We start from the raw sequence: 56,860 nt of genomic DNA on the forward strand, positions 1-56,860 counted from the left end.
ATGTGGGGTGAATAAAACAACTCTCTGTCTGTTAGTGGTAGCGGTGGCCGAACGGTTTGCGGAGCCGTCTTGATATCGGAAGGTCGCTAGATCGTATCCCCGGACCGGCACGTTAAAATTACCACTGCTGAAGTGCCCTTGGACAAGGCATTGAACCTCTACCATGAAATGTTCTATGAGCAGGGCCTGGCTGTAAACAAGTTCTTGAGCTTAGTCCAGTTACCCTGGGTAAACATAGTACCTTTCCTTTCCTTTCCGTCCTGGCTGTCAAGAGGAGAAAAAAAAGAAAGATGTCACAAGCCAGCATCTTCAGTTTCAGTGTCCAAGGATGACCCCAGTAAAAATAAATAAAGAATAGAATGAAAAATAAAAACTTGATCGATTGAAATAATTTGATCTTGTTCCTCTTCTCCTTAGTTTTAGTTTACTGCGACCATGCGTCGCAGATTACTATGAAAACCTGCAAAACCTGTCCGTCAGTCACGCCTCCATATATGGTTGTCAGAATGTCAGTCCATTACGCCTCGTGACATCACCCACCTCCATATATGGTTGTCACTCAGTCCATCACGCCTCGTGACATCACGCCTCGTGACACGTCACACCACCATATATGGCCGTCAGTCCGTCACGCCTCGTGACACGCTCATGGCCGTCTCGATATATGAAGATCACGACATTGACCTCAACAAATCCTGGATAGCCGTACATCGAGAAGATTGGATCATCACCTAGATCTGCATATATGGAGACAGCCAGAAACTCTACATCTGACCTCAAATCTCTCACCCTTAGATCTCCATATATGGAGCTGACCTGTTCTGACAACCATATATGTTGATCCGCCCCCACCCGTCCTTCCTCTTCGATGTCTTCCTTTTGACTGATACCTGTCCATTCAAACTCTAGACGGGCCCGCCCCAAAGTTATTAGTGCAGCCACGCCCGGCAGCCGGTGAAAACTAGAGTTCTCAACAGGACCGAAAATTAAGGCCCGGCCCTACCTGGGCCCTCATCAAACCCTGTACACTCAAGACACGCTCCAGTACAGAATTAATTCCATATGTTGATCTGACCCCCCATGCCAAAGCGCCAGCGCTCGCCCAGCAGTCTGCTGTCACCCAGGCGGATGCGTGCTTCTCGCCCTCAGGGCGTGTACTGGTATAGACTTATTATAAGTGTCCTAATTCCGTATAAGAACCCTGCGTCCATGTTCACAGCATGCAGAATGATTCTGCATCATCAGATAAACGCATCACAGATAACTGCATGGACTGTGTACTTAATATTCTGCGTTTGATATGGAAGCGCTGCATTGCTATTGCTTCTCGCCCTCAGGGCGTCTTACTGGTTATATAGTAGAAAGTGGAGTATAACGGTACATGAAACCGAGCTCAGAGAGAAAGACATGTGAGATATACAGGAGTTGGATTCAGACTGCATGTCATCTTGTCACGTGACCCAAACGGATCATGTGGTCCGGGCATTTACTGGCATCGGGGACTGTGTGTCTATATAGATATTCTAGTACTGAGGTACAAGCTGTGCCATCAGCACAAAATGTGAGATTGGGAATAGAAATAGTTGCAGGACTGAATAGTTTATAATGGAATCAAAAGTTCTCTGTTTGAGATATGAATCAAATACTTTTCTAATCTCACTTACTTGTGATTAATATCTAAGCGACAGATTTATACTTGACACTATTGTGGCTTGTCACAAGTCTGTTCATCAGTCTGCTCATCTCTTTCTATGACTGCATGTCATGTGACCCAAAATGAGCATGTGGTCCGGGCATTTACTGGCATCGGGGACCGTGTGTCTGTGTAGATATTCTAGTATTGAGGCACAAGCTGTGCCATCAGCACAAAATGTGAGATTGGGAATAGAAATAGTTGCAGGACTTTATAGTTTATAATGGAATCAAAAGTTCTCTGTTTGAGATATGAATCAAATACTTTTCTAATCTCACTTACTTCTGTGCATCAGTCTGCTCATCTCTTTCTATTGTGCTGAAGTCCATCTCGCCGTCTCTCCAGTGCCTTGCAAGTAGTGCGTGATTCTTGCTCAAATGTGAATCTCGATTTTACTCCACAAGAATTGAGACGATTCTCACACAATTCTCATTTGTTCTGTGAAAATATTTATTGTCTTTAAGCTGTAGTTGCTGGACAACATTCAAAATGTGGCACCTGGAGCCAACTACATGTGGCTTCAAACAGACAACATCAAAGTGCTTGACTTAAACCTCTCTTAAAGTCTCTATCTTGTAGCAAACATAAGAGTAACTAACTAAAATGAATTGTACAGCCAACTAGTGCTGCACGATTCTTGCTCAAATTTTGAAATGAGATTGCATGATGCATATAGGTGTCTGAAATTAGATTGCATTGTGCAGGACTATACTTGCAAGTAGGTTATTAGATCTTTAGCTGCTGGAGGCAAGCTTGAGCTATGCCCAAATGTGTGCTGTAGTACATAATCTTTGGAGTGAGGAACCTCCAGATTTCTGTACAAGGACAAACAGCTGCTCCACACAAATATAGCACTCTGGAATAGCAACAGGTGGTGGGTGGAGCTTAGGCCATGTACACATCATGTGATAATACATGTGTACATGTGTGTACGTGTAAGTGAGAAGGGGGAGGGTGAGAGATAGTTGAATGAACTCTTTCAGAACACACATTTATATACTGCTATACAAACCATTATGATTTAGTGACACTCTCACATCAACATTGACAGTTGTAGTTGCTATTTAGCATTATTTGTCATTAGTTTACTTACTTTATTGGTTTATTGGATTATTTCTGGGCACCAAGAGCATGCCTCTCCATGCAGGCCTAATTGATTGACAGCAAGGGTACGTGTAGGCCTGGGTGATTGGGGAATGGCATGCACCTGGGACAGAGAACAATGCCATAAGGAACTCATGGGAAGCTGTTTTGTTCCAATGCACTTTAATGGATGAAGTTTAGTAAAATATGCAAACCAAAAATATATTCAACCTGTGGACAATGTGTTCTTTATGCCTGTGTACAACTACAAGTCTGGATGCATCAATGGAACCGACGACAAACGCCTTTTCACTGTAGGCTATATGAACATAACTTCCCTCCACTTTTCAAAGCTCCTTCTCATTCACTTTAGCCCATACCCACATCAAAACAAAGATGTCACAAAATATCTTATGTTTGATATTTGGCAGACTGTGTCTTTTTGTTTCAGATCAAATAGCCAGTAAAATAAATGTAGCTCCTTTGATCAGTATAGGAGGAGAAGAAACAGAGCAGGAGTAGATCCGGAATACCGGCTGCTACTGGCAAGGCATCACAGGTGCCAAGTCATTCACAGGAAAACCCTCAATGGGAGGGTGATTAGTTTCCATCAGAGAGTGCAAAAGGTATTGCAAGAGCCAAAATGCAATCCAAGACTGACTTCTGGTCTTATGGTGGCTGCGTAACCCTAGCTCTTCTAGCAAATGATCTTCACTATACAGTCATTATCCTCGTCCCACAAATACTTCAGTTGTAGGCTTAGGCCAGTCAATCTGACGGCGTTCACCGGGCGCGTGTGACGCGTGTGACGCGCGTCAAAAAACGAACCGGGGCAATTTTAACCCTTCTGTAACTGCTCCCAAACCATCTTTATCCGTGGCAGAAATAGGACAACGCTGAGGGCTTTTTATTTGTCCCAAGTGGCAACCGTGAAAAACTGTAAATAAATCACATAATATACACTTTTAAATATCATGAAACAGTGAAATATGAACGTCTTTGTCAGTTAAACAAACAATAAAATGTACACAAACAATAAACACAAACAATGGCATAACTTTTACAGACAAACAAAACAATTGGGAACATACCGTATGCGCCTTCTGCACCGATTATTCAGGAGTTCAGTTAAGTTCTTTCATATTATATTATATTCTTTTATCTTATCTTAGTCATGTCAGACTCTCTGACATGAGAGCTCCTCTCTGCAGCTCTGCTCTTTTTGTTCTGATCTGACATGCCCAAGACCCACAGGTGCTTTAAATAGGTAATCAGAGCAGGTGAGCCCAATTCAACCTGCCCAGGAATCAGACAGACCACAAAACAGAGCACAGTAGATGGCACCATATCACCATGCATTTACCATTATGTACCCAAATAAACCTCCAAAAAGTTCACATATACATTTTCAGAAATGTGAGCAATAAAATAGCAATAGAAAATAGAAATAGAAAAATAGAAATAGAAAATATCCATTACTGGGACAGTTACACCTTCAATCATTAAAAAGGGTGACGGTGACGGAGACGCAACGCCGACGCGTCCTGCAGTGGAGCCCAAATAACATATTAAAAAAAAAATCATGATCCAAAATGTATATAGCCTACTCAATTTTTTATATGTTACAAAAGGCCGCCTCCCATTCGGATGACCCTATAAGGGATCATAAAAAACCTTGAACGATTACTATTGCAATTTATTTTGGGTCAAATCTTAGATTGATTTACTTCATGCTTATTGTGCCTTTTTGTGATATGCACGATTTTCTGTCCAATCCAGCTCGACACATATGGTCTCCAGCTTGTCAGATGATGTGATCTGGTCGTGTGACTTCCAATGAGCATGCAAACTTTAGACCAGTGTGGTCTGCTTGCTCTTTTGCACCAGCTTGTGAATACCTTTCCCCCCATGGGGTCATAATGTTATGGATGCCATTAAGGGCAGCAGCCTCATTAGCTCCAGATAGCTAGAGTTGATGATGCTTGAAAAGCTAGATTGTGTACCCTGGGGGGTTGTCAAGCCTGCAAAATGTATGCACGCAAAAAGATCCCTCACAGCTCACAGTTCAGATTTTATTTCTTCTTTTAGTAGCCTATCCATAGGGAGGACATGCACTGCAAGCAGCTATGTGTGTTGTCAAGTTTGAAACCTTAACAAACAGCCCAAAACAGCAAAAATAACGAATGCATTTTCAGAATGATTTGACATCAGTGATTAAGTGATGATTGTACATTATTTATTATTATTATTATTAACATTACAGCAAGCAGTAGTGCAAAACAATTCTACAAGTATTGTTTCCATCCATGTAAGTTCACTTCGAGCCTAGGCTATAAGCTACAGATAGTCAGACTCAGATACATTTAACCTACTGACTGCCATGCACAGGGACCAGTAGGCAGTAACCTATACTCTCTCTCTCTCTCTCTCTCTCTCTCTCTCTCTCTCTCTCTCTCTCTTTCTCTTTCTCTCTGCGTGTGTGTGTGTGTGTGTGTGTGTGTGTGCATGTGTGTGTGTGTGTGTGTGTGTGTGTGTGTGTTTGTGTGTGTGTGTGCGAGCGATCGAGCGTCGAGAGGGGGGGGGGGGGGGGGGGGTGGAGACAATGCTGCGGTTCTTTGCAGTATGCGCGTCAACGGAATCCCACGAGTGCGTCATCCAAGTCAACGACTATTCTTTGAACGCGCTTGCGATTGGCCAGAGACTGGAAAGCTCCCCACCCTCTGTGCTGCCTTCTATGGAAGCTCTGACGTAATGGATACAATAAAATTGATACTATAAATGTCTTACCGAGATCAGAGCGCAGGGACTCCACTTCAGCTGAAAGACTGGAGATGATTAACAACCTTTTTGGACTACTTCTGAATCTTTGTGAAACTGCATAGTAACAGGTAAGTCAAAATAAGCTATGGTAATGTTATATTTTTGTGTATGGAAATGAGAGTGGATAACTTTTTGATTAATTCTATGATTAAGAGAGACACATCGATACTTTAATTAGATGTTGTTCACTGATATCTAAAACATAAAAACGAGACAAAATATCCCCTAGACTAGAATGTATCTAGCCATTAAAGAAAAAGCAACTGATGTTTGAAGTTTGGTTCTCCTTTAGATGCTCCAGAGTTTTGTTAAACAAAAATCTGAGTGTATAAATACAAATAGACAGAATAAAACAATAGTCAAATTTAAGACCATGGTTAGGTTAAAGCTTACAGTCATAAAAACCTTCATTTTAAGCTTATAGCCTAAGGGACACTATTGCTATTATGTACCTTGTTGCATCTATGGCTACTTGCACCCTGTGTTGGCATAGTGCACTACCACACTTCATTATAAGCAATTAAGCATGCAAAAATGAATAAATCAACCTGCACTTTCAATGAAATATAGAAAGCTTGTTTGTTTAAATTATTATTATTTGTAACTTTTGGAGTAGGCTACACTCATGGCTTGCTCAAAACGTACATATATTTGGCTACTTTTGCATCTCACAAATGCTATCTTATTCAACCCACAGAGACATGACCCTTGTCCACCCCCAGCATGCAGCTCAGCCATATGAGAATACCCTCAGCAACTCTGAGCTTCAGGCCGTTCAGGGCATGGATTTTAACTCCAGATTAGCTCTTGACATGAGCAGCCAAAGGGACCATCTCTCTTCTCCACCCCTCCCGAGCATCAACTCTCTGGTGGGCACATACACAGGGGAATTTGATGCCTTTTCGTGTCAGATCACCGCCACCCCTACCCCAGCCACTCCATCGCCAGGCCAGGAGTCTCCCTTCAAGGTGGATGACCTCCAGATTTATGGCTGCTACCCAGGAACATTTACACTGAGCTACCTCGATGATGCTCTGTCTGGTGGCTCTGATTACTTCGGCAGCCCCACATCTGCACCGTCTCCCTCGACCCCAGGCTTCCAGAGCCAGCCGACCTCCACTTGGGACTCAGCCTTTGGCCCTTACTCGCCCACACCAGGATTCTGGGCAGCTGACAAAGCTTCCGTTGCACATGCACACTCTTTCTTCCCTTTTGGATCTGCGGAGGATGCATCCTCTTTGTGCCAGTCCCACTTGGCAGAACAGGACCCTTTCAATTTGACCCAACAGCATCCAACAGCTTTAACCTTTCCCCCGCTGGCATTGGAGCATGCAAGTGACTTAGATGGCACTGAACAGGTTGAAGACAGCCTGTCGCCCACATCAAGAAGCCCCGGTGGAAATGAGGGGCGCTGTGCTGTCTGTGGAGACAATGCCTCCTGTCAGCATTATGGGGTTCGCACCTGTGAAGGATGCAAAGGATTTTTCAAGGTAACATATCATCTGGTATCAGATCAGTCATTTTGTTTTAGTTTGAATAAAAAACACCTGATACTGAATGTGTCTTTTGTATTTTGCAGCGAACAGTACAAAAGAATTCCAAGTATGTGTGCCTCGCTAATAAAGACTGTCCTGTGGACAAGCGTCGGCGGAATCGGTGCCAGTTCTGTCGTTTCCAGAAGTGCCTAGTTGTAGGCATGGTGAAGGAAGGTGAGTTCGGCACATTTATGACTTATTATGACAAGGGTGTCGCAAGGGGGGGGGGGGAAGTAAGAATGAGTTACCGCAGATTCCATCATTGTCCCAGGGCCCAGAATTTGGTGCTATATACACCCCTTACTGACATACTCTGTTTGAAAGTGGGAACTTGTGTGTGGCTTTAATGTCAGAATCTCTCCTAGTTGTGAGAACAGATAGCCTTAAAGGGCGAAGAGGTCGCCTACCATCTAAGCCTAAAGTTGCCCAGGACCCGACAACTACAGTGTCTCCAGTGAGCCTGATTGCTTCTCTTGTTAGGGCACACATCGATTCCAATCCTGGCATTGGGAAACTGGATTACTCTAAGGTGAGAGCAAATGGAAAACTTTTAATCTGGTTTTCTGCATTAACAATGATTACTTTTAGTCATTAAAATAACTGACGATTGAAAATACATATGACTGATCAGAACCTGCCTGTCCTGTTCAGTTCCAGAACACTGTTGTCAGCCCATCAGAGAAAGAGGATGCAGGTGACATAAAACAGTTCTATGACCTGCTCACAGCCTCCATGGAGGTCATCAGGAAATGGGCTGAGAGTATCCCAGGGTTCACCGAGTTCTGCTCCGAGGACCAGGATCTACTGTTGGAGTCTGCGTTTGTTGAACTTTTCATCCTGCGACTTGCATACAGGTGAGTGAGGATAATTACCTGAAAGCTACAGTACCTGAAAACAATGATAATTGATATTAATGGTCCATTTTATTTATATAGCACTTTGTGAAGCCAAGCTTTCAACGTGCTTCGGAATTTATAAAAACATTCATCCTTGTGCACTTGAGAATTTAATTCTGCTCAGTGTAAATTGATGTGCAATCATATCCATGATCCATACAGTGCAATGAATCAACTAAACCAACCAACAAATGTCCTCTCTTCCCTGCTGAAGGTCCAATCCAGAGACACACAAGCTCATCTTCTGTAATGGTGTCGTGCTTCACAAGACACAGTGTGTCCGAGGTTTTGGTGACTGGATTGACTCCATTATGGAGTTCTCTCGGAGCCTTCATCGCATGAAGCTTGATGTTTCCTCCTTTTCTTGCCTCGCAACCTTGGTTACCATCACTGGTAAGGAATTTATGTGTCACACTGGCATACATCTGCAAAATGATGTACAGAATTCTCAAATCAATTTATCTCTCTTCTTTACACTGATTTGGCAGAGAAAAGTAAATATAATAACAGAGAATACTTGAACATTCAAGGCACTTAAAGGGATATTTCACTTTTTTGTCAGGTAATTTTGTCATCTACATTGTGAACACCCCAGACAATTTTTAAGTTGCTTGATTCAGTATTTAGATATTTGATATTCATTTTTCAACTTCAACCTCCATTTTAACCATGTTCGACTCAAAAACACCTTTTTTTCTGGTGACTGATACTGCGAGGTGCCCGGCGATGACCAAAAGTTTTTTTGAAAGTGAAATATCCGTTTAATGTTTCATCAAGCATAATTATTATATGTATGTATGTGGATCCGTAATAAACAATAAACAATAAACAGCAAGGTTTGAACGTTGTCCAGTAGGATAGTGTGCTTTGCTGCTGCTTTAGTAGCATCAGCTAAGACACTGTTGTCTGACTGCTATACACCAATTTGAGCTCTATTTTCTAATTTCTTCCTCTCACAGACCGCCACGGTCTTAGGGAGCCTAAACGCGTGGAAGACTTGCAGAACCAGCTCATTACGTGCCTTAAAGATCACGTCTCTGGCTGTGCTTCTGACTCCTCACGACCCAATTATTTGTCCAGACTGCTTGGGAAGCTCCCTGAGCTCAGGACACTGTGCACACAAGGGCTCCAACGCATCTTTTACCTTAAGCTGGAAGATCTTGTTCCACCACCACCTATAGTGGACAAAATCTTCATGGACACACTTCCTTTTTGAGAGAGCAGGGGATATGTCAGTGTTTGCAATCTCTGGAGAATTTACTGGGAAACAAATGAAGCACTTATGTTACGTGGTAGCTACAAAATGACACTGCAAGCAGTTAAGAAGAATAAGAAGCATCAGCACCTATCATCAACTCCAGAGGAAAGATGGCCATCTCCAAATTAGATATATGTGTATGGACTCACTACTGGGCTGTATTTTGCGTGTCTTAAGTACCAGGTCTTATTACCTAACTTGAGTAAACTAAAGACCTGGAGGCGTGATCAATGCCATTTGGCTATTCTGAGTGGCCAAAGAGCATTGATCACGCCTCCAGGTCTTTAGTTTACTCAAGTTAGATAATAAGACCTGCAGGTACTTAAGACACGACAACTCAAAAGGTCTTTGGTGAATTTGTGGGATGGTTTATGCACATTGTAGGAGATACTCTTTATATATATTTTTTGGAGACTGTATGGTGAGAACAGATAACTATACAAGGCAACATACAATGGTACTTGGTGTGGTTCCAGTAATAATAACTCGCCTATTTATACAATCGTACATCTGCAAAAGTTTGCACCAGGCTGTTCCGCCCACACATTTGTAGCCTTATACATGTGTAATATGTCAAATTGACTGGCTTCATCAGGAATTAATGATATCTAAGTGATATCTTGTATAGCTTAATTGATTAATTCTTTAGTGCATAACATTTTCCACTATTTTGCAATACTGTTCATGATGTTCATGATCATTAGTGTTGGCCTTGTCCTGACACATGCACACATATTCACAAAGTTTGGTATATATTATCTCTGCAGACTGCAGTCATGTAATAAAACAAATCCATAAATTATGAACCCATCATCGATTCTACCCCAAATTGTAATCATGCATGGCAGAGTCTCTAGTCACTATCACATCTGCTCATAGTGGGTGCCAGAACTGCGAAGAGTTGAACCATGCATATCACATAGTAGAAAAACACAATCTTTCTAGCTGATTCCTCAAATCACAACTAATCCAATCCTAGACTTGTTTTGGGGCAACCACAGGTTACAATTCCCCCAAATGTCTAGTGATAACAGTTTGATTTTCCAAAAAGTTGATGTATGCCAGACATAAGTCAGGCCAGACTAGCCCATGGACCAAAAGGAATGTTTACATACCACAGTACACCATTAATCAATTTTGTATCAAGAGTTTTAGACTAATGCCCTTTCAACACAGGTACATACAAAACAAATATTTCTACTGTTATTAAGTTACAAGGGGTTTATGACTGAAACATTCTTTGCATTAAACATCTCCATTTTGTGTTGAGTAGCTTTGACTCTGAGAACCTATGGTTCCAGATCCATGTGGCCAAACAGTAAGAGTCTATGTCCTATACCATTTCTGTAGCATGAGGCAGCTTGATGTACAAGTACATCCCTCAGTCATTATGTACAAGTACACCCCTGGACATGACACACACTAGTATGTTGCAGGGGCCCAGTCCAACCCTTCATGCTAAGCAGGGGAGCATTGGGTCCCCTGTCTTCTTTGGAATGACCCAGCCAGGGGATTGAACCCCGACCTGAAATAGAGTCCAGTCCGCACATCTCTGAGAAATTCTACAGGTGCTGAACAAAAAGATATGTACAAAGGGAAGGAAGTCCGCACACTGTTCTACAGCTCCCAGAATATATATTTTTTAAGTAATAGGACAACGTTATACCTGACGAAGAACTGTTGTGGGTCGAAACGTTGTCCTATTACTCCTAATAAATTAACAAGTGTGCGGACTTCCTTCCTTTCCCCGATTGCACCCCAACCTCCCAATCTCAGAGTGGACACTCTAACCACAAGGCTACTGAAATCCTTTTTGTATGACATGGCTGTATATTGTCTATTGTTATTTTTTGTCTCTACTCAAATGTTGATCACATTTTGCCTGCTTTCCCCCCTTTGGTTAAGAACAAATAGTTCATGAAATCCTGCAGGGGTTAAAAGTGTGTTATTCACAATTGCCACAAATCTCCTCAATATTTGATGTGTGATGTTAAGGCTAGTAATCTACAGTACAAATGGACCCAAAACGTATAGACACTCAAATCATGTCATTCCTAGCCTGGGAAAGTTTCTCTGTTGGCCGCTAGAAGATAGGCTAGGTCAGACTGGCCAGTATGATTTTGTCAAATATAATTCAAGTGTAATGGAATTACATGGCAGATGTCTAAGAGCAATATATGTTGTTGGGATTTACATGATTGACAGCAGAGCAGCTACTACATCATACAGTATTGTCTTACACACAGCTTTTGTTAGTTAATTATGTCAAATTAGTTTTAAGAATATTCGTGCAATACCAAATTAATTCTTGTCTGTATGATCACAGTTTGTATATAGAAATATTAATAATCTTTTATTGCAGCTTTACATGAAAATAAAAAATGTACAATTGCCTATTCCTACTCAGTTTTGTCATCTTTGTTCAATTCTGAGAGAAACAGAATAGCAATATAGCAGTATTTGCTATTTGATATACAATATCATATTTTAACATTTCAACCAATAGTCACGTGAAATTGGATGAAACAGCCATATTCTGATCGATAAGAAAATCATCAGCCATTGTTGATTCAGTCTAATTCATTCAATCAGGTGGATCAGAATGAAAACGTCTAGCTGATAAATCATCTTTATACACCTTGTACTTTGAATGTGTGATTAGTTTTTGTATTTGTAGTTTTAAAAGCATGTCGTTAGCCCAGCCCTCTTACACTTACAATCTAGTAGGACTGCACACCATAATGCACCAGCAGCACTGTACGTACAGTATGTATGTATGTATGCCTGAGTCAAGTTTTATGATTATTTTTGTTGGAGGATATACAATCTAAAAATGGAATCAGATCAGAAGATAAAGTACTATTGAAATGTTCTCTCACTTAGATAGTACACAGTCACATACTAGTCTGTTTTTAGAAGGCTATGGAATTCCCTCTCATGTTTCAAATGACTCGGTCTCCTTTATCATTGCACAGGGGAGGCATCCTCACATGCATGTTGATGTTGAAATGTGAACATACACATACACCTCACGTTGCATGCGAGTGTTATGGGAAAGCTGCTCAGTGCAAGCTGTGAAAGTTTATTTTTAGACCACAAGTGCTACAACTAATAGATAGATTAGATAAGTATCAGTAGTTATTATTTAGACATTTTCATGATTTTGTTCCCTTCCCCCAGTGTTTGATTTCAATAGTTGAGAAATGTATTACGTTTACTTTAGTTTTTGTATTAGTTTTCCAGGTATTATGAGGCTTTGCTTTTTAGAAGCTGAAGAGGATGAAAGAATGCATTTTTGTTTAAGTTTTTTAGTTTTAGCTCAGCAGCTGAAAATCAACCCCTCTTTTTTGAGTGGTGCAACCACTCCCTTACGGAGCTATGTGTGTGGGTGGGTGGGTGGCTGGCTGGCTGGGTGCGTCTGAGCATGAAAACAGCATGGTTGTTTTTCAGTACAGTACAGTGACAGTACAGTAGAGGCACCCCCACACGATAACTGTCATTTCTCAACCGTTTCGGAAGCGGGGCAGCTCGCCGGAGTCGGGCCGGCACGGGTCACTTCACACAGGTGTGATTTTATTTTTTTGGAACCAAATGGGTTCCCAGATTGACTTTTAATACCCAAATATTTGTCATCTGTTGTCAATTGACAAAACAAGCAATAAGCACTGCATTTGTGCACATGCTGCCTAGTGACATAAACAAGAGCTCTCATGCATCAGCTGTTACTGAGAAACTATAATGAAAGGAAATGTTTTTCGATTAACTTATGAGTTCAAGAGAACATTTTAGTTAGTATTTTTTTTAAACCAAGTGATTCAAAGTGCTCATCAATCTAAAGTATACTATATATCAGTACTTTAATTGGAACATATAGTGCAATATTTGCCTTGTACTGTTTGGCAAATCAAAGCCACACAGAGTATCCCTGAGAAGTATGGGGACTGTGAAGAAACCTACAGACTGTGAACAGTAAGTATTCATTTAACCATTGGTAACCCAGAGTGTACAAAGGTGACCAGATGCACTTGCAAGGGTACACTCTCAACCGCTAAATGAACAATGAGGATTGTACAGTGTGAGAGCAGAAACACCCACCTCACACAAGGTTTCAGACAAATAACTGCTTGGTCTCTTGCTTACAGTTGCATTTCATGCATCTCATTCTATTCAGTTTGAATGGCTTTCAGTGTTACTATGCCTGTGAGTTTGATCCTTTTGATACCATTTTAAATTTCCCCAATCAACACTATAAAATCAAAACACTCTTTAGTGTTTGGGGTTTATCAGGTTCAATTTGTACACTTGTGACAAAATTTGACTGAGGGACTGCCATTGGATCCTTTAGAACTTTCGTTTCAAATTGACATATTGGTTGTTCAGTTTAACCCACCAGTTTTGGAGATATGGCTTATAGAGTAATGTCTTGCAGAAAACAGCGAGTTGAGAAAACAGGCTTGAAAGGTTCACTTCTGTGGTCTCCAACATTACACCTAGCTACATGTTTGGGCATTTATTTCATATTTACACTGACACTTAAAACTTCAGACATACTGTAGTTAGTCTAGTATGTGAAGAGTCTGGCAGTCAAATCTGGTCACATATTCCTAGAAGGTTCCATTTGTACAGATTGTACTACTAGAGTTACAGACTCGTAAAAGTCCAATTTGGCATCTAAACCCCTCAAGGCTCCACATTGAGAACCACTGTACAGTACTAGCCTTCTGTACAACACTGAAATCATCGGAGTGTAGAAATGTGGTGTCAGTTAAACACTCAGGGGTTTTATTTGTCACGATTTAACAAGTCACCAGTATGTATTGTCGCACAACTTATCTGCACCAGTTTCAAGGTCAAATTAGTATACATTGAATGTACTGTGGAGTAGTTTTGCTTCTCCCTCATTGCATTGCAATTAAAGGACTGGTTAAAGGTTGTTTATTGCAACAGCACAGGAAATGTGCAAACTGGTTTGATCCCACTACTATAGTGCATTCATCTGTAGAAAAGATGGTGCCTGATAACAAAAATCATTTGCAAATGCAGTCAGCCAGGACAGATGACATGCAATCAGAGGGCATATGGCAACTCCAGTAAGAGTAACAAGATAAAGTCAACATCACTCTGATTACATGTGGTCAGAGACAGAATATATTCCTACAAATCATGCATGTTAAAAGCTGTGATAACTTTCATCAGAGTTCCAGGATTACAAGGCAGTGCCAGTGAACAAGTAAACTGTATGGGACACCAGTGGCTGAGAGAATATGAGAATGCTACAATTATAAAACAAGACTGACAGGGAAGCTTGGGTTTCACTTGCAGGCGACAAGCCCTGGATGCGTGTCTAAAACTTGTTTGCAGCATGTCTCACAGCCAGCACTGACTGGCGGAGTTTCAAAAGGGTTGTGTCTCTATGCAGATAGCAAGGTGACATAAATCTGAAGGCTGGTAAAGGCTGCAAAGAGTCCGATATTCTGCATATCTCAATACAGCACTAAGCAATACTTTCAGTTGGAAAAATTATCCTTCGATAAGAAAATTAAATAAACCCAATGCCTAATTTCTTTCTAAAAGTAATAGCGCGTTTTATGTCTCTTATTTGCGACAGCCATTGTGTATACACACACTGTAGATGTCAGTTTTGACATGAAGTATCTGGTGCAATGTCTGAGGGGCAAACACATTTTATTCATGTACCTGTACACAAACCTTGAACCTTTTGTAACAGAAACTGAGTGCAAAAAGCAATACCCTTTGACAAACCAGTCACACAAACTTAACAAAAATCAAGCCAATGACATCACATATTGGTAATGGATACAGCAAGGACATCCCTACTGCCAGCCCGTTGTGTACACCATGTTCTGAGGAGTCATATTTTGTCGTTCCAAATGGTAACAAGAAGGGTGGTCATCTGAACACTTCCAATAATAGCCTGAACAAAAATAGACAGCCATCACATGAATGATGAATCAATGATGCCATTTAGATAGGATATAACATGTTGGCAGGCAGTCATCACTGTAGGATTACTGAAGCCATTGGCGATCTTGCAAAAACATTCAAGACATCAGATTCTGCAGAAGTTTACAGTATAACAACCATCTTTTTAAAATAGTTTAGTAGTCTGGTTAGATGAAACATCCGATTGTCTTGAGGCTATAAACAGGTACAAAACCTGCAGCGAGTTTGTCAGACAGCACTTGGCTAGGCTGTTCAATCTTAAGTCTTAAACCTGATGAGTGCTGCCATCTAGTGGTTATGCCATGAAATGCCATGCCAGGAATGTTTTCCTGCACTAAACTTCACATCAAACCAAAACAAAAGAAATACAAAACAAAGCATGCAAATTCACATCAAACCAAACCAAAACAAAATTAACACCATGCAAAAATAAAAATTACTGCCGGAAAGCAGGCCATGGCAGCGTCTTGGGGACTCGCAGGATGGAGGTAAGGTGGCTTGTGTCCAACTCCAGCCTGAAGGAGAGTATATTTATAAAATAAGACAAAGAAAAGTGCCAATACATGTATAGGAATATTCAAAAGGAAGAACTAACCTTTGATTTGGTGTGTTGGAAATGCCCCACACAAAAGGAGTTGCTGAATCGTCAGACTCTGCAAGAAGTTAAAATAAAGGGCAGACTTTTTTCATTAATAAAATGTACTTGTATCCAATCTGTATGGTAGAGTATGTTAATACATTATAACTTATACAATTGGATTGGTTGTATTTTGTTCCATTCTCAATGAATTGAGGACCCCAATGGAAACAAGCTGTGCTTTCATGCGTTTAATTCCCCTTAGCAGACCTTGTCTTGAACTGCATTTCCCTGTGCATTTTACATTGTAAAATGTACCTTTAATAGTAAAGATTCAGAATTGTCTGTCATCTTTGTTTAAAGTGCCCTGTTTCCTCGAGAGATTCCGCAACAATTTCTTTATGTCAGACTCGTAGGCAAAAATCGAAACAAAATCACATCCGTGTGAACTGAGTGGTGCAACTCCCCCCTCATACTCGTGCTCATTAATACATGCATAGGTGAACACAGACATTGCTGGTTGTAGGAGTGGTTGCACCACTCAAAAAGACAAAATAAAAATAAATGCAACTGACCGTTCTCCCAGTCTTCCTCCGTGACAGGTGTTGTCCAGGTTGGGCAAGGGACCTGCCATTTGTATTGCTGTTCCTCCTCATTGTCTGTGAAATACAAATTCAAACTCAGTACTGAATATTATTTGAGTTAAATTACATGTAAAATCAATTAGAGCTGTCATGATCATGAAAATGTACTTAATTGTCATACAAAATTTTTTGCAATTAAAGTTAAATTAAATTTGCGTTATTTGGCATTGAACATGCTTCTTTTTAAAAATACAAAGAAATGACCGACATATTTAATAATATTATATAGACGATCTAGATCAGCTATTTCCACTACTATTGGAAAATGTTGTGATTATGACTATTAAGCGAAATAATTGCAATTAGGCGATTGTGTAATAATTTGGTTTTTCTTAAAATCAAAACAAGAAAAGACAAAGTTATCTTACTTGCAGTGTGGATATATCTCTTGTCCTCACAGGTGGCAGTATGGCGGGCCAGCTCGTTCTTGGGCACCAGGTGTCGAGCATTGAAAGGGCACGTTTTTAGTTCGCTGGCCAGTTGGGGGTGATTCTGCAAAAAAAACATTTACTACAGCTGAGATAGTTGATTGAAAGTACAGTAAGAACTAAAATAACAAATACTTTCCCGTTTAAATTGCCATACATATAATCCTAGATGTAAGCGACTGATTACACAGTTGTAAAACATTTGCACTTTTGTTACCAACCTTCCTGCACTTCAACAGATGGTATGGGAAACGACATGCCCGGATCTGGTGGTTGGGGTCGTATGGGCACTGCAGCAGTTTGTCCGGGTCACAGTCCTTTGTGGGATCTATGGGTAAGAGCAGACATGATATTCTCTTGAGTATTGTAGTGATACGGAGAGGAAATTACTTTTACTATGCATGTCTCTAGGGTCACAAATTTGGAATTTGGAAAAGTGTCTACAAAGTGTTTTTCGTGCAAAACAGATGCTTGCAATGGATTCAGAATCTTTTTTTTTAAATTGACCCGTCACATGCCACTTAAAGCAGAATGAAAATTTGTACATTTCGCCTGCATATAGGTTAATGGTAACCCAACCATGACACTGAATTTTCGGCCAGGCTTCCAACTTTCAGCAGCTGTCAAAGTTTCCCAAGAGAGTTGGGTTGGAACAAATTGAGGTGATAGACACCTTTTATAAACACATTTTGTGAAGAAAGCTATTGGTAAATTTGTTTTGCAGATTGCCCACACATTTTGCTAACATTCCCGAACAGGTTTTACCCAATTCCTTTTCACAGGAGTTGTCCACATTGGTCCCATCGGGACTGCTGCTGCGGGCATGCCTTGATACAGTCAACATCTAAAGACAAAAAGGAACATTAATGTTCTGACAATATAAAGCAAATGATAACAGGTCGCCCCTTTTCCATCTCGCCCATTACTCTACCAGAGACTGACTTACAACGTACATTTTTGTCAAACGGGGTAAGCGGTAAGGTGTCAAGAAAGGAGAGCTAAGAGGACAAATGTATCTATATAATTAGTATAAGATGACATTTTTGGGGGGGCATGAATAAGACAAACACACAGTCCATAGACTTGGCTGCCAAATGACATGATGTCTGAAAGCCAGACGTTTGTTTTAAAAAACAGGTAGACAGGCAATTGGCAAATGGATATTAGAAATAGAATAGAACCAGGCTATCTTACTTTACTGCACAGGTGTTGTAGGCCTCTTTTAAGGTGACCTTTGACCTGGTTGCCTGTGTTCTCAAGTTCCTTACACGCCTCTGAACTAGCTGTAAATAACAAAATTTATGTTAGTGATTATATAAAAGGTATTATCATATTAATTTATCATTGTTAAGTTCACTCTGTATATCCATGGGCATACTAGCATGATGATGCCATTACTAAACAAGAGCCATGAAGAAACCATGGAAGAAATATTTAATAAAAAGGAAATGAACTGCTATAGTCCTAAATTAACTTAATTAAGCAGCCACCGTCTCTGTGACTGTCATGTTGTTCTTTCTTGACTACTATACAATCAATTAAATCTGTATACAAGATAATTACAGATTTCAGAGGGAGGTACTAAATTAACTGTAAAGTACATTACAATATTTCGCGGGGGCGAGTTGGTAAAGGGGCGAGTCGTTTGGTATCCGAACAAATAAGTCTAGACAAGTGTTTTACTTTTAAGTAGGCTTTTTATTTGTTACACAACTTCTGACTTGTGTCAATGTAGGACCTTCAAATTGACCACTTGTACACTTGACCGTGTACAGCTCACGTCACTTTTCTTACACGATTGATTGATTAAATACTTGATTAACACTTAACAGTTTGCGTGGACACTGGACAAGCACAGGGAAGTACAGTACAATACACGACAGATCTGCAAAGAGGATGAATTGGCTTGTTTACACCGGGCCCCGGGGTCATTTTGTACGGCGGCGTAGAAATTCGATGGCATGTATTGTACCCCCAAACACAGACTCTACGAGAAATCGAAATGTTCTAAAACAGCAGATCAACAAGCCCACGGGAAGCACCCTATGATCCGAGGTGCGCTGGGGGTCGGGAGAGGGTGGGTGGTTAGGTTTAGGTGTCTGCCCCGGGGGAGGTTAGGCTGAGGGTTTGAGGTAGGTTGTCGATCGGACCAATGGACCGTCGGCATATTGACGCATCCGCATGGTATCGCCATTTTACATCGCCATGCCCTGGCTGTGAACCACGCTTGGTTTGTTGTAGTGTAGAATAGTTCAGGTTTTTTACCGCCGTACTTCTGCATTTATAATGTCTGGTTCGACAACAATGACCTAGCAGGCCTAAATTGGCTTGCAGAAGGCCTGTAGTGTCGATGCTTTTTGGTACGTTCTCTGATGAAACATAACTTGAACTGACTTGGACCGTAGAAATTATTCGTCACTTTGTGTTTCTCTACTTATGAATGTCGGCCATGATGTCGACTCGGCCTCCTCCTAAAATGCAACGCACCGGCTTTATTGAACTGGCGTCAACTAAATAGCACGTGGCACGCCAACAATTTATAACGTTAACAGTAGTTCAAAGACAACGTTAACTTTAGGAAAGTTAATACAAAATGACCACACGAACAAAGACATAAAATCAACATTACAAACTTACGACTTGTCACTTTTGCTGCAGCAAACCAAGTTCGTTACTTCCTTCGTCTAATCGTTTGCTGTGCTTCTGCGTCGTCAATCATCTGCTGATTCTGGTGTCAATTTTCTTCATGAAGTGTGTGCGGCGCTGTGCGCGTGCGTGCGACCTCAACCAAGATGACCACGAGTGAGCCCCACCCTCTCCCCCATGGCCCCACCCACGCGGTCACCTGTTTCCTTTCCTATCGAGGAAGTCCCCCCCCCCCCAAATAAATAAATAAATAATAAAATAAAATAAATTAATGTAACAATCAATTAATAAACAAACAAACAAACAAACAAACAAATATTGACTCACTGCCACTGCGGAAAGAATCTTCAACCTTAATTAGTCTGGTGACGCAAGATTAGTAGTCTATCATTGCCTGAAGGAACTAAAACACTTTCTACACACAACCAACCTGTTTATATGGGTGCTGTAAAAAAAGGTATAGGCTGACGAAATGACAAAATAAAGTTCCACTTCCTCCATAACAACGTTTTCCACACACTTATAAATAAGGGGTTTCCCCAGGTTTTCCCTCCAAACTTGTACAACAATCATTACGGTACATACATAACCCTGTGGTGTAGTGCTACAACAGCAATTACGGTAAATGGTTGTCCCTACTCCCCTCCCCCTATCTATGGTTGTCCCCACCAGGAATTTGCCCTTACCAAAATGGCGCTGTCTTGTGTGGGACTGTGTAGTCATTTGTCTCTGGCACGACGTTATGCATTACGAGTGAATGGGATAACAACTGGCCTTTATTCTCCTTATGTGTCATCTCAATCAAGGTATACGGTTCATACTTATTTTTTATCGCTGTTATATTTTATTAGATTTACCTTAGTTTTTGGTTTAGCTGTCATATATCAGCTGATGTTATCACAACATCTTTAACAGGCAAGCGTATTACCCTTCTTAATAGTAGTAGTACTTGTGTTTATTTAAAGTGTTATATTATACAAGTTCCGGAGTTTGCTTGTAGATTAATTTACACTTGAACTGGACATTGGCCATGTAGGTATAGCTTCCTTCATAGGTTAGGCAACACTAGCCCTGAAACATGACTGACATGCTCGTAAAGTACGAGCGTCACGGCGGGGCTCCACTGGACGAGTGTGACGCGGGTCAAAAAACGAACCGGGGAAATTTTAACGGCGGGGCTCCACCGGGCGCGTGTGATGCGCGTCAAAAAGCGAACCGGGGCAATTTTAATGCAGTCACCGAACGCAACGCATCGTAGGCACTGGGCAGTGGAGCCACCCTTCATTGATTAAAAAGGGGACAGTCTCTGACGGTGACGCAACGCTGACAGGCAACACAGGATAATTTCCTGTGTGCGTGCGTCTGTCTGTCTGTGGTGTGTGTGTGTGTGTGTATACAATACATGCACTATATCTACTATATAGATCTATCTATATCGGCTGAGGCTCTGGGTGTAAAATTAAAGGATACATAGGAGATAATAGGAGCCGAGCCACATTTAGTTATGGTAAACCCTGAATACCATAAGAGCTAACGTGTTCCCTCTTTATACATGACAGCTTGTCCCTGTGCAGACAGTTCTCATCCTCAAAAGCCACGCAAGGTGTTGGCCGATATGTTGTGTCCAGACTACAGCGGGCCAATGACAAATATGAAAGATACCTTAAAAGACGGCTCCCCCGCTTTTATCAGCTCTATCACACTTTTGTAGAAGGTAAACCACCACACATTCATCTTCAGAAAAGGTACTCCCAACTTGTGTAGACTTGATCCATACTGTATGTCACTATTCCAGGATTCAAGCTGCTCTTCAAAGATGCCAAAGATATTAGGAGAATTAAAACGGCAATGTACACCAACAGCATAACAGTCCAGGATTTACCCTACAGGGACATGGAAAAGCTTTGGCAGGTGAGTGTCCTGACTGTATAGGATATTATTATTCTTTGCACGACACCGTTTGCTCACTAAACCAAGTTTAGTGAGCAAGTTTGTTAAGATATGTAGCAATTGTGTTGAACTTCAACAGTCTGACTGTTCAGTTTGTGATTTTTAAATGCATTTAATCAGTCCCATGAACCCTAGCGTCCCTCTGTCTGGGGTTAGCATTCTGTGAAAATGGCATATCTAAACGCTCACAACTTGTATATCTGTGACGCGTTGTGAGCTTGCAGATTGTCACCGTCTATTTTTGGCGACAATATTTGGTGTAGAGTATAGAGAAAACGGGAAGGGATCTAGTATAGAACCATGTGAACCTCCAGTCAACTTTTGGAGCCTGACCAGTCAATTCAGATATCTGAGGTTTAGAATGGAGTGTAAGGTACTTTGTAAGTGATGTTCATAAAGATAATCATTGTAAATCATACTCCATGTATAGTTACTTTTCATCTGGGAACAGCTTTATTTGTAAGGTCAATAATAGACTGACATTAAAAAGAATAATCGTTCTCTTTGTTTTTCAGTTTCGCAGAGACATGATGAAAGCCATTCCATTGGTGGTGATATCCATCCCCCCCTTTGCCAACTACTTGGTGTTCCTCCTGATGTAAGTATGTCACCTCACTTCACTCATCACTGTTAGATGGTATATGCTGCAAATTAAACCGATTGAAAGTGACATATGTTAACAATACGACAATATGTTACTCAATAATAATAATAATAATACATGGTGCTCTTACTGCTCTACAATGCATGCCACCTGCCTTCCCAACCCTCTGTGTTGTTGGCCCGTCCTACCTTTCCCTGTCATGACATTATTCTTCCCATCACTGTGTTCGTCTTCCCTCTGGTACCATCCTCTCCTGTTCACTGCCAGGTACCTTTTCCCTCGGCAGCTCCTAATACCCCATTTTTGGACTCTGAAACAGCGGGTGGAGTTCAGAGGTGTGTACCATTCCCGCAGGGTCCAACACCATTCGGCAGTGCTTAAGGAACTTGAGAACACAGGCAACCAGGTCAAAGAAGGTCCCCTTAAGAGAGGCCTACAACACCTGTGCAGTAAAGTAAGATAGCCTGGTTCTATTCTATTTCTAATAACCATTTGCCAATTGCCTGTCTACCTGTCAGTCTATATATATGTTTGTTTTTCAAAACAAACGTCTGGCTTTCAGACATGATGTCATTTGGCAGCCAAGTCTATGGACTGTGTGTTTGTCTTATTCATGCTCCCCCAAAAATGTCATCTTATAATAATTATATAGATCACATTTGTCCTCTTAGCTCTCCTTTCTTGACACCTTATCCCGTTACCTTACCCCGTTTGACAAAAATGTACGTTGTAAGTCTCAGAGCGTCTGCTAAATGTAAAGCGAAAGGAACATCATACATTAGTATAGTATAGTATATTATAGTATAGTAAAACATTCCCTAGCGGTATCAGTCCTCTAGCTGTCTTCGTCCTCTTCGTGATAGTCGGAAGCTTTATGAGGTGGGACACCGGGTACCAGTAGGGGGCGGTCCTTCGCCTTCACTTCTGCTGACCTGATACACCCGTCCGACTCCGTACTGATAATCAATCCATCCACTCCAATATGACGGTGTGTATGTGGCAGTTGCAGGTCAATGGTCATCACCACTGCACCCTGGATAAGATCCTCTGTAAGCTGTTGCCACTGACGAGCTTGTAGTTTAGGAAGGTGATGGCTGAGAATTTGTGACAGTATAGTAGTAGTAGTATAGACTCTGTTTTGCATCTTAATTGGCTACATTTACGTCCCAAACTAATGAATACCAGACATAGCCAAATTAGTATTAATACAGTATGTATGCTGTGTGCTTACGTCAGTTGGATAAGGCTGTGTATCTGCATTTTCCAGGTGCAAAGTGGAGCACATCCCAATGTGTCTGAAATCCATGCTGTGCGGAGTCTATTCTCTGGACCTCCACTGGGTATAAAGAGGATGAGCGAAAATCAAATGGTTAGTGAACTAAGATACCTTCCTTAGACTGTCTCTCCTGAAAAAGTCAATTTGATTGACTCTACTGGTTCTGGATACCAATACATTTTAGAACATTGACCTATTCAAAGTTTTGTAGGTTTAATAGATTTTGGATGGTCGGACCAATGACTGGTCGGAAAAGCGTACGGACCCCCCCATGGGGTGTTTAATTAATATTCTGTGTTTGATATGGAAGCACTGCATTGCTATTGCTGATTGCCATATTCATACTAAAGTACAACATAACAACAAAACATCCAGTGATTCTTACCTACTTTGGATTTTAAACCCTGCCAGGGTGTCTGTCTGTGGGCATTTAAAAACTATTAAATATGTTTTAAATTAATGGGCCTTAATGTTTTTTTCTTTCTTATTATATCATTTTTGATTGAGGTCTGCCTATACGGTGCGACTGAGTTTTGATAAACTACCTAATATAATAGAATATACTGCATATAAGATTTTATTGAATGTGCAAGGATACTTTAAGAGTTCCTGGGTGCTTCTACGCTACCAAATAACATTGAAGGCAACATAAATGGTTCTATACAGTACTTTGAGTAGGGGCAATTCTGGCAAGACAACTTGTCCTTTCTGCTTCAGTTGGATTTAGTCAAGCAAGATAACATTCTATTATTGGCTGGAAAGTTTTTTCTTTTGGTAAATAAGGAAGTAGAAAGAGATAGCGACAGGAAGACACATTTCTTGCACAGAGAATAATGCAACAATGTCTACTTCAAATGTTTGTTATAGTGAAATTAGAAAAAAGAAATTTCACTTTAACAATATGAAATGTATACTTTTTCTGGTGAACAATATGCATACATTTTCATTGCAAGTTTGGTCTTAAGTTAAATTCTTGGTGGGGCATTAAAGTCTTACATTTGAACTCCTGATACCTGCAGACACCTTGCCCAGAAAATAAAATTGCAATTTAATGCCTGGAATATTGACAGTTAAACAGTTTGTTGACTTGAGGTTACACTTAGGCCTACATTTACTATGTCCACCACCACAACCAACCGCTACTGTAGGTAATACGGGTATAGTATTTCTGGCACATTTAAGAGTGCAGGAACACAAATGAATGAAGACAAACCAACTTAACTGCACCACAACCTCAGCGTGCTCACTCTTGTCTTCTCTACCACCCAGAGACATATCAGCCCCCTGCTCTTCCTGACAACCCATCTGCCGAGTTTCTTTATTGTCAGGCGGCTGAATAGCCACGCACTGGAGCTGCTCCAGCTTGACCGTGCCCTCATCAAACTGGGTCCTCATGAGCTGAGTGAGTCCGAGCTCCGACAGGTCAGTAAATTACCCTAAATAATATAAAAAAAATGAAAAAAGGATTAACTGCAGAAACATTTTACCTAGTGATAATAACACTGATTTGTACTGTATTCAGGCATGTCATGTCAGGGGAATCCACGCTGATGTTCTTAGCATCAATCAGTGTCGTGAGTGGCTGTCACTGTGGCTCCAGGTCACCATCCCCTTGAAAGGTATCATACATTCTCCTCTCTCTTGTTCTACCCAGACCATATGCAAATGTTTATATCTGTATGTGTACAATGGCTTTAGTATTGAGAAACCTACCACAGTGCTGCATCTTATCACTGAGTGTAGTCCAAGGAAGAGGCTAATAGGCACAGAGCCTAAGGCTCTGTGGATTGGAATTCCGATTTGTTAAAAAAAGTCTAAACACAACAAAGTCACATGGAATCCGATTTTTCAAAATGCCCCAAATTCAGAGGTGGTTTCAAATCTGATTTCAGAAGATCTGTCTCAGTCTGAACGCAGTAAACCTGACTTAATCGGATTCCATGTGACTTGTTTGTGTTTATACTGGATTCCAATCTGGATGTGGCACAGACGCTGCTTCAGGCTGGATTTGGCTGCCAGTCTGAAAACACAGATCTGTAACACGTCCGATCTGGTCACTTGCAAATGCAGTGTACAGTGAATGGTCGGGCCAAAAGATCAGATTTGAGAAACTAATCGGATATGACTGGATGTAAGTCTAATGTCTAAATGGGGCCTAACTTTTTATCCTGGGTTTCCTGGTTTACTTTTCCATAGCTTCATTTGATTGGCTCGGCAGGCGGCAGCACATCTTAAACGGAAACACTATGTAGGTGTCATACAGTATGTGATTCTGGTTCAAATCTGCCGCCTAGCCAATCAAATGAAGCTATGTGAAACTGAACAGGGTTAAGAGCTTTTCATAAACCATTATCCCAATCATATTTGTTATCCCAATCATAATATTTGATTTGGAACTACTTTTGCAATTGCCACAGTACATCCCAACCATTTGCAGACATTTGCATCCTGCACTATACAATTTGTAGTCTAGCCGATGCAATTCGAAATAAAGTTGACAAAACGTGACAGGAAGCATGGTTTGTGACAAATGTCTTTATTTAGGTGGTCTTTAGATGAGAACGGTGTTCATAGGAAACGGCAAAATAAAGTATCGTTTGCTGGGGTCCCTTTAGACGAACAGCGGTTTGGGGAGGTGAACGCAACAAAGTAAAACCACCTTCCAGAGTGGAAATCTTTGAGAACGCCGTTTCCTCTCGAGTCTCCATCTAAACAGGCAAAACGGTGAATCCGCAAAACTTATGACATCATGGCTCACAACGCATGTTTATTAGTTCCTACAATGAACAAGCCTCCCTCCTAACAAGTGCCGCTCATCAGTGATGGTGAATGTAAAACCATGATGTAAATGAAATGCCTTGTGATAGGTGGCAGGCAGCGTGTATGTAGCCTAATGTATGTATTATACAATATGTCCCATAATACATCCCATGGCACGCTCTGCCTGCATGGTCTGGGCTGCCTGTTAGCCTGTTTGTCACCTCGATGCGTTAGTAGAAAGCAGGCAGTGAGCGACGGCCACAACCCTGTCGTGGTCTGGAAGCAAAACCCTGATAGGGTTGCGTGAAGGGGGGCTACCTGGTTCTTCTTCTTGTACGTGGGTGACTGGTCTATTTGGCAGCGTTACCGCCACCTAGCTACATTATAGCGTTTTCATAAAGTGTGCGTTCTCGTGTAAAGGCTCAATAAAAAATTAGAACGCAACGGGACTTTGCCGTTTTATCTGGAGATGGTCGCCGTCTAAAAGAGGCGTTAGACATGATTTGTGACAATCATGTCTAAATAAAGACTGTCAATTTGTCAACTTAAAAAACTTAAAATGATTACTTATACTGTACTTGAGCCTGATATTGAGATAATGTTCTATTAAGACTATTTTAACACCATGTATGTGCTGTTTGTCACAATTTTAGTACATAGTTGAGCCCCGTGCACGCGCGCACACACACACACACACACACACACACGACAAACCTGTTCAACTCAATACAATATGTATTTTTTTGTTTTCTTTCAGACTCTGAGGTATCTCTACTTTTGTACAGCATGGTATTACTTTCTGCCAACTACCCAAACACTCATTGACGGGGAGTCCGGAGCAGTTTGCCATTTCCAGTATTCCATGAGCTATGTTCATCCGAGACACTTCCCCAAAGGTGTCAGCATCTGTAACACTTCATATTCCAGTAACGTGGGATATCCTAGTGATTTTAAAATGATGGGTGTGGAACAACTCTTTCTTACAACTATACTGTCAAAAATCCTGATATCTATATACTGGTACTGGTGTATCCCTGCTCATTCTCAATGGAGCTGTTCACTGATATACAGTAGGTTAAACTGTCCTGTGTCATAGCAGTAATACATTTGAATACTGAAACTGTACAGCTACATCTCTGTAATTGAGGTTTAGACATTTATTACCTGTTGCAGTAAAGTTCAGTATGTTGGCATTCGTATCATACTCAACCAATCACCAGTAGGTTACTTATCAAGAAGACCATGCCATGAAGCCAGCAAGCTCTACTGGAGCCTGTCTGCAATTAGGAAACGCAGAAGTGAAATTACTGCAGCCAAACCAAAAACATTGTGAAACTAAGCTATACAAACACTTATGTGGCCATGAGGTTACTAGTCGGACAACGCAACATCGAACAATAGCTGACAACAACATCAATAGGTCCAGTAGGCTCCATTGCATGGTCTTGATAAGTAACCCACTGGTGATTGTGGGTTGATAACGTTCAAATCCCCTAGGGAAATGCATGGTTATGCACTGTTACTATCTCAAGCTAGTCACCACTTTAAGACATGCTTGAATTCTGTTTACATTCTAAGTTATATATCATTACGCTTCACTAGCAGGGAACATAAAATACAAAAGTTCAAACACAATAAACATTCAAAGAATATATCAGAAAGAAATTTAAAAAAGTAATTAAAATCACGGCCCCTCACGCATTAGGACATTCTAATGCACGAGTGGGTACTTTTTTCATTTATTTTTATTTGAAAGTGAAATATACCTTGAACTTGGTTTTACAGTCTGTTAATGTTTAGAGTTCATAAGAGTAAATTGGCCATAAACATTCCAGTCTAGAAACGGAACATAACACACTAAAGAATTTTGGTAAGCATGTATTCCAACATTTAGCTTAAACCTGACCTCATGACCTCATGCTTTTATACTTACTTTAGTTTAATTTACCACTGTCCTCATGTTGCCTCAGTCAGTATTAAGGTTTGTAGGAAAAGACAAGCAAAAAAAACTGGGCGTGTGTAGAGTGAAGCTCTAGAAGATTGGTAACCTTCAAGCCTTGAATAAACGTGCAATGTTTGGGAAAACAGTAAAGTAATCAAGTAGTATGTTATCAGGCAGCCATTGTCCAAATCCATTGACTGGACTGGATACTTAAAGGGTGATTAAAGTAAATGTAAACTACATTTATGGATGTTGTCTTGTAAAGGAAAACGGCCTGGTGGTGGCCTTTGAATTGCAAAGAAACTCAATTTTGTTTGATGTGTGTTAAGATTCTCAGCTTACATTATATGTATGGTAGTTTAATTTTATTGTACTTGATGCACTTTATGTATTCAACTGCATCGTTTACTTCATCTTGTTCTCCTTAATTTGAAGGCTTAAAAAGGAAGTCCACTATCTGTTCATCACAGGATAACTGTCATGCACTGAAAGCAAAAACGGTGATTACTCCACCGGGGTTGTAAATTGTGAAATCGGAGGGATCATTTGGTATGTGCCTTTCTCAAGTAGTACAATTTGTCATTGCTATTCATTTATTTTTGTTTTTTCATTCTCCCATTCTGTATGCCTTGTTTTGTTTTTTACAGATGAGATTTTTGTTCAATTACTCTTCAGTGTTGTGTTGCTGTGCCAATATTATTTTGTTTCTCTGAGAAATAAATTTACTTTTCCCTCATCTCTCATTCCTCATGTAATTTATATTAAAAGCAAATTGAATGTTATTTTATAGTCTTTAATAAAAATAGAAACTGTAGACCAGCAACGCAAAAATTCCAGTATCAACACTTTTTAGAAATTCAAGAATTTTACCAAATAAGCTAAGTCAAAGGACGTTAAAAGGAATATCCACACATTCAACAAGAAAATACATCAATGACAAAAACAATGCAAAATTAATATTCCATCACCTACTTAAATCCAGCATTTAGGAAACTAAAGTTCTATCTCTAGGTAGTGATATTGTTGGCTTTGAAAATATTTTCACAAAAAATATTGTTCTGTGCATTGTATCAGAAATATGAGATGTAGATATTAAAAGGCTCTAAATTAAGCTCCCAATTAACATGACCAAAACCACTGACTCCAATATCTTTCAGCAGGATCACATGACTTCATAGCCACTGCGAATGCCTCTCATTAGCATGCAAGAAAACACAATGCCCATTATCTGGAAAAAAGAAAAGCAGTGATCAGAATGACTGTACTTTGTGAAACATGTATGAGTGAATGCGTTTGTATTGAATAATGTATATATTATGGGGTGTTTTTGTTCATATTTATTGATACGTACCTGCAGGAAAGCAATAATAAGAGCTGCAACTATGATCCACTGGATGTTCTTCTTCAGTAATTGTTCCACAGCATCATTGCACCCCTGCAGGTCACAAAGAGAAAAAGTAAATTGAAGCAGTTCAATTAATTAATTAATTAATTGGAATTTGCTGAAAGGAAAGCAAAGGCACATTTTTTTGTATGTTCTGAGTATTATTATTAATATTGCTGTTATTATTTAGCCTTATTAGGTTTGAGATTATTATTTAGATTATTGTTTGGGCACACCTCTAGGCCTGATAGACAGAGAGCATACCGTATGAAGGCCTGGGTGATTGGGAGAGGGCATTCACCTGGGCTGAAATACGCCATGACAATGTCACAAGGAACTGAGAAGTTGTTTGTTTTGTAAATGCACTTTAATGGAAGTAAATATGCAAACAAACTGAATTCAACCTGTGGACAATGATTTATTTACGCCAGCGTACAGCCATAGTCTGGGTGCATCGGGTACAGGCTTTAGTTCTGACACTATTATTGGTCTGACAGTCATTAGACCGACAACCTACCTCAAACCCTAACCTAACCATAACCGCAAGCTTGGGAGCAGCGCATGTTTGAGCGCTATTCCGTTGTTCCCGCATGTCGGACTAATGCTCCGTCATAATTACCATCAGTGGGTTTGTTAATGATTTTCTTGGAACCGATAAACACCATTACAGCACAGATCTTTGCTCAAATGAAAAACAATATTTCTGGTGACTTAAGGCAGACATCAATATGTCACTTGTCATTTATTCAAAGTACTTCACCTTCTGGTATACTTTGATGGAATCCGTCATCGTCCCATGTCCGCAGTCTTTTGTGATATTCACACAGCAAGTGTCAGGCACAGAGATACCATCAGGCATGTACTTTCCCCAGTCAGTGGAATTGTTGGCACCACAACATTTCAGCTGAAAAATAAATTAGAGAAATTTGTTAATTTAATTAGATCTCATTAATACTCAGTACTGACACACACACACACACACACACACAGTATAGTTATATTGTGTGTGTGTGTGTGTGTGTGTGTGTGTGTGTGTGTGTGTGTGTGTGTGTGTGTGTGTGTGTGTGTGTGTGTGTGTGTGTGTGTGTGTGTGTGTCAAGCCGCAATCCACCACTCCTGAATGAAGTGCCTGGTGCAACGCACAGGTCCTGTGGACCTGGTGAGACGTAGGAGGGGCCCGGACAGGAGTCAACCCACAGAGCCTAGTCCTTCCACGCGCCGGATTGATGCGATCCTCCCGCATACCCAGTCCCGGCAGAGTAGTTCTGGAGGAAGGGATTGTGTGGCCCTGGTTTTTCCCTAATGGGACTGATCGAGGGTAGCTACTGGGACGTAAGTCGGGACTTGATCACACCGGCTGGGTCACCTGAGTGAGGGGTATGATGATGGAAGACCCGAAACCCCGATGACCTTGGGAAGTTGGGATACATCACTGAGGATACGTCCCAGGTGCATCAATGCGATGTATTTAAATTTTAGTTATTCTATTTCATAGGAATAGGAATAGACTACGTGACAGGAATAGTCTGGTAACCACTGGAGAGACAGGTGGCAGCCAGAATGTAGATAGCACCCAGGAGCAGTATGTGTCTTCCGTGAGGAAGAAGCCCAACAAACCCACAGTGAGGCCTTCAGGAGGGCCATTCAATGGGCCAGGTGGAGCCTCCACCACTCCTGACCTGGTGAGACGTAGGAGGGGCCCGGACAAGAGTCAACCCACAGAGCCTAGTCCTTCCACGCGCCAGATTGATGCGATCCCCGGCTGGGTCACCTGAGTGAGGGGTATGATGTTGGAAGACCCGAAACCCTGATGACCTTGGGATACATCACTGAGGATATGTCCCAGGTGCATCCATAAGATGTATTTTTGTTTTGTGTGTGTGTGTGTGTGTGTGTGTGTGTGTGTGCACATACATGGTGTACATATATATGGTTATTGGTTAATACTCATCCAAACAAAATTCTCCTGCAACACTTACTGCAACAGGATGCAGTAATGTTATGTAAAGGTGTTGGCCAGCTAAGTAAATAATCTGTAGTAGTTACTTTAAGTTCAAGTTACTCACATCCTTCTGCAGCCTGTTCACAGCCTGCGCAACTTCTTCAGTGGTGTTATACTTGGAGATCATGTCAGCGAGACTCGTCTGGACAACAGCTGTGACCTTCATGGAAGATGAAATGTTGAGACCAAATCAAAACATGCATTATGCATTCAGCATGCCTGTCTATTCATATATAAATAGCAATACTCACTTTGCCCCTGTAGATGTATCCAGCAATGGCTGCTCCAATCTCAACAATGATGATTACAGAGAGGAGTATAACGAACTAGGAGTGAGAGTGAAAGGAAACACAAAATTAGCATCATAGTCCTAGAAGACTATACTTTTCCGATATGACAAAAAAATAGAAAAACGCCATGTACATATTACCATGGACAGCACAGTGGATTTGAACCATAATCCATAACCACTAGCCACACATTTTTACACTTTGCTTTAACCATGAACCATGTCGAGGAAGAGGCTGCAGTGCTTAATTTTGGCTTCAGACACAGACGATAAGTAAGAAGAGAGTTCTTCTGCCAGTGGTCAATGCTCATTAACAGGAACTTGCACCATACAAGAATCTCTGGTCGTGTTTTGGGAAATAAGATAACCCATAAAAAGTTAACGTCACAAATCTGAATGACCATCTGCATTTGGAGCAACTTGCTGCTTGAACTATATTGGGTCTATGCAAAAGAGACGGTGGCAAATACGCTGTGTAATTGTGAACTTGCTCTTACAAATATGATGCAATACATGAGGTTTTGAACCCAGTGTGGAAATACAATATCACCATGACAGATCTAAATATTTCTACATCTCGTTGCTATAGAGCGTCACAGTCCTGCCCCCTTTCATGACGATGCCATTTTCTTCGGCCCAAAACATTGTGTTAATTGTCATGATTTGTCACGACAAGATTTGGCTTTGTCCGCGGCGTAAACGTCTTTAAATAAATAATTTTTGAAAAGTCTATGAGGAAAATGAACAGGGAATTATTTTCCGGGTCTCTCGAGGGGGCGGGACTGCGACGCTCTATTGGGCTATTGTGACAAAATGACTACCCGTACATTGAATCCATTGGAACAGAGGACATTTTTTCCATATCCGGATAAGAAACTGTTTTGGACATACACGGTTTTCTTTCCACATGACAGTGACGATTTCTACATTGTGGTCTCTGACAAAACAAAAGTGTGGTGTATTTTACCGTAGTGACCATGCAGTAGCTCTCCTTCCAGGCACCACAGCAGCCAAAGAAAGCGATGAAGAAAATAACAACACCCACGGCGATGATGACAATAGGGATGGCTGAGGCTGCTGCATCCTTGATCATGAGGTTGCTGTGTAAGGTCACCTGAACCAGGATCCCCACAATAATCAGCGCTAGACCGCATAGCTGTTGTGACAGAGAGAGAGAGAGAGAGAGAAAATTGGGGGGGGTTCAGGTTACATTTGAGGCAATGTCACTGAGTAGAAGAAGACGATATGCTTTATGAATCCAACATTCACAGGTACTGATACATGCAATGTGGCGAGATGGTGGAGTGATGGACATGGTGGCACCTGGGAGTTAGGGGTTCAGTGCCTTGCTCAAGGGCCACATCAGCAGTGCCCAGGAGGTGAACTGGCACCTCTCCAGCTACCATGTCCATACTCCATACCGTGGTCTGTGTTGGACTTGAACCGGTCAGGCAATGACTTCTTCTTAATTGAGCATAAAACAAGATCTTGTCTATTCTTGGTTCTGGGTGATTTATGATTATTTGAGTAAGAAAGGTCTGTTGCCTTTGGGTATGAGAGCAGAACAGATGGATCCAGGAATAAACTCAGTCAAAATGTTATGTCATTAAAAATAAAATGTAAGTAGCTGAATTACAGATAACAGACAACTATTATTGTTGGTAATTGAAGTAGAATAGTATAAAAGTAAAGTAAAATGACAACAATTATTTGCATCCGGGAGAATGTCTCACACACACACACACACACACACACACACACACACACACACACACACACACACACACACACACACACACACACACACACACACACACACACACACACACACACACACACACACACACACACACACACACACACACACACACACACACACACACACACACACACACACACACACACACACACACACACACACACACACACACACACACACACACACACACACACACACACACACACACACACACACACACACACACACACACACACACACACACACACACACACACACACAAGTTTCAGCCCAGCGTGAGTGAAGCATTTTTTCCACTCTCGCCTCAGAGATCCTGTGACTATTAGATGACCTGACTACTGTTTGGAAAGGCATGTGAGTCAGACTCATCATCTGTAAACCTATAATCACTTTCAACATATTTGCTAATGGCGTTCAGCTGTTCCCATATAACAAAAACAAACAATTCCTTAATTAAGTTGAAAGTACATAAAGTGTACACACTTACATTTAGTTGCTAAATGGGGATGATGCATTCTTCAAATCTTATCCTTTTTATACTTTGTTTATTGGGTTTTTACAGAAGCATTTATTGCACTGAGAGAACCCACATTCGGCCATTATAGCTTCTAAATATTAATCTAAATATCTTCTTTGAATCATTATATTTGGGACACATTCGAGCAGACTTGTTTCCCCCCTCTTTTCTGTACAATTGCAATACGTCACGGTCTACATAAACATGAGCTGATGCTCCAAGTACAACTGTTTACCAACCAAACTGGTCTTACCACTCTTATATCTGATTAAGATCTTGTCAAGTTTAGATGTAGAAGACAAAAAACAACTGTTGCTTGCCTGCTTCCTGATTTGTATACAATTTGTAGAAGTGCTATATAATGGGCAATGATACCAAATGTACTTGCACCATTACATTATGATAGAATCCACTCATTTTAAAAATGGACAATATATGTATTTTATATATATTCATTTATTTTTTCATTTGTGTGTGTGTGTGTGTTTGAATATATTATAAAGGGACATTGTTACATTTAGATTATTATACATAACAGAAAGTCTGAGTCTGTTAAAGGGCACTTGTGGAAGGGCAAGCCTGAGTATACCTAGTATATGTATGAATAAATGCCTTATCAGGATAGCAAACAGAGTGAAGATGATAATATTAAAAGACAGAAACCACTATGTTCAACTTCAGAATTAACTTTAACTCATTAACTTTCTTGAGAGGCACTGTATACTGTAGGTGAAATAAAAATGCATTTATCTTTATATGTCACCTCTCACATGATGTCGTCATAACACATGGAAATCAGTCACAAGATTAACATTCCACCATCAAACTCCTCCTCCTCAGTCTTTCTCTACCCTTTCCGTTTCACATAAACAGTGGAAAGAGAAAAAATAGACGTTGTGTAGTTTGAGATTAATCCTTTTGTTACTTTCCAATATGTTGGACATTTCACAATGTTGTGCACAGTCTAGAATTACTGAACAGCAAAAGAGCAAATAGCAGGAAGTGATTGTATTTCAAATAAGGATGGCATGTTTGTTATAGGATGTATGTGTGACCAATGTTCGCATGGTAGTGTTACCCTACACCTAAAGTAAGTTTAAGGAACAGCTTACTTCCTGTCATTTGGATACTGAACTTCATTAATAATTTTGTCTTCATAACCAAGACAAATTCATAATTAAATGATAGCACACACACACACACACACACACACACACACACACACTCACCCAAAAAACGAAGTTGAAAATGAAAAGCAGGAACTTGACACACTTCATTCCTCCTTCTACCCCCATGATGAGGTTCGATTCCCTGTATAAAAATACAAACACTAGTTAATTAAATGCATATATTTCTACAGTTATTCTACTAGTATAAATATGTTATGTTGTGTTATGGACAACAGGGAGCTAAGGAAAACTGCTCAAAAACGAAATAGGCCTACCTGATCTAATTAACACTCAAAAAGATGTTTTGTCAAAAAGATGTTTGTTTGTAAAAAAACACAAAACACAAGAGGAAAGTAAAAAAAAATATATAATAATAAATAAAGCTTGATTATATCCGACCTGGGCAGGATATAGGCTAATGAATAGCTAGGCTTACTTTGGTGACAGTGTTTTTAACTTTTTTCTTTGACAATATAAACACAACTTATTTCCCCATCGACCTCGGTTTTTGTTTTGGTAGTTATAGCATATGTGATGTGTTCAGACGTCAACTCGCCTCGCCATATGCATGAAAACCTTTTACAATAACGAACCTACGACTCAAGAGTTTCCATAAATGTTTTCAGAGTGTAATGTACCAAATACAGAATGCAAAACGTGTAATAAAAGTTATAGGCTAACTGGCTTATATAAACGTAGCGAAGGCCAAATGCGACATTTTGTGGGGACCACGTACGTCGCTTAAGCCGTTAATCAAACAAGAAAACAATGTAAGCTTTGTCACTGATAAAATTAAATCATCCAAGTAGTTTTAGTCTAACTGAATTTGTTGCGGGCTGACAGATCCGTTAATTCTAATAAACAACACACAGTCGACACAAAGACGTCGTTAGATCAACTGTTTAAAACTATTAAATCTTCAACTTCGACACCGACCATTGTTCTTTTTCTACCGAGGGAATATTTGATCTCCGCAAAACGAGCAAACACAAATTAAAAAATTCGGCCTACCTTCTTTTCTTTCTTTTTTGAAGGAAAACTTTAGAAGTCCCAGTGCTTCCAGGGACGAATGCGATGAAGTATTGTTCGAGCTGCCTCAGTTCAACTACTAGTAGTAGGCTAGCCTAGTATTGAAGTTAACCACTCAGTTAGTCAGTTCACCGTTATAGTCCCTCCTCTCCTCGGACCTCTCCTCGTCTCCTCTTCCCCTACCTACCACCCCCCTCCCACAGTGTATGACGGGCCCAGTTTACTTGAGTACCGGTATTTGTATTTTTGGATACTTAAGAACTTCTCAGCTCTACATTTGATTTAATACACAGAATATTTTGATAGGAAGGGAAACGTAGGCTATGAATATAACCACTTATAAAACCATTACTCAAGTATTGTACTCATTGAAGTAAATGTTTTAGGTAACATTAGAGAAGAGGATCCAAGGCACTCTGTTCCAGTGAGGTGTATTTAAGAGTTTAAGGCATGGCAAAGACCAATGCGTTTCGGTACTCAGCCTTTGTCAGGGTCTCATGGGTCATCATACGTCACCAGGTCATTCAACATTGTTTCTCAACTGGTGGTCGATAAAATAAAATACAAATCTTCACTTTCCTACATATCTATATAACATCTGGATTCATCTTCGGACAATTTTGCCACTATTCTTTTTGTTGACTTTAGTTCTGCCTTTAACACAATTCAACGCCATCATATGATCAAGAAACTGCATCAGCTCAACATCCCCCTGCACTTCTCATACACTGGACTCACAGCTTCCTGAGCAATAGACCACAAACAGTTAAAGTAGGTACATCATTTTCATCAACTGCCATCACCAACACAGGGGCCCCTCAAGGCTGTGTCCTCAGCCCCTTCCTCTACACTCTGTACACAAATGACTGTATTAGCCCATCACATACTTTAAATACTCTGATGACACTGCCATTCTCGGACTGCTCCATGACAATAACTCTATTACGGTCTATCAGAATACCATTTCTCATTTCACACAGTGGTGCACTGACAACTATCTATAGAGTTGAATGTGGTCAAAACAAAAGAACTGGTCATTGAAACAACAACCCACACTGGACTTAACACACTCCTCATTAATGGTAAAACAATAGAACAGGTAGACAGCTTCACATATCTTGGACTCACACTGGACAATAGACTTAGGTTTGATCAACGCATTACATCTATTCAGTCACGCTTTCAGAAAAGACTCCATGTAATTCCTACACCCACACTTTCTGATATGAACAATAAGGCCATCACACGACTAGCACTCTTGATATCAAATGACACTGACCATCCTCTGTATCGTTTCTTTAATCTCATGCCATCTGGACAAAGATACAGAACCTTGCCATGGAAAAAGGTTCGTTTTAGTAGGAGTTTTGTCCCCTCAGCCATCGCGGCATTAAACAAACTGCCCCGCCGATAGGATGGTTCTGTACACAGTGGGGACCTCATGTTTTGTTTTTGTTTTTTTGTATTGTCTTGGTGTTATGTGCTCTGTGTTGTTTTTGATGTGGGTGTTGAACAGATTGTGAAGACAAATATCCTTCAGGACAATAAAGATTATTATTATTTTTATTATTATTATTACGTAATACTTTCCTACATTCCCACGGACCAGTTTAAAACCCATGCTATACAGTACATTTCGGCCATTTGAAAATAGCATAGAATAGAATAGAATTGATACATTTGAAAACTTGTGAAATGGGACATTCTGCATAATGAGTACTTTCTACTTTTGGTGCTTTAAGTACATTTTGATACCAATACTTTTGTTTTGTATTCTGAATACTTTTACCTGTAACTATTTCTACATTGTGGTGTGTAGAGTATGCTTCCACCACTGTGCCTATACTGTAATAGAAGTAAAACCATTTCCTCAAAGGATTTTCTCTTCACATTGAGTCACTATACACACTTCCACGAGGAAGCACTATGACCTCGCCTGTTACTCACAGCAAGCTGTTGAAATAGATGGATAATAATAGGAATTGTGTCATTTCATTATCTTCATTGTGGTCCTAAGCTCTCAGACGTGTTTGTGTTTTATCCTTTTGACAGAAATCCATCCATCCATCCATCCAATACATATCAAGCTGACAAAATGTGGGGTTTCATGTATTAAAAGAGGAAGCAAAACAGTTGTGTACAGGGCTACAGGCCAATATGAGTCAGTTTTTAATGAAGAGAGGTCCCATAGAGACAGGCTTTTAAGCACACTTTAAGCACACAAATGTAAAAAACCCTGAGTCAGTTTTGTCCTGGGAAAAAAACATGGGGGTTTCTTCAGCAGTTCTTCAGCAGTTATTTGCTGCCATAAACAACCTACAGTATAGGCTACAATGTACAGTTCTTTTAGAACAGTGTTTCCCAAACAAAGGTCAAAGGGTCATACTCATGAGTCATGACCCATTTTGGGGTCAGGCAACCATTATTATGGCATCCAAGTATATCTTGTAAATAGCCTAGCCTATACAAAAGTGGTGAGTGGTGCAACTCCCCTCTCCCCTCCCCCCCCTCTCTCTCATTAGCAGGCAACAGTGCAGCACTATCTCTCCCCGCAGGCACACTGTCGCGCACAGACGCGTCAGAAGAACCTGACGCCTTTCTTCTTCGTGGGGTTTTTAGACAGCTGGTGGATGGAAAAGAAGCTCCACCTCCGCGGCTGACTGACGCGACAGACAGATTCCCGCTCTCCTTTTATTTAGCCTACATGAACCACTTGAACCCTAGCATGATATATATTCGCAGAATGCAATGCGCTGTGAGCTTGTAGCTATTTTCGGCGAAGAGGTACCGTGTAACAATATTATCACACGAAAAGATGAAATTACATCCTGGAGGCAAATGATAAAAATGGCCACCAATATAATAAAAAAGTCAACCAAGAACAAGATTCCTGTACAGGATCTCCTCACTGGTCAACAAAAACACCTTGAAGACCCTAACAGGAGCCCTTGTACAAGGTTCGACTACGCATGCAGTATTGGTACCACAGCACCTGAAGCCCTTGAAACAAGTCTCCAGGCTTACCAAAACAAACTGATCGGGCTACTACTTGGCCTCACTTCCAGAAACCACCACACCCCTGCCCATTTTGATAGGCTGGAATGGCTTAGGGTTGACGACAGAGTACAGCATCTTGCCATGGGCCTGGTCTACAAGATTCGCTACACCACCAAGATACCCATGTGTACATGTCTAAATACTTCCTTAATGTCAATAAAGTCCACACTCAAAACACCAGAGGGAGTTCAACAAACCACGTGCAACCCAGATTCAGCTCAAACAAGGGGTTGAATTCATTTTGCTCCTATGTGGTTGTTACTTACAGAGCTCCTGAGGTTTGTTTTATCATTGATAAAGTATCTTTTTTGCAGATTTGGTCATGGCAGTTACAATGTTTTTTGTTGTTGCTTGTTTCGTTGTGTTTTTATGTTGCCCAGCTGAGCTTGGTGAGCACTGTGCTTGGTGAGCTTGCATTTTAGCCAGTGACCTTGAACCATAATGAAGGTCCTTTCACATTTTGTCCTAACCAACCTGACACATCATGCTCACATGACATGAACTCATAGCACTAACCTTGTGGTCCCACTAGTGACTATGGCACAAACACCACTAGGGGGAACTCAAGCCTCACAAATTAATTTCTTGGCATGTTATATTTCTGTTAAAAGCATATATACCACTTTTCTTGTAATTATGACGTCTAAACAAACCAAATCAAATAAAACCAAATTAAGTGGTAAACATTATTGTATTAAACACATAGTTATATATAATATAGGCTACTCTAAGCAATTAAATAATAAATAATTAATGAAACACTTTGTGATCTTGAACGCTCAACAACGATGACGTGACGACACCCTGGTCTAAAAGACATGTGATTGGTTGGATGTCCTGTCAGTCTCGTACCTTCCTTGTCGACGAAAAGGAAATACACGGGTAGGGATCCTCCTATTCCATCATGGCGGGATGCATGAAAGAGATTAGCATCGTGACTGTTGAAAATATAAAGTTTATAGTTTTGCTGTTGTTGCTTTTCTGTTTGCCCCAGAAATCGTGCCAGGCTACAGGTAAGGAGGTCCAACCTTGGGTCCAACGTACCACCTTACAAAGACTTTAACCGGATACATAATGTAACGAAATCATCTTTCACATGGCATGAAGCTAGCCTCGGATCAAGAGACTATCGTATCTGTATTTTATTATCGAGTCTGACTTTCACTTTCGTAAAGTAAGTAGTAAAACTAAAAGTAAAAGTCAGACCTCGATCAAATACATATAGACGCCCTTCTGTTTTGACATTATCGTTTGTCATGATGTGCAGCCATGATTCTTTCTAGTGTTTGTGACTTTGTGTTGTCTAGTCTGCTTGTGTTGGGGAGCGCTTGTTCTAAATCAAAGTACTGCACAATATATTATAATGCAACAGCAGGAGGTTGTGTTTTATTTAGCAGTAAACTACGTCCCAGAGTCCAAACTTATTATTATTACGGAATTAAATTATAGTTTCTAATAAACGGCTGCAGCAGAATGTGCCTTTCCATCTGGCATTGCTCTAAATCAGAAAGACAAATGACTGTTTTCTTGGCATCTCAATACAAATATGCAAACTGACTTGTTACAGGTTCCAAGCCTCAAGTAATTAATATCCAACATGACCAGAAGCTTGAAAGTTCAGTGTTTAGCTACACAGGGGCTAACCACTTCTGCTACATCAATTCCATTGTGCCTGGCTGGAAACAAACTTGGACAAGAATTCAGGTATGTTATTGTTTGGGCTGTAGACTTAGCACATATTTTTCTTTGTCATTGACTGTACATCCAGTGTTGCTTTATAACAACTCGCCAATATAGCCATATACAACTGTTTTCACTTGGCGTTAAAGCTACTGTGTGAATTGTGAAATACACTTCAGGCCTGATGATGAATTGATGATCAAACATTTATGTCAGGTTGGAGTGTGGAGTTCAAAAGAGCTCAAGGTGATAGTTGCTGAAGATGAGGAGAAGCTTAAAGAACTGGAAAGCTTTGGTTTTTGGAGCATGGTTCAATGGTTATTGCATGAGCGCTCCAATGAAACCAACATCAACGTCGGCTTATTCAGCAAGAAGAGATGCTTTAAGGTTGAACCTGCAGATGGAAAAACACCGTACACAGTGAAGCCCATCCGCAGTAAGTGTAGGAAATCATAAAAACTATCTTCCTAGTTTCAGATATATATAGTTTTGATAATTTCTTAATTTTCGTTCTATTACAGAGTTTGATATCTTTTTGTTTGCGGTATTCATGGCTGGGGTGTTCTTGTTTGTGTTTGCAGACACACTCAGCAGGTAACCTTTGAATTTTCTAAATTCTATTATGTAATGGTTTGAACCAGTATCCAATATTGTGGTTGGATGATATATTTTCAATTAACATTCTATTTATTGATTTTTGTTTCCTCTGAAAAGGAGTCAGGTATTTTACTACTCTACTGGCATGAGCACTGGGTTGATTGCCTCCCTCATCATTCTCATCTTCATCATGTCACGCTTTTTGCCAAAGGTAAGAGCATTCGATTATTGCTCATTCATTTCCCTACACCTGTTGTGTCATGTATATTCAGTCACTGATTCAGTTTTTGCAAGATGAAATAACGTTACCTTGGTGTCACGTTAATTGTTTTATATTTCTTGTTTCATCCTCGCACAGAAAAGCCCTTTCTATCTGCTAGTAGTCGGAGGGTGGTCATTCTCAGTTTATGTCATTCAGCTTGTATTCCGGAACCTAAATATGATTCTGCGAGAACACTGGCCCCTGGTTCTTGGTATGTACTATTTATGAAAAGAACAATCATAGGTAATGCCTTTAAAGGTAGCCTGGAAACTACAACTAGATAATTCTTCCAGTGCAAATGCAGGTTCTACACAGAGATTCTATAGTAATAATATATATATATATATATATGCACTGTGTCTGGCCTTGGCAGGCTAGGTTAAAGGGATATTTCACTTTTGTGTTTGGTATGTTTGGTTTGGGGTCATTTTAACGTCTGCTCTGTTCTTTTAGCACCCTAGACAGTTTCTAAGTTGCTTGTTTTCAGTATTTAGGTATTTTATTTTTAATATGTTTTGGCTTTTATTTTTTATATATATAAATGTTTATTTTATTTTTACATTTTGTTTCCCCTCCCATAAACATACAATTCGTGTAGGTGTGTAATACATGGTACATAACCCTCATTTCCCACCCACTATACCCACCCACTCTTCCCCGATGCAGACTAGAAATTGGCATAGGCATTAACCTCGCCTCCCCAGGCTTTCCACCGCCTCGGAGGAAAGCCTGGTCTCTGTTTCAAAAGTCCGTATGATCCGGGCTGGGGCCGGATGATGTGGTTACGTCATGTTGTAGTATTGTTTTGTAGTCGCCAGACAGGATGAACAGGCGGCGACAACTTCCTTTTCCCTCTCAATAAAAGCTCTCGCTTACGAGAGCTTTTATTGCTTTTAATCAAACAGGAAGCAACAAACGGCTTCCTGTTTGTTGTAGGCAAACCATTGCCTACAACATGACGTAAGCATATCCGGCTCCAGCCCGGATCATATACCGAAATGAAATGGTGCCCAGGCTACATAGGCATAGGCCTATGCATTCACCATTCCCTTATTCATATATCGCTCATCTCTGGGACTACTGTCAGGGTTTTTACATGGTCGTGTAGAGTAGTAGGATCAGCAAAGGTCGTCATGAACGGGACTCGAACACGCAACACACTATCGGGACAGAGCCTATATGTGGCATGCGCCTGGACCACTAGGCCAGCGGGCGCCCCATTCAGACCATATTGTTCATCATTTGTTTGGAAAAGGAAAATAAATATATAAAATCAATGAATGAAAAGGATAATTTAAAAAACAGCTGCCTCACATACCGTATTAGAAGATTAATTTGATTTGATTAATCTATTATGGTTAAACTGAGTTTGAAGTTACGATCATTTTCAACAGGAAGAGGACGTGTAATAAAATGTAGATCAAATATCTAAGTAACTTAAAATTTGTCTGGGGTGCTCACAAAAGCCAGATTAGACGTTAAAATGACCCCAAACAAATGAATGAGTACCAAATAGACTGCCAAGTGCTTGTAGACTGTAACAATAGAGTAATTAAAGGATAGAGACATAGAGTAATTAAAGGATAGAGACTGAACTGGAGCGTTAGCCCCCCCCCCCCCCCCCAGTTGCTCAGTGGCGTTTTGAAGCACCCGTAAGACTGCCGGAAGTACAATTATAATGGCTCGAGCGAGCGGAAGTTTAGCCTAGCCCCGGACCTTGCATGTAACCATCCCTAGGCCAACAGTGGGTTTGTCAGCAACAGGCACCACAGTACATATGGGGGGGGAGGAGGAGAGAGAGAGAGAGAGAGAGAGAGAGATTGGCAACGACTGAATTGGTTCCTCAGGTTATACAACAGTATCTTTCTGTGTTCCTCAGGTTATACAACAGTGGTGGGGTTCATCAGTTTCGCTGTTTGTTATCGTTATGGTCCCCTAGTGGACAAAAGAAGTGTTAACATCCTCTCCTGGACCCTGCAGCTGTTTGGCCTGATGTTGATCTACGCAGGGATTCAGATTCGACCTGTGGCGTTGGCGATCATCCTGGCAGCTTTATGTTCCAAGACGTTGCAGTACCCAGTATCATTGGCACTGTCTGCATGGCGGTACATATTTAGATAATTAGCAAAGATTGACTGGCAAAGTGTATTCAATAATTGTAACTACCTCCATTTATTAAAAAATATGTCTACTCTTTTGGTAGGCGAGTGATGAGTTGGCATTGTCAGGTTCATATTCATTCTCAGGAGCAGAATCATTTCTTTCTAGTTTTGGAAAGACTAAATGTGATTTTTTTTTTTTAACTATTGTAGCTCATAGAAAGATTTTCAGAGCATGCTTTTGGGTTGGAGTTTTCACAACACACTCAAACTGAGCTATAGGTCTGTTGTGCAGGAAAATCAAACCATCTCTGCGTCTGCGCTGGAAGCCAGAACCGCGTCGACTGCTCACTGAAGAAGAGTATCAGAGACAGGGCGAGGAGGAGACACGGCGAGCTCTGGAGGAGTTAAGAAAGTACTGTGCCGGTCCACAGTTCAGTCCCTGGAAGGCAGTGTCCAGGATTCAGTCTCCCAAAAGGTGGGGAAATGGCATTGACGATAAAAAATAAGTTTGCTTGAAGTGCACACGGTCATTGGAAAAAAGTAATTCATGCACCCCAAATCACCACAAGACTGTCATTTGGTAATATTCAACCAGGGCAACTAGGGATACATTTCGGTTTCAATTTAATTATGGCCAATTCATGCTCCAAAAATGGATATCCTAGCATGTATATTGGCTATTCTTTATGTCAATGTTGTACAACAAAGTATAAATCGGGTATTATGTGTTAATCAAAAATGTGCCTTTGTATCACCATTTTGAAATGTTTTATTCCTAATGTTGTGATGCCCAGGTTTGCAGATTTTGTGGAGGACTCACTGCACTTGTTGCCAAATGAGGTGTCTGACCATGCACAGGAGTATGGTTTTGGAGGATCCTATTTTGAGGATGATCTTTTTGCAACTGATGAAGATGAGGAAGATATTAAGCCTTTCATGAACTCTACGGGATAAAGAACTTGTAAACCAAAAACGGAACTGAATGGGTCAAACATAGCCCTTAATGAAAAGTGTTTGGAGAAAGAATGGCTTCGCAAATCGTGAACTTGACTAGATAACCCACTTTTGAAAGGCCAGTCCACACCAATGCAACCTTTATCCCCAATGGCAGTTGTAAGAGTTGCAATTGTGTGGACTGGCCTTAAAACTGTGTTGTTGCAGGAGTTGTAACTAGTTGCATTGGTGCGGTCTGGCCTTTGGTCCAGAAGTTTTTTCTTTTAAGTGTGTTGACCAGTGACACTACAGATTATCCATACTGCATGTGTGTTTTGTTTTTTTGTACAAGCCACATATGGCACCCTTTTTCTGTGTTTGTTTCTATAGATGAACGGTTGCACAATTCTTTTTTTGTGAGTTCTTGGAGACTAGGGTTATATAATTGAAGACTACTGTCTTAGGTTTTTTTTTAATTAAAGCTTGTACTTTTAAAGTGTTTAATTTGCATCTGGTTCCCATGTAAATATGTAAGTGAAATACACATTCAAATTATTTTTTTTCCTCTCACAAAGGACGCCAATAAACATGAAAATATTTTGTATGCATTTTTGCTCCCACTTATTTAAAACCATCATTATAATAGGACATGGGTTTTCGACAGGTGGTCCGTGAAGGTATTGCATGTGGTCCCTGACCATGCATTTAGTAATGTAGGAAAGGGAAGATTTTTGTATTGACCACAAGTTGAGAAACAATGCAGTAAATGACGCTTGATCGATGTCAGTTACTGGGAAGTCGGATGTCAAGAACTTCCACAGAAAAGGGAGTGAGAATCTCATGGGAAAACTGTACAGGATTGCCTGGTTAAGTCACCATTATAAGGAAATGTGCCCATAATTATTTGCATGTCTGTGCTCGCTCATACATACAGTAAGTTACAATGAACAGCAACATGATTTTAATATGGAAGGTTAATTTTCCCCCCACACCACACCAGTGGTCCCCAGGTTGATTCTCAGTCAGGGTGGTAGTCTCTGGTTCATAATCAGTTGAAAACCCCTGATATAGGATATAAGGTTGGTATTATTTTAACATGACCAACAAAACAAATCACAAGGTTTCTAGCTGCACACCTACAGTATAGTATTATATACTGAATATTACATTTTATGATTGAAAATTACCATACAAAATGTGTTCTATTCTGGTTGGTTCAGAAGTTTATTCTGGATACTTTAAAGGCAAGATGGAAATACAACTATTTGTATTTTGGAATGTTTAAGACGAAGCATTCAATCTGTTGTATGTATTAAAGTGGATTGGGAGGGGGCTAATGTTAAACCAGCACAGCGCCACATGAATAAGCATACAGTAAGTAGGCAGGCCATACATAATTTGGCCTCCAGATAAACACAGCTGTTTCTCATGCTTACCAGTAGCTTTTGTATGCATCTGGATATTAGGGAAATGCTGCAGTACAGTATCTCAGGGTTGTGTAAAAATGGCTAGTCTACAAGCTCACCGCATGTCGCAGACGCGATGATTGGGAGCTTGTAGATCTGCTATTTTTGGCATGTGACTGCCGTACAACTGAGCATAAATTAAGCATAGACAGCTTCATGAATAGTATCTTACAAATATTGTCTACTATTGTCAGTTATCTGGAATGTGTAAAGGGAAAGCAGTTTACTTTAAAAAGCCCAGTCTTATAGTTTACATTTTGGTGCACTTTTTTGTCCTGTAAATTATACTGGATTCCAAGAAATCTCAGGGAAATCTATGAAAAATTACAGATGTACCTTATATGAGCGCTTTCCCCGGTAGTTTGCATGCTACTGGATACATTGTATCTCTCAATGCAATATAAAACTTGGTGGATTAGATTGTTATCGTCTGTTATTTAATTTTTAAATCTGTAATTAAGTTTAACTATTTACTGGCTAATCCCATCACTTTGTCATGCGCCTAATGACAGTCCTACTTCCAATGACATCAATAACATGCATCAAACAGTTCATACAGCACTGAGGTCGACTGTATTAACAGCTTTTCTTCTTGCAGCAAAAAATGTTGAAACAGAACGGGGAGAAACTAATAATTACCTTATTTTCTATTCAAGCTAGGTGTTGTAGTGGATAAATAGGCCTCTGTGTTGCAGAAAATTCACTATTATAAGAGTACAGATACTTTATTAGCTTCCTCTAAGACCACGGTGCCCATATTAACTCATCTGTCTCCTGCTAGATTAGTGGCCTTGTGGTTAGTGTCCGCCCTGAAACTGGGAGGTCGGGGTTCGATCCCCGGCCGGGTCAAACCAAAGACTATAAAAATGGGACCCAATGCTTCCCTGCTTGGCATTCAGCATCAAAGGGTTGGATTGGGGGGTCAAATCTACTAATCAAATGATTCCCGAGCGCGGCTTCAGCTCACCGCTCCTTGGCTGCGGCTCACTGCTCCAAGAGATGGGTCAAATGTGGAGAACAAATTTCACTGCGGTAACGTGTGTGACAAATCATATGACTTTGAGATCTCCCTTCGTGGCCCTCTTCCCAGAAGTGAAACCATTTGTTTATCATGCTTAGAACAAGTTGAGTAAGAAAAGTATCAACTTTTTATGCTTTTCATCGTGAATCATCGTTTTCTGCAACACAGGCCTATTTTGCCACTACATAGGCCTATATTTCTACACTAGTGTCAATGGAAATTCAGCTGACTTGTCACCTGCATCATCCTTACATTATGGAAAAAAAAATCACTGACATTTAGTTACGCCTTCTGTATTGTTTTGTCAACACGGTATTCGACAGTGGGTAAAGAAAAATGCAAATATTTGTAATTCATACATAGTGGAAGCGAGTCCCCATCTATTTCTGTATTTCATATCATGTTTCAAACAGCTGAGAGAAGTATGATTATTTGCATGATCTGCCCAGGTACATCAGTCAAATTAACTGTATTTCCTGTACTTTTCCCCCCAAAACACAAGGAATGCCTTGCATAGTTGAAGATATAACCACTGAGATACACCCTCATTGAGGCGTCATGTAAAGTGCCTGGAGTTCCCCACAGCTCAGAACCTGGACCACAGTTAGAATGCTTTCATGGTCCCCATGCAAACTGCCACTGAAAAGTTTGTGACCAAAGGTGTTGACTGACCATCCAACTAATCAGCATGAAACTTACGGTTGTGTGAGAAATCCTGTCAATTGAGTAGATAATGATGCAGATCACTTTTATGCTACTTGGAAAGACCAGGATTACATTTTGGAGCATATAATCTGCATAGTAAAAGGCATTAGGAAGCTTGCGATATTTAATTCTGTCATCCATGTATACATGTTGAATGTAATCTTAAAGAACATGGAAGGAAATTGAGACGTGTAGGTCTCAGATACTAGTCTAGTACACTGTGGTAATGCATGTAATCTCAGATTCTCAGATTCTTATGTACTGGCACAAAACCAAAACTCACATTTTAAAAAACGTGAATTCAGATGGCAGTCGAAATTCTACATCTGAGACAAGGGAATGTTGAGGCATAAAATAATCTATAAAACATCTGCAGTTTTTTTTCTCTCCAAGAAAGTCTCATCAGAAAGAAGCCTAGCTAGTCCAGTGTCTGACCACTTACCGGTACAAAACAAAACATACATGAGAATGTCCATAAGTGAAAAATTAAGTAAAAAATAATTCAGTAACCTACATAATCAAGTTCAGTGCATTTTGGTTAATTTGTTTCAAGCCACGAATGGTAGCACGAATTGTTACCTTCATATACCGTACATACTCCTCCCTCATACAGTCTGTACAGTCGAGACATGAAATTGCCTCTCTTCTCCTCGACCATGAAACCCAAGTTGTGTAGGTCACTGAAGCCTAAAGCTGAACTTCAGTCTTATTCCATTGTGTCAGTATTTGTTGATCCCAAAGATCCGTACTCCATGGAACTGGGGCAACTTTGGGAGGAGGACACTGAGGAGGGAGCTTGTGTTGATTAGGAAGTGAGTGGCATCATATTTTGTGTAGAAACTGGCAAGAATATACCTGGAGGAGAGTGAGAATTAAATCATGTAGATATATTTGGAAGACAAAAAAGGTAGGACGCTATGGATTTCACTAAGCAGCATGTAAACTTACAGCACGATGGGTGAGATAGTGAGGAATTTCCGAGAGGATGTGAATTGGATGCCATAGTCCATCTGTTCCCAGTGTGTCAGCAGACGAGCTTTACCTTGGTCTGGTGTCTCAAAAGGAGTACCTTTGACCGTGTGTAAAAACAAGTACATCACCTGTAGAGAACCCACAGATATGCATGAAATGTATCAGTCAACAATAATGTCAGAACACAACCTGACAAATCGAAAAGGTGAACATTAGTCTGCCTACTTACCCTACAAGATCTCGCTCTACACAGCTGATTCAAATTAATGATCAATGCTTATTATCAAGCACCCAAGTCACTTAACAAGCCATTTAATCCCCATGCCGAAATTCAGGTGTGATGACCATAATTCACACAAGGCCTCATGGGACATGTTCTACCACAGTGAGATATCACTTCAACCAGAATACCATCTCTGGTAGTCTTTTAAACAATAATTTAGTGCTTTACAGCAACTTTTACTGACCAGATTATGGATTACGTTAGTGAGGGTCCAAACAATTGGTACAGTGAAGAATGGAATGCTGAGGAGGACTATGTGCAAAACGACGGTCAGCAGCAGGTATGTCAGCCATATGCCTCTGCTGTTCATCACTCTTGTGTTGGGGTTCACCTCGCTGTGAGCTACGCCCACATTCATCCTGAGAAAAAGAAATTATGCAATGTAAATTGTGATGGTAAAGCTCCAGTCCATCCATCTTGATTTGATATGAGGCCTTTATAAATGTTGCAGCAGCTAAATGTAGTCCATGTCTGCACATTTACTTTCATGTGTGTTTTTATCCTAGGGCCTGATGATTTTCAAATTAAGTTTTCTTATCCTTGTCTCAACGATGGACATCTTTCTTTAAAATCAATGTTTTCTTGTACAAAGGGTCAAATGGCAGTCTACAGTCACATAATTTAAGTGTTTAATAGTTTCTCATAGACATGAGTCGTAATTAGAGGGCGTTTTCTTAATTATGGTATCTATGGATGATAAACTCCAATATCGCACCCGTATAGATAACTTGGGTTATGCTTTGTCTGTCAAGTCTTTGTTTCATAAAAATCCACCTAAGCAACTTTCTGTCAATAACTTCTGTGCAGTGGTTATTTTCCTATGTTTGTGTTCATGATTTTGTTGGAAATCACTCAACAGTCCAACATACCACCTGTTTAGAAATTGCACATATGCAGGAGGCAGCAGGACGTGTTACGAGTATTTACAACCTCTGACATAACCCATGACATAAGACTAGGCATGAACAGCATCTCATCTCAAAACGGGAAGGAAGAAAAGCAAACAAATATGATAATATTCTAAACAGTCATCATGATTAATTCATGTAGGCTTTCGTGTGAGGGAAGTAAGGATGCATTGTGCAACAGTGGCTCTTTGGCATTAAGATACGAGGCATTTATGAACTGATCTCACTTCAAAACAAACAGGAAAACGCAACAATAAGTAATTAAGTCAATATGACAACCTAATCCAAACAGGCATGATAGGAATTAGGAAGGAAGTTGTTTCATCTATGGCTTCAATGTAATGGGAAGTAATGATGCAGAACATTAAGTCATACTTGGCAACAGTGGCTCTTTAGTAAAAAAAAAAGTGGGAACATGGATTTTTACATCACTATTCCTCTACTAACTTCTCCTTTAACACATGCGCATAAGACACCGCCCGGCTGGAATGCAGTGTGTCAGAAAACGTGCGCAGCAACTCCAAAAACCTCCCCACATCACTATTCCACTGCAGTCTGCACTCTGCAGCAATCCACGTCAGTAGAAAAAAACTCAAAACGTTTCCAATGCAGTTCCAACTCGCGAACTGCCTAAACGTTTCAACGTTAGCTAGCGACTTCATTTAATGGAGTATCCGGAATGCTCGCTAACGGCGATCGTTTGCTCGCACGCACGCTACAATTAAAATTGCATAATATGACGTGTTAGCGTCTACCTCTGTTGACTAATGTTATGACACTTAAAGAGCAGGTTTAGATACACTGATGTGTGTGAACAACGGAGACGTTTTCGTTTAACTCGCACAATCAAGTTTAAACACTTAGATCCAACTTTTCATTTCCAAGACACTCACCTTCCTGTTTATGCTGTTGACCAGGAAATCCCTGCGTGGTTGACCACGCCCTCTATTGGCTAAACCAGTGGTTCTCAAAGTGTGTCCAGAGACCCCCATTGGTCCTTAAGGTGGTTCCAGGGGGTCCCCAGCGAAATGGGTTAACTTTAACCGGTTTAACCCTATTTACATAGACTAGTTTAAGAGAAATTGGAGGAAAAATATATAATACATTTGGAAATATCTAGGTCTATTGTTGAAACATTTTAACAATGGCCTACACACAATTGGGGGGTCCCTGGTACAAAACATTTTCAAAAGGGTCCGTGGCCAAATACATTAATATGGGTGTTCATGACGTTTCTACCAAAAGGCGTCCCTGCCAGGCAACAGCTGTCACACTTTTGACTAGCTGGGGTAGCCTACTAATTAAGGGGTAGGGTCCTTGATAAAGGAGTATAAATTGCACGGAGGCCACCCCAACCCCAAGTTATATGACTATTGTTTTATCACAAGGCCTGGTTGATAGCTTTATTCTGATTGGTCAATCACTGAATTTATCCTGTTATTTTTTAATAATTACTTTTACAGCTTCTTTTCATTTTGCTGATGGGAAATTAAGTTTATAAAAGTAATTACAATTAAGTAGGCTACTTTTACTTCGCTTGATCAATTTCCATTTCATAGGCTATATATTTTTTTAACTCCACAATATTTGACAACTTTGGATACCGTATAGTCACTTGCAGATTTAGATTATTGATAATCGATCAAATGTGTAAAAAAAAATTTATGCACTTTTGTACTACAATACCTTTTAGGCTATAATTACTTGTGGGATTGATGCATTTTAAGTTCAAAACCGCAACCTTTAGGCCTACTTCTTGCACCACTGCCCATGCAGGGCGATGGGTGTATTGTCTACTCTATACATTCCACTGAAGATATTGAAGATGAAATATGATGTCAAAACAAAAGGCAAATGTTGCACTGGAATCATTATACAACTGTAAATGCAACTGACATAAATAGCCATTTATCTTAACTAGCCTATGTGCGTGTGTGACAACCTGTGCACACGTGCGTATGGAGGGGCAACTGGGCACACAGCCCTAAATAATAGGCTACCATTAATGACCCTCAATCACCAGTAGGCTACAAAACGAATCACAGAACATATATATATATTTATTTACAAAAATCATTATGAATATTTCTTTGAAGTTATACTTTAAAGGGAACTATCATGTCTACATGGCTATACATTGAGGTGGCACATGCAGGAAGCTGTGATCTCCCACAGAGCAGGGATGTTTTAGGAAAGCACAACTTCCTTCTTCATCAGCAAACTTGGCATGACAGGGAAATCCAGTCCCGTTGGCGAATAATATATTGTATTCATAGGCGACCATTTCCTAGGGTGCGCTCGTTTTACTTCACCGGCTACTACTAGTAGGGCGGGGCTCTACTAGTAGTACTAGTAGCCAAGGACCGCGCCGGCGGAGCACGCCTATGCTATGAATACAATATTCACGTCCCGTTGAACATGATTTCCTCAGCAGTGTCAGCTAGATTATAAACAGATCGACGAACATGTTTATAATCACTCATATAGCCTACGTGTTTAGAATTAGAACACTCGTGAGGTGTTTGAGGTGACTCGTGTTCTAATGTATTTTATATCCATAAATAAATAAACATTTGGCATTTCATAATTACACACTGGTGTTTAGGTTTTAAACGCGTCACATATGTTCCAGGGATTTACAGTGATGACATTTATATATGTATAATTAATAAATGACACTTATGACAGCATTTACACATGCTTAAAATAATATACTTTATTTTTTTCAACCAATCAGTCGATAAATCAATCCCTTTTTAAAAGGGACACAGATGCATAATATATAGGAACAAAGATGTGCCAGACTGCCAGTGCACTTTGAATAAATAATATCGATAATAAACCTACAATAAATGCATGAATAGGCCTACAATACATTAATGAATAAATAATAAATTACCAAAAAGGTAAAATACGAAATCCACGTTGACACATGGGAGAATCTTGGTTGATAACATTATGTCATCATCCTTACTTGTAAGCTAATTTGACCAATATGGTCACACGCTAGTCTACTACGGACGTTGAAGCTTGGTGTGCTCAACTCTGACATTTTTCGGCTGAACCCAGCTGCGCGTGATTTGTTGGATCACCAACTGCAAATACACGGGCAACAATGATGGAGAAGGAGAAGAGTCTGTCCACGGTGTAGCTACAAAGGGCATCATTTTTCCAGTTTTCGATTTTTGGTTGCCTTGCTGTTGGCTGAGACCTGCTAACAGCGGTCGCCTAGATTAAGAAAAGAGACATGTCAATTTAGAAGAACGGAGTAAAACAAAAAGTGCATGTACATATAAATGTATATAGGCTACACTCTAGGCATGGTGGATACAATAATTTGCTACTCAGGGTTTTAGGTTGACGGTCCTATAGTATAGATGTTTAATTTGTCAAAGTGTTAGGTTAGTGTAAAGTTTGCCATCTTAATTTCAAACAAAAGTGTCGGTGATCATACCTCCAGGATGACCCTCCGGGTTTTGTCACATGCCTTCATGTCCATATGAAGTTGTTGCAGCCGTGGCTTCACCAGATCTAGTAGCTCTGGACAACGTCTGTTGTTGAATTCCACAACGTCGTTGAGTGTCTCCACAGCAGAGTTGTAACTCGTCAGGGTAGCAAACAGCTTCCTAATACAAGTCTGAGAAAAATAAAAGATAAGCCTACACATGAAGTTGTCATTAGGCCTATTCTGTAAGTGGTATACTATAGGCCTATAGACCGGTATTCTCAGCTTACCTGCTCTGGGTCCTTGAGATTCCCAGGGCCGCATTTGTCTTTGGCTTCAATCCACTCAAATGGGTTTGTGATAGGATAGTTGTCCACCGGATCTTTACCTTTATGTACCTATAGCAATCAGAATTATTTTTTATTGCCATGCAGTGGGCTATAGGAATTTGTCTCTGGGTGCATGTAGAACATACTATTTTTGTCCAATTATTTCACAAGACTTTTTCAATGTAAAGGAGTAAAGGACCACAATGGTAAGACATTTGGGGATTTTACAAATAATATGTGGTAGTTTTGTTTGTTTGTTTTTTTGTAAAAAAAAGAAAAAAGAACTTACCTCAAGTGATGCGAATTTGGCAATCTTATTAAGCTCAAGAGAGCTGTTTTGTAGTCTGATGCATGCAGCCTCGTGGTGTCCGGTGGTTGGAGCGCCGAGTGCGCATTTAAAAAATAAAACGATAAAAGCTTCTATGAAATACAAGTGCATGGTTGCTTCACGGTTGAAATCAAATCACTGGTGTATAGCCGCCCTAGGGATGTGTCTCTGTCGTCTTCGTGTGTCCTCTGTGAAGTAGCGGACCGGCTTTATATGCATGCAGCTGTGAGTCACGGGAGGATATGAGGACTTTCCTGGGGCATCCTCCAGGTGAGTTACTTAGAAGCAAATAGTTTTGCTTTTGCCAAATTACACAGTAGGCTATATTATTCTGTGTATCTGTGAAACGATGTGGGTATATATATTGGGGGAGCCTTTATTTCTTAAATATTGTAACATCACCAATTTGATATGCAATTAATTGGCCACGAGTGAGTGAGTGAGCAAATGTGTATTCAACTCAAGCTGGAAATTTTGAACACACATTTCTGACCGTATATGGTATTAGGTATAGCTTATACGCCAAGTGGCCTATTTCTGTATCCTGCACGTTTGTGCCTATACTTCGGAAAGCCTACGTCTTGGACAGGTGCACGTGTGCGCAATTACGCACCAAACCATCACGGAAACATATATAAACACATTGATTGATTGATTGATTGAAATATTTATTAACAGTTTGCAGAATTACAGTAGCCTACATTTCAAGCACAAACTCAATACAAAGACTGTTAACTGTGAGTGGACGATCCAATTAAGCATTACACTTGTTTACAACAGGGTCCACCATGTTCAATTCATCAAAACATTTAGAGACGTACAAATGGACACTTCTATATAGTTAAAGAACAGAACAGGAATTCATCATAAAGGGGAAAGAAACATATACAGTGAGTGAGGGGAAAAGGGGGGGGGGGGGCGGTGCGGTGTGTGTGTGTGTGGGGGGGGGGGATTCAGATTTTACGGGGGCCAGTTTTGAATTGCAGCTGTCCGTATAGGTGCCCTTTGAGAGCGGTTTTTAAGGAGTCAAGGGATTCACATGGACTGTTGGTAGGGCGTTCCACATTTTGGTGGCATATAGCGAAAATAATTTAGTCCCTTGTTTGTGCCGAATCTGGGTTGTACATGGTTTGTTGCACTCCCTCTGCATGGTGTTAGGCTTTCACTGATTCAGTCACACGTTGCCAAAAGAAAAAGGGAGATGCATTCATATTTGTAAATGGTTATGTAACTAAGGAAGGAGCCAACATAAGACTAAAAGGATCAAGTTATGATGAAGGAGTTTAAATCAGCCTTAAAAAAATGCGCACAGAATAAAAAACGAATCATATTTAGGCATTTTATGCTCTCAAATGAGACTTGTTGGATGGAGGGTCTCGGGGATCCCCAGTGGTCCGTGAGGAGCCCGCAGTGAAATGATTGATATAGTAGCCAAACAAATATTTGTGTGTAACCTACAAGTAACAAGAAGATACAGTTCAAGAATGGCTATTTGATTAGTGTTATCTCTACACATATGAATTCTGGACCAAAAGGTGACAGGTGCTGCAACTTAACGGTCAAGATGTCAAAAGAGGCCCAATAAAACAAGTCCACTGCATTCTTAGGAAGATCTAGGGGAAGAAGGACATTTCTTGTGTATATGGCTGCCGCTGTAGGCTATAGTACTTCCCGATTAATGTAAGAACAGCATTTCTCTATAGACTTGAAGGCTTGCTTATACATTAAAATCTTGCCACTTGCTGACCACTATAGGCTACTATTATGTGTTCATGCTGACTGCCAACTTAACAGATCAATTAAATGGTTTCAGCTGCTATCAAAATAAACTAAAATGCAACAATCCGTTTATTTACGGATACGCCCTATATGACTGTCTAAATTTAATTAACGAATTCAAACACAAATCATCAATCACGATATCCAAAACAGGGTAGCATATTCTGTGAATCAAACCGGACTCAGCCTATAGCCTTGTTAGGCTGTTACATATTGTTCCCTAGTTATCCAAGTAATTGTGCCCATCTTTTCTGATAGAGAATTGTCCGGTATACTGATTGATTGAAATCATTATTTATTCTCAAAAAATAGTATTTTTAATTGCAATGGCTACAAAAAAGCAGTCACATACTGAGATGACGATTTAAAATCTATAAGTTATTCGATTGATATCCTCATAGAATATGGGGTATTAATGTTCAGCATGATGTCATGTACCTGTCTAAATACTTCCTTAATGTTAACGATGTCCACACCCACAACACCAGAGGGACGTGCAACAAACCATGTGCAAGTGCAACCCAGATTCGGCACAAACAAGGAACTAAATTATTTTTGCTCCTATGCCACCAAAATGTGGAACGCCCTACCAACAGTCATTAAGACATGCGAATCGCTTGACTCCTTCAAAACCTCCTTCAAGGGCAATACGGCTGCAATTCAAAACTGCATGCAGGCCCCAGTAAAATCGGAATCCCCCCACCGCCCACCCCCTTTTCCCCTCACTGTACAGCGGCTATATATAGCCTATATGTTTCTTTTCCATTT

At 40.4% G+C, this 56,860-nt stretch overlaps 6 protein-coding genes across 8 annotated transcripts; 3 read left to right on the forward strand and 3 right to left on the reverse strand.

The window, feature by feature from the left end:
* Positions 1–5,543: 5,543 nt before the first annotated feature.
* On the forward strand, positions 5,544–9,462 carry nr4a1 (nuclear receptor subfamily 4, group A, member 1). Its single transcript, XM_080763540.1, has 7 exons — positions 5,544–5,664; positions 6,294–7,086; positions 7,176–7,305; positions 7,497–7,660; positions 7,783–7,985; positions 8,242–8,420; positions 8,987–9,462. The coding sequence occupies exons 2-7, from the start codon at positions 6,298–6,300 to the stop codon at positions 9,241–9,243; spliced, it is 1,722 nt and encodes a 573-aa protein (XP_080619666.1). The 5' UTR covers positions 5,544–5,664; positions 6,294–6,297; the 3' UTR covers positions 9,244–9,462.
* A 5,529-nt stretch (positions 9,463–14,991) lies between these two features.
* On the reverse strand, positions 14,992–19,677 carry gtsf1 (gametocyte specific factor 1). 3 transcript variants are annotated; one of them, XM_080762908.1, is made up of 7 exons: positions 19,546–19,677; positions 17,664–17,742; positions 17,120–17,226; positions 16,839–16,962; positions 16,402–16,485; positions 15,845–15,902; positions 14,992–15,764 (listed from the first exon to the last, which is right to left on the reverse strand). In XM_080762908.1, the coding sequence occupies exons 2-7, from the start codon at positions 17,740–17,742 to the stop codon at positions 15,686–15,688; spliced, it is 531 nt and encodes a 176-aa protein (XP_080619034.1). In that variant the 5' UTR covers positions 19,546–19,677; the 3' UTR covers positions 14,992–15,685. The 3 variants fall into 3 exon arrangements, with proteins under 3 accessions (XP_080619034.1, XP_080619032.1, XP_080619033.1); XM_080762906.1 differs by having other exon boundaries at positions 19,536–19,677; XM_080762907.1 differs by lacking the exon at positions 19,546–19,677 and adding an exon at positions 18,093–18,175.
* A 1,447-nt stretch (positions 19,678–21,124) lies between these two features.
* Positions 21,125–28,812, forward strand: letmd1 (LETM1 domain containing 1). Its single transcript, XM_080764386.1, has 8 exons — positions 21,125–21,258; positions 21,340–21,455; positions 22,010–22,092; positions 22,366–22,552; positions 23,366–23,467; positions 24,644–24,796; positions 24,897–24,993; positions 26,892–28,812. Exons 2-8 carry the CDS (start codon positions 21,393–21,395, stop codon positions 26,957–26,959), a joined length of 753 nt encoding a protein of 250 aa, XP_080620512.1. The 5' UTR covers positions 21,125–21,258; positions 21,340–21,392; the 3' UTR covers positions 26,960–28,812.
* A 41-nt stretch (positions 28,813–28,853) lies between these two features.
* cd63 (CD63 molecule) lies at positions 28,854–36,366 on the reverse strand. The gene is made up of 8 exons (XM_080764387.1): positions 36,208–36,366; positions 35,257–35,338; positions 32,719–32,907; positions 31,714–31,788; positions 31,527–31,622; positions 30,221–30,364; positions 29,428–29,511; positions 28,854–29,304 (listed from the first exon to the last, which is right to left on the reverse strand). The coding sequence occupies exons 2-8, from the start codon at positions 35,320–35,322 to the stop codon at positions 29,239–29,241; spliced, it is 720 nt and encodes a 239-aa protein (XP_080620513.1). The 5' UTR covers positions 35,323–35,338; positions 36,208–36,366; the 3' UTR covers positions 28,854–29,238.
* A 3,814-nt stretch (positions 36,367–40,180) lies between these two features.
* On the forward strand, positions 40,181–45,460 carry nemp1 (nuclear envelope integral membrane protein 1). The gene is made up of 9 exons (XM_080764924.1): positions 40,181–40,295; positions 40,850–40,986; positions 41,179–41,398; positions 41,484–41,556; positions 41,677–41,770; positions 41,918–42,032; positions 43,701–43,926; positions 44,216–44,398; positions 44,718–45,460. The coding sequence occupies exons 1-9, from the start codon at positions 40,187–40,189 to the stop codon at positions 44,875–44,877; spliced, it is 1,317 nt and encodes a 438-aa protein (XP_080621050.1). The 5' UTR covers positions 40,181–40,186; the 3' UTR covers positions 44,878–45,460.
* Positions 45,461–46,569: 1,109 nt separating this feature from the next.
* ormdl2 (ORMDL sphingolipid biosynthesis regulator 2) lies at positions 46,570–51,148 on the reverse strand. Its single transcript, XM_080763650.1, has 4 exons — positions 51,105–51,148; positions 49,488–49,662; positions 48,997–49,148; positions 46,570–48,903 (listed from the first exon to the last, which is right to left on the reverse strand). Exons 2-4 carry the CDS (start codon positions 49,659–49,661, stop codon positions 48,768–48,770), a joined length of 462 nt encoding a protein of 153 aa, XP_080619776.1. The 5' UTR covers position 49,662; positions 51,105–51,148; the 3' UTR covers positions 46,570–48,767.
* Positions 51,149–56,860: the final 5,712 nt, after the last annotated feature.

Source organism: Protomyctophum bolini (genome assembly GCF_963924005.1).
Source record: "Protomyctophum bolini genome assembly, chromosome: 5".
Taxonomy (NCBI): domain Eukaryota; kingdom Metazoa; phylum Chordata; class Actinopteri; order Myctophiformes; family Myctophidae; genus Protomyctophum; species Protomyctophum bolini.

Excerpts from the sequence above, each read along its gene's own strand:
- nr4a1 (XM_080763540.1), top strand. The coding sequence starts at position 6,298 with ATGACCCTTGTCCACCCCCAGCATGCAGCTCAGCCATATGAGAATACC. Across the intron at positions 7,661-7,782 it reads GGAAACTGGATTACTCTAAG|TTCCAGAACACTGTTGTCAG; the intron begins GTGAGAGCAAAT and ends TGTCCTGTTCAG. Across the intron at positions 8,421-8,986 it reads AACCTTGGTTACCATCACTG|ACCGCCACGGTCTTAGGGAG; the intron begins GTAAGGAATTTA and ends TTCCTCTCACAG.
- gtsf1 (XM_080762908.1), bottom strand. The coding sequence starts at position 17,742 with ATGTTGACTGTATCAAGGCATGCCCGCAGCAGCAGTCCCGATGGGACC. Across the intron at positions 15,903-16,401 it reads GGAGGAAGACTGGGAGAACG|AGTCTGACGATTCAGCAACT; the intron begins GTCAGTTGCATT and ends AACTTCTTGCAG. Across the intron at positions 15,765-15,844 it reads TCCAACACACCAAATCAAAG|GCTGGAGTTGGACACAAGCC; the intron begins GTTAGTTCTTCC and ends ACTCTCCTTCAG.
- letmd1 (XM_080764386.1), top strand. The coding sequence starts at position 21,393 with ATGTACACCAACAGCATAACAGTCCAGGATTTACCCTACAGGGACATG. Across the intron at positions 22,093-22,365 it reads TACTTGGTGTTCCTCCTGAT|GTACCTTTTCCCTCGGCAGC; the intron begins GTAAGTATGTCA and ends GTTCACTGCCAG. Across the intron at positions 24,994-26,891 it reads GGTCACCATCCCCTTGAAAG|ACTCTGAGGTATCTCTACTT; the intron begins GTATCATACATT and ends GTTTTCTTTCAG.
- cd63 (XM_080764387.1), bottom strand. The coding sequence starts at position 35,322 with ATGGGGGTAGAAGGAGGAATGAAGTGTGTCAAGTTCCTGCTTTTCATT. Across the intron at positions 31,789-32,718 it reads GCTACTGCATGGTCACTACG|TTCGTTATACTCCTCTCTGT; the intron begins GTAAAATACACC and ends TCTCACTCCTAG. Across the intron at positions 31,623-31,713 it reads GATACATCTACAGGGGCAAA|GTCACAGCTGTTGTCCAGAC; the intron begins GTGAGTATTGCT and ends TCTTCCATGAAG.
- nemp1 (XM_080764924.1), top strand. The coding sequence starts at position 40,187 with ATGGCGGGATGCATGAAAGAGATTAGCATCGTGACTGTTGAAAATATA. Across the intron at positions 40,296-40,849 it reads GAAATCGTGCCAGGCTACAG|GTTCCAAGCCTCAAGTAATT; the intron begins GTAAGGAGGTCC and ends GACTTGTTACAG. Across the intron at positions 41,399-41,483 it reads CACAGTGAAGCCCATCCGCA|AGTTTGATATCTTTTTGTTT; the intron begins GTAAGTGTAGGA and ends GTTCTATTACAG.
- ormdl2 (XM_080763650.1), bottom strand. The coding sequence starts at position 49,661 with ATGAATGTGGGCGTAGCTCACAGCGAGGTGAACCCCAACACAAGAGTG. Across the intron at positions 49,149-49,487 it reads CTAACGTAATCCATAATCTG|GTGATGTACTTGTTTTTACA; the intron begins GTCAGTAAAAGT and ends GGTTCTCTACAG. Across the intron at positions 48,904-48,996 it reads ACTATCTCACCCATCGTGCT|GTATATTCTTGCCAGTTTCT; the intron begins GTAAGTTTACAT and ends ACTCTCCTCCAG.